Raw genomic sequence first — 71,037 nt, forward strand, 5'->3', positions numbered from 1 at the left:
CCTAACTTTCTTTCTAAGTCCCTGAATTTTCTATGATTTCAAAGCCTTTTACTATCATTCCCCCCTTTGAAAGCATTTTCACTTCACTATAAGTGCAAATGTTTTCACTTGATACAGTCCTTTGTTTCTGAGTTTATACTTGATGTTCTTCAAATCCTTTATTGATGTAAGCGTTGTCCTGGATGTTGTCATGAACTGGAGAACCAGAAGATGGTGGGTGAGGATCTCACATCAGTGCCTTTATTATTTTCTAGTTCCAGGACGTTTTCTTCTGTATTTCTGCCTTGAAGATGCTGTCAACTAACCAAATTGCTAAGAATACAGTTAGTAAGATGATCACACTCTCAATGACAGATTTACTCCATGAACTCACATTCCACCCTAACCCTTTGAAGATTTTGCCTAACCACCTTGGAGACAAATCCTTTTGCTCTTCCTGTGCTTTGTGCTCTATTTGTTGCAATTGATTGATGTCATATTCTACATCTGCAGTTACATTTGCGGTGTGGATGCAGCAATGATCAATCCGTCCCTTTAAAAAACTCACACACTCCATGCTCTTTCAGGAGTAGTAAATTGTAATTGTACGTTTAGTTCTTTAAATCTTTCTCAGGTCACTCTTGCTAATTTATCTGCCGGACCTGTAAGTTTGTACATTTCTCTCTTCTGATTGTTTGCTATAGGACCAATCAAAGACTCTAGGGTCCACCCAAATTTCACTCTACTAGAGGGTTTTTCCAAGTGTCATCCTGATTCTGTTCCTATTCTAATCTTCCCTAGCTATGCCTGTGTCTAGCCACTGAGTTGTTTTTTAAGCAGATTTCACATTTTGACATCACTGATTTTGCCATTGTTAGCATCCGTACCGAGATTAATTTTTGTTTCATCAGTTTCACCAATGCCTCTGCACCCCAATGACATTTGTTATGTTTCATTTTTAGAACTTTATTGGAGGACCGCCAGCAACTCACCGCTCTTCACAGAAGTAAACGTGAATGCCGTTTATTTCTATCTTTAGCACACCTTTTATAGGGTTCTACAGGGCCTGCGGGCAGAGCAAGTTACTATTGGCTAACACACACAGGTTTACATTTTTTCTCCTGGACACAAGGATTTTGTTTTGCTTTACTCTCTCTTCTGCAGGAGGGTTTCAAGGACTTTAGCCTTTAATATCACGACTTATTTCAAAGACTGGTTTGTGCAGACAGGCCTTTACTAATATATAAAATATAGCAACAATTCCCCCTTTCTCTTTTTGCACAAACCAGGCTTTGGATGTGACTCATTCTATACTCTTATGAAGACAAGATAACACACAACTTAGACTTTCATCCCCATTAACATTATAAGTAAAGTCCATCCCCCCTCCAGCACAAGAGACCTCAACCATCCAGTGATGCCCCAGCTGGAGAACCAACCTCCAATGGGGTCACTATCTTCTTTCAGGGCATGTAACCCATCCTGTAGCTGTTGCAGTTGCCCATGGATGGAAACTGAATGATCAGTAAGATTCAAGCAGCACATGCCTTCAAACTCCCCACAACCATGTCCTTCTGCTAAGAGCAAAAAGTCAATTGTGGCTCGATTTTATAATACTGCATGACGTACACTACTCACATCAGCTGAAAGTTCACTTAACATTGTGGATATTAAATTCAATTTTTTATTAGTCTAACAAGCGAGCCTTTTTAGAGTTGCTAAGCTTTAATTCATTCAGGCTTCACTTTGACTGATGTTTTTTATTTTATCAGCTACATTCTACAATTGATGTAAGCTTGGATGGAAACAAAGTAAGTTTCCCAAAATAACAGGGTTTTCTATGTGGATTAGCAGGAATCTAATTCCATGCTCTAACTCCACAGATTAGGAATATGGAACTAGGTAATCACTTTGGTATTTGTTCTGTGAGATTGCACCACTAATAAAGGCTTTACTCTCAGTGTGAGTAACGAGATCAGCTATAGGGTTGTCTGCAGCCCAGTGCTGCATTACTTTGTTAGAATGACTTTTTGTTGGGGGTTCAAACATTATCCATCCACCTGAGGTATTGGTGGAACCTAACAAATCTAATTCTTCTGAGGGCTGCATAGTAATATTGAGAACTTTGGTAATTTTTGCTTGCCAGCAGGCTTCAAGTTGTCTTAATGTGAAGCCAACAGTGCAATTGCACTCTTGCAACATTGCCAATCCATTCAGTCGAGTCTCATTACTAACTAAACCTTTAAATGCTGGAGGATCCCATTCAGGGACTCCTATGAGACAGGTGTGAAAAGGATCTCCAGGTGTGGCTAGGCTCAAACACATTGACCTTTGGCGAGTTCAGTGTGCCAGGGTGACCCATATGTTCTGTCACTTTTGAATGTTAGTTAGCAGACAGTTGGTCAGGACTATACACAACACAATTACCATAAGCAGTTTGTTCCATGTAAATGACACCATACTTGCAAACTCACAGCTAAACTTGAACGTTAAATGGACTTTCAAAGATGCTTACACTAGCTCTTGAAGGGGGAAATGCTTATACTTTATACTAACATAACAATTACTACACAGGCTAAACTCTTAAACTATTATCTAACTACTTTTAACACACATGCTCTGGTATATATGTAGTCTAAGTGTGGAAGCAATTTGCTGAAAGGGTAAACACACAACTACAATTTGCTTTATATACAGTTAGATGGAGTCTCTACACTTTTCTTAGATCTTCTACAGAATTTCCTTCACAAACAGACTATGATTTAACACAATTCAGTCTTGGAACGTTCACTGCTCCCATGATGTCAGATGGCAGCTGATCAGTGACTGAGGGCTTTGATGTTCAGGTTGTTCTTCCCATCCTTCTAAACCTTAAAACAAAAGAAAACTGAAAAATTGGTAAAGACACAACATCATAATAACAACATAAAATTTCTGTTGGCAACTGTCTGTGTAGTGCTCAGACACAACTGTGTCCTGACAGCTCCACTTCTGATCCGTGTCTGGAGTACCAAGGCTGTGTGATGACATCTCTGTTCACTGGATCTCGTGTGTTCAGAGGCAGACAGTCTGGTCAGATGGAGAGGTGACCTTTTTGAACCTGCCAACAAAACACAGACACTTCTCCCCTTGAAGTTAATGAATTACACTAATCAAAATGCTTTTAGGATATCAATTTTCCCCATTTTCTTAAAAAAAAATAAAAATGAGATGTACTTCTGTTATAAACATCAACATCAACACAAACCCATATATACAAGGATTAAGAACCTATAGCAGTTAAAAAATCAATTAAATCATAAACATTATTAATAAGATATGTAATATAAAACTACTATTAATTACTAAAACACTGCACCAGCATCCCATAGTTAGCAAACAAACAGAAACAAAAAATCATCAGTGAAGGATTGGATAACCACCTCCGGAAATGATTCTCCAAGCCCACTTCAAAATTGATCCAGCTGTCATATTAATAGGGTCAAATTGCTGAGTCAAAAAGTGACTCAAATACTGATTTGGTACAGAAAACATCTGGATCTGCTGGCAAACATTCTGTCCAGGTAAAGTTAAGGCTTGGCCAGGGCCTGGCTTTAAACTGGAAAGATGCCTCTTAACTCATTTCTAAAACAAGGTTCTCAATAGTAGCAGCTAGGAGATGCTCACAGCACAGCAAACTGTTAAAATGCATTTGTACAAAGCAAATGATCAGAAGCCTCAGGTACCAGACCAATTAAACCATTCAGCAGTTGGTTTAATCTGAAGCCTCTCCCATGGCAGCTGATCCTCAGCAATGGTACATCTTCTTAAAATTCTGGAAACACTGAAAAATAAGAAAGCTATAACAAACAAAACTGCAGAGATTGTAACAACCAATAGAACTCCTGATGAAGTCAAGGGTGTCACAGACTGCATTCCCTTCTATCCACAAGCAGGTGTTCATCAGCGTTTTGTCACAGCTGTTTCAGATGTGGCTATCTTCATCTCTCTAGGAAAATAACTATACTTTGCAGTTTAGACAAGTGTCTCCAATAAAACATAAACAATTTAAATTAAACAGTATTTAAAATTAATAAAATTAATTATAACAAAAGGAAATAACAAAACTTAACCTTAAAAGAATATCTAAGTTATAAAACTTAACTTAAAAACATTCAAGCCTAAACATAATAAAACTTGACTTTTCTTAATTCTATTAACACTTAATCTATATTAAATAAAAACATAACTTAATCTTATTCTGTTACTACAAAGAGGCAACTAAAAGTTTGATATATACCTTTTAAACACAATATAATAGTAACATGGATTCACTATGAAGATTATAAAAATGTAACAAGTATATCACAATTCTATGTCATCTAGCTTTGAGAATAACCCACAATAACTGCAAATGGTACTAAAAATACTCATTCAAAACAGGAATTTGCCTAGTATTTGTTCAAATTGGTTAGGATTTTAAAGTGCAGTTTTTCTAGAGAAAAACCACAACAACACAGGATTTGGCAAGTTGCCATTCAGCTTTTGTAGCACTTTTCAGAAACATTAAGTCTAATTCTTAAACTAAAATCCAAAATCCAAATTGGTATATATGCAGTTATATGTGTTTTATATAACAAAAGGACTCACATTGAAATTACCTTATTAGAATTGTGGAAAAAACAAGCAAATGGGTAATATATACTTTAACTTAACTTTGTCTTGTACAGTAAAGTTCTCTTAACTAATTAATTTTTTCAAACCATAAATATCTTTTGTAGATAACATCAATTGGAAGGTTTTCTTAGTAGCTGTAAATTATACCATATTTTAACCTTAGGTTTTAAGGCTAATTATTGCAAGGTAACTTCTGTTAATATTCACCTTAAACACCTTTTTTCTTGAAAAGGGGCCTTTTTAAACTTTCAAAGAATCACAATAATTTCTCCAGGAAAACTCTAAAAAACTGCAACTGCATAAACTCATAATTACCTAAAACACAAAATTAACTCTAACAGGGTATATAAAAACATTTTTAAAAACCCATGAATCATGACTTTTTAACAAACTGGGTACTATCCCGGTGCTTTTTCTTAGGGAGGGAGGGGGGGGGGTGGACTGCCCGCCCTGCTGCTGCTCTCTGCTGCTGTTATCTTTCTTCACATTCTCCACATGCTCTTGCAGAAAAAAACCAACAAAAAAACACCTCATAAAGGTAACTTTAACACATACAGTTGTTTCTCTCAATCTCTCTTGTTCACTGATAGAGGAAAAAAGGGGCACAATTTTTACAAAAGCAAGCGATGTTACATGAAAAGTCTCTCACGGTCAGGTGCTAACAATGGTGACCATTGCAGCTTATCAACTTCTAATTACAGTGATGAATTTCGAACTAGGTACCATATAATTTGTGAATTTTGGCTATTTTGTCACTTTTTGAAGCTGTCTGAGCCACCTGTTCCTGCTCAGCTGTTTCTGTAATTGTTCAGTGTGGCCTTGGAACTTTTTCTGCACTGCTTCTGCCCCGGGGGTGCCCCTGCTCTCTGCGCACACCTCAGTGCTCCCCATGTCCCCCTGGTTTGGGTGGAAACCAATCTAAATTTGGATTCTTTTCCTCCAGGGTAGCAAAGTTGGAACTTAAATAAGATTGTAGTGTTAAGAGTGACTCCAAAAGTGAAGCAAATAGTTCAGGATATATCACATCCTGCCGTAACTGAACAGATTCTGTTCGTTGTTTCAGTGTTTGCTCTGGAATTTCTTTCTTATTATTTCCTTCTCTCTGACTCTCCCTCCCTCTTTCCATGGGCAGCATAGATAGGAGTGTTTGCCCAGCAGTGGGAGGCAAAGGAATGAGCATACCCACAAGCAAGAAGTCCAGGAAGCTCCTTGCGCAAATCAAAACCCTTAAGCTGTGGCTTTTCTAAAAAGCAGGTAAATAAATCATGTGCTGCTTGCCTTTCCATCTTACCGTCAGCGCTGTTGCAGCCCTACAAGGTTTGGCAGCACGTTACGGCCAGGACTCTCCTCTGAGGTCACCTGGGGCGCGGCACCGTTGCTTTTCGCCGTCCTTGCTGCGGAGGACCCGTCCCCTGTTGCTGACTCCCGTGGCCTTCGCTTTTTAATGTCCCAAAGGTCCCAAAGGTCCCAAGGGTCCCATTTGTTCGGGCGCCATTTGATGAGTTCGGCGGGAGACAAGCAGCACTCAATATGAATGATCAGCAAGTCTCATTTATTGGCAACTCCAAACTCCCTATATAACATCAATAATTAGGCCCACACATAGTGCAAAAGCAAGCTCATTATTGGGTATTTCGTTTAAGGACAACTCCACCTAGTTCCACCTTCTTGTGGTCGTTCATCTGTGCTGAATTCACATTCTTCTGATCACAGTGTCCTGTTCTCAGTTCACAGTTATCACTAAGGTCTTTCTGACTTTGCAACATCTCATACCAACTACACTCTACTGTTGTTTAATTCTTTCTCAGCTAATTGCTGTATGGGAACACGACCTTTGTTAGCTAGCCACTCTTTCACACTGTTGAGCTTCGGGAGCCTCCCGGGAAGCACCAGCCCTCCCCAGACCACCCTTGGTAGCACTTTTTCTTTTCTCTCTCCTGACAATTTTATCCCCAAAACTGCCGTGGGAACGTTGTATCCAAGCTCATCCTCCAGCGCTGCACTTCCCTCCTGTGAATTCCCTGTGCAGGGAATGTGTCTGTGCTTTTCCCTGCTCTGTTCACTGACAAACAAACCTGAGCCCGTGGGACTGTCAGAGCTCCTCCATGCCATGAAATCAGGTTGTGTTTCTCATGGCATGTTCTGGAGGAGCTTTTCTTGGTGTGTCTTGTGCTGCTGGAAATGACACAAGAGCCAGGAGGGAACAGAAGCTGCTGCTGCCCGTTGGCTCAGGGCCAGGGAACCAAGTTGTGCTCCCGGGCAGTTGGGCCCTGCTGGAAGCAGAGTCGCGTTTCCCTTGAGCAGCTCAAGCTTGTGACAGCTCCAAACAGGAAACCTCAGCAGAAAACTCTTCCTCCAAACTCAGCTGCTTTCCCTCCTGCAGCTGTTTGGGAAAGAGCCTCAAAGCACAGACTCTGCTGGGAGCCATTGGTGCATTTCCTCCCTCCCGGCAGCAGCAGCTCCTGAGCCCTTCACGGGCTCCTGGCCCTTCCCAAACCCTTCAGCTCCCTTTCAACTCTCAGCAGTCACTAACACAGGTATTTCGTTAATATTTAAGCTGCATGTAAACTTGTCTTTTTCTCTCCTCTCTATCTTTTTAATCTCCTCTTTATCTCCTTTAATCCCGTCAGCACCAGTAGGATGGGGCTGGAGTCTTGGGGTGGATGTGGGATGAACTGAGGATCCAGCAGAGAAGGGCAAGGCAGAGGGGAGAGGACTCAGCCAACCCTTCTCCTGCTCTCTCCTCCCCCAGGCTCCAGCTAAAGCAAGTCAGACTGGAAAGGATCCCACAAATGCTGTGTTCTCCTCCCTCTGAGCTTGGCTGGGGATCCTCAGCTTCAGCCTGGTGCAGTGGCTGAGATTCTCTAATTTGAGTTTTTTGGCTAATGCACTAAATAATGTGGTGGGTTTAGCGCTGGCTGAAATCTCCAGGGCACTTACTCATTTCTCACTGTGAGATATGGATTAGGAGAAGGGAAAACCAGGCTTAAAAGTTAGAAGGAATAAAGAAACTTTATTAACAGGACTACAAGAATGAGAAACCAGAATAAAACTTACAGAATGCCTTTCTTCTCCTGAATAACTTTTGTTGTTTTTTTTTTTTTTAACTGACAGCATAGAGATAGAACTTCGGATGTTAAAACAGAATTCATTACAGAAGAGTTTTTTATTAGTTTTTGTAGGGAGAGGAGTTTTTTCTTATTGTATCATGAAGACTTTTTTACAAGAAACAAGTTTTTTGTGGTTTTTTATTTTTACAAATAGCAGGCATCTGGGAAAAAAAATTTCTATTGTGACATTTTTCTCATTTTTACAGCCCTCCTAGAGGTGTGTCTATGGGTTATGAATTCATGGGGTGTTATTTTAAGGATGAGTTGTTTGAAGGCAAAAGTTTTCTTCATTTGTTTTTGCGATCATCTTTGGAAATGGAAGTTTTCTACTTCTCTCCATCAATGCAATGGGGATGTTACTGTTTTTATTTATTTTCTGTTCAAGCTTTTCATGGGATTACAGTTATTTTAACATTTGTTTCATTAATGGCTGCTTTTGTTTAGATTTACAATTTTAATACTTTATTTTATACTTTTTTTCATGAAGTAAATGAGATATTTTAGTATATCAATGATTATCTCTATAGTCTTACTAAATGATTATTTTAGTTTCAATTGCCATTTTTTCATTTATTTTCTATCTGAGGTTTGGCCCTTTTTTTTACTGACTTTGATGTTTTTATGTTGTTTTTTTGTGTGTTATTACTCTGTCCTTTTCTGTCCCTGGAGAGATGAACAAGGTTTGTAGGTCTCATGTCTGTATTGAAAGGGTTAATATCTTGCCAAGGCTCATAATCTTCCTAGTGTTCCAAATAAATAGGTACTGTGAGGGATACATATCACAGGTGAGCACCCACTGCACAATCTGCTTTGGATTAAATCCCATCTCCGTCTTCATCAGCTCACAGTCACTGTGACACTATTCCTGCATGGAAGAAACAGGCTGGGATGGCCCTTTCTGCTTTTGGTCCTTTTATTGGCAAATGAAATATTCTATTTGAAAACCTTCAAACCCTGGAGTTTCTTTGTATTTCCACCTGAAAATGCTGCCAGTTGAGGTTCCCAAGTGTGTGGTACGTGTTTGTGTGCACAGAGCAAAGGTGTCAGCCTGTGTGCGTGGCCCGGGTGTCTGTCAATGTCCATTGAAGCAGACGGCTGGAAGGGGGCTCTGCCCGCCCTGCGCTGCTCCGGGGCTGGGGCTGGGCTGGCAGAGGCTGCAGAGCGCTCTGAGAGGCACAGCCTCAGCCCCGGCCGGCATCTTGTGCACGGTGGCACAGCCTCAGCCCCGGCCGGCATCTTGTGCATTGTAATAAAGAATTGAGTAAATAAAAATTCGGAATAAGAAGTTTAAATAAAGTATGTATAATTATAACTAAATGTAAGTATGGAATAAGGAATTCTCCTCCCGGTCGAGATAGAATTCCTTTTCCAAAAATCACGAATTGCAAAAAAACCCCCCCAGATAACAGGTTTCAGCAGACTCATCAACTCAGAGGAAAAGACAAGACACAGGCCATCATAGAAACAAAAGAACCAGCCTAAAAGTCTACCTCCAGAGAAAGGCAACGCCCGGCCGATTTCGGCCGGAGACCATCAAGCAAGACAAAAGGGACGAGCCCCAGGAAGATGGTCGTTGCCAGAATCGAACACCACACCCGCCAAACCCATACTACAGAAACTCAATCAAGAAAGACAAAGAAGAGACTACTCCTCTGAGATATCCATCGGCGCTAGCCCGGATCTCTCAATCCCGCTGTGATGAAATATGTTAAAATACATACAGACTCACTTTGCATTTGAGGAGACTCTGCCCGGATACTTACTGACTCAATGTTCTAGGCCAGGAAATCCATTCACCAGACAATCAGGGACATTTGGTGAATGGAAACTGGTTGGAATTCTAGCCTGGGGACATAAAATCCCTATAAAAACCCAGGCCAGAGAACCCTCAGACGTGGATTTGGGAACACCTATACCTTGCGTATAGACCCTGTCCACCCAGCGCTGCGCTGTCCATTTATTGTGGTTTTTTTCCTCACTGTTTGTTGCTTTATTAATTTATAATAAATTAATCTTTGTTAATCTTTAATTTGCCGTTGCATTTATAACAGATTGGTGCCGTGACTCGGATCGGAAGAAACTGTGGGAGAATCTCGCTGTCCAGGGGGGTACCCCCGCTGATTTCAGCGGCCTGGGGAACAGAGACCCTCCGCAGTTCGCTCCGATTGCCGAACCAAATTTAGGCTGAGGAAAAACCATAATAAAAAGGGGAACGGATCCAGAGAGCTCAGGAAGGCAGGAGCCTTCGGGAAAGCCGTGGCTTGATAGCTCATAAAAAGTCATACGTGCACGAAGACGCCCTCGCAGGAAAATTGCTGTAAGTACTGTGAGGTTGAGCGGGTGATCGGGCGAGTTTGTGAGAGACGTGACCTGGTCACGAAGCGAGTGTGGACTTCAAGGCCGCGTTTCCATCCTCCCGCGAGGGAATTGGCCGGCCGCGAAGGAAGCGATTCTGTGTGAAAGGGTCTCTCTTTCCTTACTCGTAAAGCCTGAGGCTAAAGGGAGTCTCAGGGGACCGATCAAAGGGGGCTGAGAGAGGAAGGGACGTCCAGTCGAGCTCTGGAACTGGTAAACTCTCTCAGCCAAAAGATTTAGAAAGTCGGAACATCGAGAAAACCCCGGTACAGCTAACCGAGAGGTAAGTATTGGTGCGATCTAAGACTTTCAGACGAAGAAAAAAAGACGAACACAACGCAGAGCAGGTAAGAATCGTAAGAAAATGGGACAGAGAAAAAGTAGAACGCAGAAACTAAATAACGAGAAAAGCCCATCAGAAGAATCAAAACAAATGCTAGACATCCCACCAGAGAGTCCTTTAGGGTGGATGTTGAGAAATTGAGAAATTTGTCCCGAGAGACGAGGAAAATCAAAGGCAAAAATGATTTATTACTGTGCCGAGATCTGGGGAGGACAGGAATTGAGAAACTGTCTCACTTGGCCAGTATTGGGAACATTTGATAAATGGACGTGCAGGGAATTACTCGCACACGTAGAGAAAAAGGTCTCGCCAGACGGCGAGGAGAAAGAGTATGCCAAACTCTGGTTAAATACCAGAGTGCGGCTGTTTCCAGTGAAACAGAAAAACAAACATAAGACAGAGACCTGGGAACCCCTGGATCACTTACCCCCTCCATACCGCAGGCCAGTAGAGCCTCCGATGATGGACCAAGTAGTACCATCAGCACCCGAGGGTTCCATGGGGCAACTAGCAGAAGCACGCTCCCCTCAACCACCGGGAGTAGTGCCAGAAACCCTCACTACCCCCCCACCTGCAGAAAACCCAGCCACCGCACCCTCTTTGGAGTCGGTGTTGGCGCAAGGATGGGGCTTACCCCCTCCACAAATCCCGGTCCGGCCACCACAGCTGGGACCACCGAAAGTATCAGAAGGGAACCCTCTGAGTCACTTAGCTGCGGCAGACATCCCGCCAGCAATGAGGGGAAACCCTCCCGCAAACTCCAGTTCCCCTCCTGCAAGCAGGACTCGGTGGAAATCAAAAATAGGGAATGGAGAATGGGGAGAGACAGAAAATGGGCACCGAATGTTCCCTCTCAGGGAAGTGCCAACCGCCCCCGGAGTAATTGGATTTGTAAACGTGCCCCTTAACTCAGGGGATGTACGAGCATTCAAAAAAGAAATGGGGCGACTGCTAGATGACCCATTTGGAGTGGCCGAAAGATTAGACGATTTTCTAGGAAGTAGTATTTACACCTACGAAGATCTCATGGCCATCCTGAGATCCCTGTTTAGCCAGGAGGAGAGAGAAATGATTAAACAGGCGGGCATCAGGGATTGGGAAAGGCAGCACCCGCAGGGAACACCCGGTGACCAAAAGTGGCCGAGCGTAAGCCCGAGTTGGAGCGCCCAGACTGAAGAAGGGAGAAGAAGCAGGATGAATTTGAGGAATATCATCGTGCAAAGAATAAGAGAGGCGGTCCCCAGAGGACAGAACATTAGCAAAGTATTTGGGGAATGTCAGGGAAAAGAGGAATCCCCTACCGAATGGGTAGAAAGGCTGCGGAGAAGTCTGCAGATTTACTCCGGGACTGATCCCAGTTCTCCGGTGGGGGAGGTCCTGCTGAAAACGCAGTTTGTGGCTAAATCATGGGAGGACATTAGGAAGAAACTTGAGAAAATTGATGGATGGCAGGAGAAGAGTCTCCAAGAGCTTCTAAGGGAAGCTCAGAAAGTTTATATGAGGAGAGAAGACGAAAAACAGAAACTTCAAGCCAAAATATTAGTGGCTGCAGTAAAAAAAGTTCAAAAACACGAACAGAAACAGGGTAAGCCGATACCTAAAAAACAAAAAGGATCCCAAAAGGAGGAAACTCCTCCTCGAAAAGATCTTCCTGAGTGCTTCTACTGTAAGAAAGTAGGACACATAAAAAAGGATTGCAGGAAACGAATAAAAGATGAACAAATATTTAAAGAAGATTAGGAAAGTCTTGGGCTCTTTCAAATGGGGACAGTAACAGCAAAGGAGCCCTTGATAAAATTGAAGGTAGGTCCCCACCGCCAGGAAATGAGTTTCCTGGTTGATACCGGGGCTGAGAGAAGCACCCTGCAGAAATTGCCTATAGGGTGTGAAACGAGTAAAGAAAAAGTAATTGTAATTGGCGCAAAAGGAGATCCATTTAAAGTCTCGGTAATCAAGGAGGTGGAAATCGAGTCAGAAAATAAGATATGTTTAGGAAATTTGTTGCTTGTAGAAGAAGCCGACTACAATCTATTGAGAAGAGATATGATCATAGCTTTAAGAATAAATATCATTGTGAAAAATTCAGAATTAGTAGTGAAGGTGTTGCATTTAACTTCAAAAGATGAAAAGGAAATTGACCCCCGAGTATGGCACTCAAAGGGGGAAGTGAGAAAATTAGATATTGCTCCCATCAAAATTGAAATTGAAAATCCAGAGAATCCGATAAGGATCCGACAATACCCCATCCCAGCCGAAGGGAGGAAGGGTTTGAAACTAATAATTGACGAGCTGCTTAAAGGAGGCACGCTCGAGCCCTGCATGTCCCCACATAACACCCCCATCCTGGCAGTAAAGAAAGCCGATGGGAACTTCCGATTGGTTCAGGACTTGAGAGCTGTAAATGCTAGAACCCGAACCAGGTTTCCGGTAGTAGCAAATCCTTACACTTTACTAAACAGACTCTCACCAGAGGATGTATGGTATAGTGTAATTGATTTAAAAGATGCTTTCTGGACATGTCCTCTAGATGAAGGGAGTAGGGATTTTTTCGCTTTCCAGTGGGAGGACCCAGATACCAATCGAAATCAGCAATTGCGGTGGACGGTCCTTCCACAAGGATTCGTTGAATCTCCGAACTTGTTCGGACAAGCCTTAGAGCAGCTACTCACTCAATTCACTCCAGAGGAAGGGACAAAACTATTACAATATGTAGACGATTTGCTAATCGCCGGGATCACGGAAGAGCAGGTGAAGAAATGTACCATTTCCCTGCTGAATTTTCTGAGACAAAAGGGGTTGAAAGTGTCTAAATCCAAGTTGCAATTCACCGAGCCCGAAGTAAAATATCTTGGACATTAGATATCACAAGAGAAAAAGAAATTAGATCCCGAGAGGGTGGTGGGAATCCTTGAACTTCCTGCCCCACAAACCAAGAGACAAATTAGGCAATTTTTAGAGCTCATGGGATATTGCAGACAGTGGATTGAGGGATACAGTGAAAAGGTGAAATTTCTGTATGAAAGGCTAAATACAGATCAATTAAAATAGACAGGGCAAGACGAAATTAAATTTCAAGAACTAAAGAATGCCCTTGTCACTGCTCCAGTTTTAACATTACCAGACATCAGAAAAGAGTTTCAACTGTTTGTCGACATAAGTAGACAAACAGCACAGGGAGTTTTGACCCAGGAATGGGCAGAAAAGAAGAAACCCATAGGGTTTTTGTCCAAAATCCTAGATCCAGTCAGTCGGGGCTGGCCTACGTGTCTGCAAGCAATTGTGGCAGTAGCACTGTTGGTTGGGGAAGCCAAAAAGGTAACGTTTGGAGCTCCCCTGATAATTTATACTCCACATGATGTAAGAAATATCTTACAACAAAAAGCGGAGAAATGGTTGACCGATTCAAGGCTTCTGAAATATGAAGCCATGTTAATCAGTTCACCAGGATTGGAATTAAGGACAACCTCTGCACAAAACCCTGCGCAATTTTTGTACGGAGAACCAACGGGAAAGCTACTACATAATTGTATTGAAACAGTGGAAAATTGTAACCCCTCCGGGAGAATTGAAAATCAGGCTTCAGCGGACACCGCGGTTCGTACGGCTGAAAAGGGCTGGACACACTCTTCCCGAGTGAAGAAAGTTTCGGTTCGCGACTCCCCCGAGTGGAAAATTGTAACCCCTCCGGGAGAATTGAAAATCAGGCTTCAGCGGAACAACAAATGAGCAACGAAGACAGGATAAGTTGCACCAATTTTGAATGTTATTGCTTTCCTTTTGTACATTTTAAGTGTGCATATTGTAAACAAACGTGGGTGACTCATTGTTTGGGAGGGCAAAAACCGAGAGGGTTGTGTGCCGCGTGTTACAAAGAGGAATTAGAACAGACCAACCTTTTTCTAGCACTTGCTACCCGGGTGGGTATCTTGGAACTCGACTCTCCTGAGTGGTTCCGATTTTTTCAAAAAGGGTTACGAGGCCATTTGGACTGTAAGGCGGAACCTCTAATAATAGAGTGCCGCCGAAACGTAAAGGTACCGTGCAGGAGCGGCACGATCAAGGCATCTCGGGGGGCAACCTTTAAAAGGAGGTTTGCCATCAGAACGTCAAGGGCCCCTGAAGACAGTCCTTGCTGCCGAGAAGATGGTTATCCCCGCCGTATGTTCTTGTACGGGCGGAGGGAATGGCAGAGGGATGCGATTGTGGGGAATCCTGACGATCCTGAACCTAGCCATGTGCTGGACCGAGAGAACGGGCCCCGAGGCGCCTCCGGGGACGACCTCCCTGGGGAAGTGTGAGCAGTGCCCAACTGCCTCGCGAACCGAGCCATGGATCGCCTGCCCTCCGGAATTGCACGCAGGAGAATGTTGGGCAAACGGTACCCAAATAGACCTGTGTAAGCTGGAAGGAAAAATTTGGTGCTCCACCCCGGGGATAGGTACTGGAAAAAGGCAACCCCATAACACAGAGGAAAAAGAGGTCCAAGCGACCCATCTACGAAATAAGAGAGATATAGGAGGGGTTTCCCCAATCTCGGTCTGCGGGCAGTGTAATAAAACTGTCTAGATTGGAGGAAAGAAACAGTCAACGTTCATTGCGTACCACAGAGTCAACCCCTTGTGTTACAATAAAGCAAACTTAAAATATTGTGCCATGGGGGGGAAATTGTACTGGGAAGGGAAGAACCTGAAACATGAAACGAAAGTGTCATTCAGTAATGAACCGATAGTTTTAGATTTATTGAAAAATGACGATGATAGAGTGTGTCTGCAGTTTGATCAGGTGATCTGTTTCGCAAAAGACGAGGATGGTTCAGACCCTGAAAATAAAATAAAACAATTAACTCTTGAACTAAAAAAGCAAGAAATGGAAAATAAGAAAAAAAGACTCGAACAAGAGAGGTTAAACTCTCTCAGTGAGCAATACGAACAACTAGAAAAACAATACGATAATTGGAAGCTACCTAGCCGTAATCAGAATCTATTCATAGATCTGATGCAGGAAATAGCTACCGAATTAGGATTGACTAATTGTTGGATATGTAGTGGCCTGAAATCAACCGAAAGATGGCCATGGAAGGGAGAAGGATTAACCCCAAAACAATTACTTAAGTGGACAGGATTAAAATTATCCAAAACAACCCGGCGACCAGAGGGGTGGGTGATTAACAAAAGAATCATTAGAACTTTTTGTGTCAGTCGGGAAGGAAGGGAATTCACCGAGCTAGTTGGTTACACCCCGTGTGTAAAAACTCTCTCGGTAAATTCAGATAAAAAGACAAAAATTTGGCAGCCGGAATCACCCGAGGGCTATTAGAGCCAATCTCGAGAAAATAATTGCGAATGGATAGATCTAATTGGTTTATGTTGGAACAAACAGGACGGGGCGAATCCCTTCCATGCCTTTCTCGGCCTGAGGGAATATTGGGAGGACCCGGCAAAACTTAACAGAGATTGGAAGGCACCGGATGAGATTTACTGGATATGCGGAAAGAAAGCATACAGTGAATTGCCCAGAAATTGGAAAGGGTCATGCACACTCGGAATAATTCGGCCTTTCTTCTTTACACTACCTAAAGATGAAAGCAGGTCTTTAGGTGCTCCCCTCTTTGAAACCCTAGCCCGACAAAAGAGGGAATTGAAACGGGAGCTACCAATAGCCGGAGGTAACCACCAGTGGAAGGGGGAAGAATGGCCCGCCGAAAGAATCATACAATATTATAGACCGGCAACATGGGCAAATGATGGCAGTTAAGGATACAGGACCCCAATCTACCTCCTCAATCGGCTCATTAGGTTACAGGCTGTGGTAGAAGTTGTTTCAAACCACACTTCAGAAGCCCTGGAACTCCTAGCAAAACAACATTCTCAAATGAGAGCCTTTGTCTACCAAAACAGACTCGCTCTCGACTATTTGCTAGCTGAGGAGGGAGGAGTGTGTGGCAGATATAACGAGTCAGAGTGTTGCATGGAGATAGATGACTTCAGAGAAACTATAAAGGGTCTAGCCGCTGAAATAAAGAAAGTAGCCCATGTACCCGTCCAGAAGTGGAATTCGATTCTCCAAGCCTCTTGGTGAGATCAAATTTTTGGACAAGGGGCATTGTGGAAAAAGCTAGTATTCTTTATAAGATGTTCTATTGCCAGAGTCATCTTCCTACCCTGCCTAATTCCTTGTCTAATCAGACTAATACATTCTGTCGTTCAAGGAATGCAAATTGCCTCTCTCCCAATAGACCCAGAAAAGGCACAAGGAAACACTACCCTTCTTTCAAAAATCATGAAGTTAGAAGAAGAAAAAGAGAATAGAAATGCGGTTAAGGCATTGAGGGAATTTGAAAATAAACATATGTTGTCCACAGAAAATATAGAAGAATTAGACCAAGAAGAAAACGACATTATTTAACCTGATATTCCTCTGAAAAAGTATGAAAACACGAATTTTTAATGTGTTCAAATTATTAGGTGGGGGACTGTAATAAAGAATTGAGTAAATAAAAATTCGGAATAAGAAGTTTAAATAAAGTATGTATAATTATAACTAAATGTAAGTATGGAATAAGGAATTCTCCTCCCAGTCGAGATAGAATTCCTTTTCCAAAAATCACGAATTGCAAAAGAACCCCCCCAGATAACAGGTTTCAGCAGACTCATCAACTCAGAGGAAAAGACAAGACACAGGCCATCATAGAAACAAAAGAACCAGCCTAAAAGTCTACCTCCAGAGAAAGGCAACGCCCGGCCGATTTCGGCCGGAGACCATCAAGCAAGACAAAAGGGACGAGCCCCAGGAAGATGGTCGTTGCCAGAATCGAACACCACACCCGCCAAACCCATACTACAGAAACTCAATCAAGAAAGACAAAGAAGAGACTACTCCTCTGAGATATCCATCGGCGCTAGCCCGGATCTCTCAATCCCGCTGTGATGAAATATGTTAAAATACATACAGACTCACTTTGCATTTGAGGAGACTCTGCCCGGATACTTACTGACTCAATGTTCTAGGCCAGGAAATCCATTCACCAGACAATCAGGGACATTTGGTGAATGGAAACTGGTTGGAATTCTAGCCTGGGGACATAAAATCCCTATAAAAACCCAGGCCAGAGAACCCTCAGACGTGGATTTGGGAACACCTATACCTTGCGTATAGACCCTGTCCACCCAGCGCTGCGCTGTCCATTTATTGTGGTTTTTTTCCTCACTGTTTGTTGCTTTATTAATTTATAATAAATTAATCTTTGTTAATCTTTAATTTGCCGTTGCATTTATAACATGCATGGTGGCACAGCCTCAGCCCCGGCTACCATCTTGTGCACGGTGGCACAGCCTCAGCCCCGGCCGCCATCTTGTGCACGGTGGCACAGCCTCAGCCCCGGCCGCCATCTTGTGCACGGTGGCACCGCCTCAGCCCCGGCCGCCATCTTGTGCATGGCGGCAGCTCTGAGGGCTGTGCGAGGGACGCTCTTCCCCTGCGCTGTTTCGCGTCCTTTCCTTTCCCGGGATGGCATTTGGAAATGTTTCTTCGGCCCTATCAATACACAACTCACTGTCTTACTCACTTTCTGCCTGGAAGGTTCTAAGAAGAAAATGAAAAGCATAGTGTGATTACGATGAGCAAAACATAATCAAGAAAACAGTACTCCATAGTGTAGGGCCTGTAGAGCAGGGATTTGTTATTCAATGCCTGGAGTGAGGGGGAAAGCTCCATCACAAACTCACTTGTCCATTCTTTGCACAGGACAAGCTTTTAAACTTTTTTAACTTGATGGGCACATTCTACTTTCCTAAGCTTCATATTTTCTAATTCTGTGATTATGGAAGCCCTTGTAGCAGGGCTCTGCATGAGGTGGTCATCAGCCTGCTGCTGGTCATTTTGGATGAAGGCTCAGTAGGTAACAGAATTCAAAAGCCCTATTTGTTACACTTCAACACTCCTTTTCTGGGAATTCAACACAAACTTATAGTCAATAAATTCTGCAAGTGCTCTTGCTGCGTGAGGCCACATTGTGTCTTTCATTCAGCAACTAATGAAGAAAACACCAATTGCCTACTGAGACCCTTCTGCTCCCTTCCAAATCACTACTCAAGAACAAGCCTCAGGCACATGCCCACAGTCCCTCTCTGCCAGCAGCTCCGAGCTGCATTGCACAGTGCTTGCTGTGCCCCAGAGAGCACCAAGCAGGCTGGCCTGGTGCCCCTGAATATTTCTGCAAAACCCTCTGCATTTCACACCTTTGCTGTGGCTCAGTGCAGAACTCCAGGATTGCAGGCGCTTGGTCCCAGAGCTGTGTGAGGCACTGGCTCGTGCAGATGTGCCCTGACTTGCTGTCAGTGCCTCACGCTGGCGTCGGTTCCCCTGGCAGAAATGCCGTGCCTGAAGGACACTGCCCTGTGCTGGAGCCTGCGGAGCAGCCCGGCTCCCTCCCCCTGTGCCCAGAGTGCTGCACACACTGCTGACCATTGCCAGGAGTTCCAGGGCAGGCGGCAGAAGAGCAGCAATGGTCAGGCAGGGCAGCAGCCCTGGGCTGCTCTTTGCCTTTCTCTCCTCCTGTGCAGACTCCAGACAGCCCATGGCACCAGTGTGTGCTGTGCCCAGCACGGTGCCGCTTCCCCTCAGGAGCAGCCAGCTGCCAGCTTGGCTCTGAGAGCGGAGGATTTGCCTGGGGCCAGCAAGAGGCAGCCAGGGCCAGGCTGCTGCCTCTTGCAGCTCCAAGGGCCTCCTTCCAGCCTGCCTGTGCCGAGGCTCAGGCTTCTCCGGGCTCTGCCAGGGCTCTGCTGGGGCTCCAGCCTGGCCAAGGCCAGGCCCGCTCTCACCTCACAGTCGCTGACAGCTCTGCACCACAGGAGACCTTGCACAGCACCCTCACTGCTCTTTCTGCTTTCTCTCTTCAGCCAGACTCTCCTCCAGCCAAAGAGATTTCTCTTAGAGATACAAATCCAAGTGGCAGGAACCCAAATACTCTCGAGTCACATCTGCACAACCTGCATCTCCACAGGATGTTTGCGTTGTACCGCTCCTCCTTTGGTTTTTCCTGCAAATGCCATTGCTGTTTCTGCCTCAAATAGAAATGCCAGAGCTGGGCAAAACTTGGCCAGTTGGCCATATTCCAAAGGCAGTGTGGTCTGGAGAGGATGAATGAAGAGGAGCCTTCCCCCCTTACAAACTGTACCAAAGAAGCCATCAATGTCACTTTCCACCTCTAAGAAAAAACTGACAATTCAGGAGGAAATGTTGAGCTTTCTCACAGGGTCAGAAGGAGAGAAATGTTCCAAAGGAGTTGAGATTTTAGAAATTTTATTTAAAATCCTACTCTACAATCCTACACTACAAACCCACACTACCATCCTGCACTACAATCCTACTCTATAATCCTATTCTACAATCCTACTCTGCAGTCCTACTCTATAATCCTACTCTAAGTTTTTCATGGAGAAGACAGTTTATAAATTGATTGTTGCATTCCTGCCTCCTCCTTCCACTTCTTCACAGCAACTATGAGAGGTGCCAAGCTGGACCCAGGCATGGCCGATGTTATAAATTGATGCTGCAGAAAGGAAAAGAAAACAACAAGAAAGCATGATTTTCCAAGCTAAGAGCTTCAAAGGCAGGGGAATACTTTTGAAATGGAAAGGGGATTGAGTCAGAGTAGATCAGGGGCATGGGGCAAGAGTGGCACAGGTTGCCCCAAGAGCTGGTAGGTGGCCCACCCCTGGAAATATCTGAGGTGTGAGTATCCTGATCTCTTGAAAGATGTCCCTGCTCATTGCAGGACACAGACTAGATGTCTCCCATGTCCCTTTGTGTTAGTTTGAGATGAATTGACATTTAGGGAAAGAAGTAAGAAACCCCGCACGGAAGTGATTTCTTTGAGAGAAGCTGCTGGGAGCTTCCTCTGTGCCTGAGACAGGCCAATGGCTGGCTAGTTCTGAGAACTGACAACATTTTGCACCACTTAGAAATGAGATGTGCCTCTGTGATGATGCACATTTTGAAAACCACCAGCCCGGGCACTGGCCCTCTTTGCTTCCGGAGCCCGAAGGTAACGGAGCTCTGGTGAGGCCAGCCCTGCTCGCCCACGGCCTGTGCTCCTGGGGGAGGCCGGGCCAGAGCCCAGCGGCTCCCGGGTGGGGGATGGAGGCTGCGGGACCCCGGCCCCAGGCTGGGCCAGGCCACGGCTGCTGACATCTTGCCCACACTAAACCCTCTCCCCGGCGTGCAGCGACGGCTCCAGGCCGAGCCTCCCCTCCCAGCGGCTCCCGGGCAGAGAGAGGGGCCCAGCACAGCCTGAAATCCAACACCGTGACTGCCATGACCTGGGTGAGATTGAACCCTTTCACTGCACAGATGAGACCTTTCTTATTCTTGTGGGCCTGATAATAAAATTTGTTATTCCTTTGAAGTTTGAAGCCTGTTTTGCCCTTCTCCTAATTCATAGCTCCCAGCAAGAAATGAGTAAGTGCCCTGGTGATTTTAGCCAGCGCTAAAACCCAGCACTCCCTGCCAGCCCAGCCCAGTCTAGGATTGCTCCCCACTGTCAGCTGAACAGCACCAGGGTTGGAAGTGAGGAGCATGGGGGCTCATCTGATGCCTTGGATTTCAGTGGAGGAGGAGCCCATCCCTGGGACACTGTTTCACCTGCAGCCCTTTTGGCATTTTACCTGCAGCAGCTCCTTGGCAGACCAGCGCTGCGCCTCGCCTTTCTGCAGGCAGCAGCTCAGGAAGTCACGCAGCAAAGGCGAGAATTGCTCGGGCTGCCGCAGCTGTGGGCTCCCTTCTGTGGCTATGTGGAATTTAGCCTGGAGAAAAAGGAAACACAAGGCTCCACCTGCTTCTTTCCCATCTGGAACTGCTCTCCCAGAGCCCATTGTTCCAGCTCCACTCTGCAGTGGCAGTTTTTGCCCTGGCAGAGAGGCAGAGATGACTTTCCTGTAGCATTTGGATGACGACTTTCCTGTATCATGAAAAAACCCAAGCCCCAAAGCCACAGCTTTGCCAACATCCAGCAGATCTTGCCTTGGCAGCTGATTTCATTGCCTGATCTAGTTAGTGGCAACTACATCAGCAAATACATGTTTCCTTCTCGGAGGATTCCCAGCAGCTTGGCAGCCTTTTTGGAAGAGGGATTTTGCTATTCTAACTAACTGTACTATTCCAAGGATTCTTACATGAAAAGAATCTCTGCAGTGCTTGTTGGTCCCTTAAGCACAGCTGCCATAAAACAAAAGTCGTCCAGCTTTTTGTCTTGTTCTTGAAAATGATGGTAATTGGAAGGAAAGAAAGGAAATGCAGCAGGTGTTCCTCAGGGAAGGAAACAAACCTTTGGAATCTCATTTTCAACACAGACACATTAAGATGCCTCCACAAATGTATGGGGTTGAAAATGCCTGTTTGGGCACACAGGAGCCACCTGCAGCTCTGTCTCTCAGCACTCTGAAAGTTTCAGGTTCCCTTATGTGGCAAAAGGAAAATATTCATGGTGAAATCAGAAGTGTCATCCCTGTGGTAACTCTGTGCTCGTTGGATTCTCAAGTCAATGCATTAACGCTGTGCCCATCCCAGAAAGTGCCAGGAAGCAAACAGGAGGTTTTGGCAGGCTCTCCCTGTCACCAGGCTCCAGCTTGGTGATGTGGAGAAAGTGGCTTGGGTTAGGAAAGAAGGTGGTCACTGAGTGTCTCAGCAGCACTGCACAAGAAGCAGAAGAGACTCTGGCTTTACAGCCTCATCTCCAGGTTTCAGGCAAGTTTCCCTGTGAGAAGAATGGGGCTGCACTTCTTCTCTCAAAAGCACTGTTTTAGAAACTTGGTTTGGTTTGAGTTTCTTTGCTTCATTTCTGGAAAGATAACAGCAGCTCTGAGATGCTTGTTTCCTATTCTTGGGGCCATCTACACAGCCAAAAGAGCTGGAACGACTTCTAAGGCAAAGCGAAATGCTGCCTGAGAATGGAGATGGTTTGGGCGAGGTAAGGCTTGAGTTCCCCCAGTGCTGCAACCAAAGCTCCAGCAGATGCTGATGTGCTGCAGGGCCATTTGTAGAAGGGGCCTTGGTGGAAGTACTTCCAGCAGATGGCCATGGGATTTTGTGCAGTGAGCAGAGAACACGGGACAGGTGAGAAAGACAGCGGGATCAGAGAGTATTTGCTCCTTACCGATTGAGCAGTGAAACTGTCATAAGGAGTTTTTTGTTCGGCCATTTCAATTGCCACAATTCCAAAAGACCACACGTCCACTTTGGGGCCATATGGTTGACGCTTCACCACTTCAGGTGCCATCCACCAAGGAGTCCCGGTCACCGAGCACCGCTGATTTTGCTCAGGGGTGAGCTGAGCAGAAAGGCCAAAATCAGCTGAGGAGAAAGCAAAATACTCTTTTAATTTTCATACTGTCAATTAGGAAACCAAGCCAGAGAATTCCCCAGTGGAAGTTTGAGAATGCGCAATTGAATTTCCTGGACAACACTCCCTGCTCTGTTTCCTTGGGGCTTTAGCCAAGGAAATATGAATTGGCTACTTCAAACATCCCCCCATTTCTTACACTTCCTCCAGCAGTGCCTTTTGTTCCCCTGAAGGTTTAGATTGCAGCTCCCTCCCTCTGGAAGGAACACACACAGACACACACAGAGCAATAGCACTCTGGGCTGCTTGTGGTTCCTTGTCATAGCTGTGTGCACCCTGCAACTGTGCCTTCAGCCCACAGCAGGGGGGACCCCTGCACTGCCAGCAGCAGCATTTTTGGGGAGCTGGCAGTCACTGAAAGCAGCCCCACACCCCCCATTCCTGGAAGGCTGAAGCTGAGCAAGAATACACTGACCCAGCTTGACAGAGCCGTCGGTTCTGAGAAGGATGTTGTTGCTCTTGACATCTCGATGGATCACGTGGTTGGAGTGAAGAAAATCCAGTCCTTGCAGGCACTGAGAGAGAAAAGAGAACCAGGGGGGCAAAAAGTAGTGCTGTGAGTTCATCGCACAAGCAAGGAAACAGCTGTGGAAGGTTCCCTTTGCAGGGGAATGGGGAGGAATGGCAGAACACAGCGCCATTGAGAGCAAGAGCCTGCTGCTCCCACAGTAGCAGAGCAGCACCTTTCTCAGGAAAGGCATGTCAGCTTTTGAAAGAGCACCAGCAACTGCTGTTGTGGACTGTCCCCTGCAAAGCAGCCAGGGTGACTGCAGCTGCAGTGCATGTGCTCAGAAGCAAACAGCATTTGGGCTGCACTACTATCCTTTTCGGCTGAGGACTAAAAGAAATTAGTCTCTCTTTTTTTCTTTCCTGTTTGTTTCAAATCCTGCCACCACACCTTTGCTTTAGAGACAAGGAATGTAGTGCAGACAGGCAAAAGTTTAGCTAGGCAAGGTGAAGAACTGCAAATGCCAATGCAAGAGACAGAGCTAGAATACAAGAGCAGGGGATAAGAGTACAGGAAGTGAGTCCAGTGAGTGTAGGGGCACTGGCAGACAGTTCACTTGAGATGCTCTTGCTTGCCCATAGCTGAGCAGCAGCACAGAAACCAAGCCTGGCCCATGAAATCCCTCCCGTTCTGAGCCCCTGTTTCCCAGCCAATGCAGCTCAAGGCCTTGGAAGCACAGATGGGATCCCTGACCTCCCGACTGACAGCTGCAATCTCTCCTTCAGACATTTGAATCTCGTCGATGAGATCTCTCAGAGTGCCTCCGTCCATGTACTCCATCACCAGCCAGAGTTCCTCATGCACAAGGTAGCTGAAAAAAGGAAACAAGGCCATGCAGGTGAACATGCACGCCTAGGTTGGTTTTTTGCTTGAGTCTTGTTTCTGGGTCCCTTGGAGACAAGGGCAGAAGTAAAGGCATAGACATTGCCTCTAGGCTGTGCAGTGTTTGCAGTCTGTGCTGTCTCAAGGAGAAAGGCAGTTTAGGAAGAGCCCAGATAAAAACCCTGATAAAAAACCTGTCACGCATGGCATTTCTGGAAATAAGCACCTAGTCTTCCTGACATGCACAGCATTGGAAAAGAGGGGCAACAATGCAAGGGCAATCCTCTCTTGGATGGTTCATCAGCATTTAAGAAACTTGAAAAACTCAAGCCCAAAGAACTGTGGAGGCAATGAACTTAGAAGGTATTGAATTCTTAAGATAGGGCTGATGCAGGTTTTTGAACAATTTTCAGTCTGCATTTGCCAGGGTGGATTCATGAAGACAAAATGCAGTCTCTTCCCATCCATTGGAGATAAGTAGAGAAATAATCATTAACAGCTCTATTTCCTGCCACTGACCAAAGTGGGTTTTTAAGCTCTCATGCTTGTAGTATGTAAACAAACATTCAAGGGATAGGACCGTGACCACTCACCTGGCTAAGTAATTCACGATCCTGGGACTCCTATTACTCTCCATGATCCTGATTTCATTCATGGTTAGTATCTTCCTACTCACTCCTTGCACATTTATTTTCTTTATGGCCACCTCAAATGACATTGAAAGGAGTAACTTGAGAAAATTGGTAGCATGAGACCACAACACACATGGAGCAAGTGATTTTGGAATGGCACAGCCAAGCTGTGCCAAAGTGCCTTGTGATTAGACCTCATCACTGGAGTAATTAGGGAGTGACATTCCAACAGCCCATTTCTCTGCTCCCTTGGGGGCCAGTTACAGGACATGTGGCCACTGGCGATTTGCCTTGTCCACAAAGCCTGTTCCAAGTGCAATTTGCAGGCTGGCTCCAGTCTGTGCTTCTTGTGCCTTTTCAGCACAGCTCTACTCAAAGCTCCAGCCACAGCTGTCAGCAGTGGGGAAAGGCCTGGAGAGCAGCAGAGGCTGCAGGGGCTGTTGACATTTACCTCTCCTCCTGTTGCAATGTCAAGTGCTCTGGAAACCTCTCCAAAACCCCTAGAAACAAAACAGCAGCAAAGAAAGGAGAAGCCATTTAGATCTTGCAGTGGAAGCCAGTCCAGACAGGAGAGCTCTGCTGTAAATGCCTAAAAGCTGCAGGTTGCAGGAGGGGTCTGCCAGAAGGCAGATGATGCATTTTCCCCTCAAGTGCCTGGGCACTGGGCCTGTTCCTGAAGCCTTGGGCTTTACTGCCTCAGCTCCAAAAGGCAGCTTATTCCTTCATCTCGGCTATCAGCTTCTAAACTGTGCAATTCTAATCCTGAGCACGGAGTATTTCCTTTAGCAAACTCTTGGAGAGAAATGTTCCTGAGAACTGTTATCTGACAGCTCTCATTGGGGGTAGGTTGTGCTTTCAGGCAAGCAAGATTCTTCTCCTTTCATTAGTGTGGCCAGATGATTTGGAAACATCCAAAAATGCGAAGGAAATGAATCCTGAGCTGTCCCACACTTGAGAAACAAGCAGATTTACCAGGTTCTGTTCCTTGCTGCAGGCAAGACCTTGGCAGCATGGAGATGTCTTTGACAATGCCTTCTGAGCACACTTGACAAATTCTGGCCAGTACTGAGAGATGGGGCAGACTAAGCCCGCTGTCTAAACATGTGGACAACTTGTCTGACTTCCCACTTGATGGATATTCCCCCAGGGAAACACCTGGCCCGTGGCTGTGTAGAAGTGACTGTGGTTGGACTCACCCGCTGCCAAGACTTTCCAGTTCGATGTATTTTGTGATGGGATTTTCCTTGTTCACCATTCTCCCTGAGGGAAACAAAATGCAAGATGCTGACTTTCAGGCAGAGATCCCAACTTGCAGGAGATGCCAAAGGCAGCCCCGCTGTCTGGGGCTCTGAACCCTCTGTGGTCAGCTGGGCAGCAAGCACAGCAGCAACAAGACAGGCAGTTGTGCAGCACAAATGGGCAGCAGAGAGACTGATTTTGTCCAGTCCTTGGAAGGAAATGAAGCGCAGAGAGCACAGCAGGGCACAGCACAAGGCTGGCAAAGGCCAAGCATGAGCACTGACAAGCAATGGCAAGAAGACACAGCCAGCCTGAGCCCCTGACAAGCTGTGGCCCCCGTTCAGGACACACCAGCATTGCCTTGGAGATCAGACACAGCCAGGTGCAGATCAAGGCCCTTTTGTGTCCCAGCAGGTGAAGGTAGACACCAAATCAGCTGGGATCTTTCCTCAGCCCCACCAGGTCTTTTCTGAGAGCACAGCACTGGCAGCTGTTATGGGCAAGAAGCAGATTAAATGGGTTGTGCTGCAGAATCACAGAGGGCTTGATGTGTTTTCCCAGAGACTGATCTGAGCAGGGCTTGGGCCAATAGGTAGGATTCTAAGAGTCATGGGAATGGCTGGGAATCAGGGATGAAAAAGTGCCATGGATCTGAGGAATACACAGCACAGGGGCTGCAGGCTCGCTCCTGAGAAATGCCTGCAGTGCTGTTTTATCTGATCACACCACGTGGATGTGTCTCTTGGACACATCTTTATAAAAATAAAACTAGGATATTAATTACAGATTGTTATACAAGTATCTGTTTCTTCAGTGTGGGCCCAATGAAAACATCTCTTGCTCTGTTTCTGCTGTCACCTGATGTTCTTTCAAAGGAGTCCTCACTGACAAAAATACAGCATTCTCATAAAAACCTTGTAGATGTAGTAGAGGCAATAAAAACAGTCCTAAAAATGACACCAGTAAGACACATGGGGCAGAACAGCTCTTTCAGGATGGAGAAAAAACAAACTCTTCCAAAAAACCCCAAACCCAAAACCAAAAAAGGATAAAAACTGAAAACTAAAAACGGAACCACAACAAAAAGACAAAACCCCAAAACCAGTCAATATCTCTGAAGTCTTTTGGTTCTGACAAGCGGTGGGAAGTCTGGAGTCTAAGGAGAATTTAGGAATCAAATATTCTGTTCAGTTTGGCCACTAGCACACAGGACTTGCATAGATCATTTGCTAGGCCACAGCCTTCTCCTGATCCAAGAACAATTCCTGCTTCTGCCTTTAGTGGCAAGGGAATGCCAGGCAAAGCCGAGCCAGTCCAAGCTGCCCTCAGAGGCAGCAGGAACAGCCAGAGCGCTCTCTCGCTGCCTCAGAGCACAGCAGTTCCTGTGGGGAGTCCTAAATGTCTCTGGGACACCAAAGTGAGTAGGATCATTTGCTACAGCTCTGCTGGCACGTGCACACAATACACTGTCCCTCAGACAAGAAATACACCAGACGTACTCAGTTGCTCCACGAAGTCTCCCTGGCTCTCCTGGAGCTGAGCAGCAGATGTGTCACTGCTGGACATGGACAAACTGCACCGGATCCACTGCTCAGCTTGGGCAACAAAGGCTCCTTTAGATGCTGCTGCTGCTGCTGCTGCAGCAGATTGAATGGAAGAGCCTGTGTAGATCTGCGAGAAGAAAGGAGTTTGTGTCAGGAAGCTGGCTGGCAGAGATTACCCCGAGTTCCCTTTTCAAATGCAAGCCCTTAGGAAGTTGCTGTTAGCCACATGCAAAGCTCATCAACTGGATTTTATTGGATGCCCACTTCTGGAACCAAATGGTCAAAACCCAAGGTTGGTTTTAATCAAGTTGATGGCCAGTTTCATATTCCATTTTCCTGGATTTTCTCAAGGATGACTGCAACAACGACCATTGCACTTCCTCCCAAGGATCCCTTTCCCCCTCCAAGGGCTGCAGACACATTTGCAGCTCCTTGTTCTAATGTTGGAGCTCCTCCCCCTCAGTCCTCTTTTCCTGCACCATCTTCAGAAGGTGCTCAGCCTGCAGCACTTGTGCTTGGGACAGTACCTGTGCCTGCCGCCGACCTTGGGGCTCTTCATCAGCCGGCATTTGCTGGAAGCCTTCACAGGCTGCCAGGTGAGATATCAACACGTCCACCTCAAGTCAAAGAGAACAAAGCAGTCAGAGACCACAGCTTGTCCCTGTGTGCCAAGGCTCATTGACTGTGAGCAAAGGGAAGGAGCAGGACAGCAGCAGATTCACCAAGGGATACAGACAGCTTGCAGCTTGTATTCCAAATCTGTCTGGGGGACTGTGTTCACTTGCAAAAAGCCCTGAAGAAACAAGGAGAGCAGGAGCAGGCCAGCAGGAATCCCTTGAGATGAGTGCTGGCAAAAGGGGCAAATGACTGGTGCCACTGTCCAGGGCAGCAGCTGAGATTGAGCACAGCAGGAAATGTCCTTCCAAGCAGCTGGGATAGACACTACAGCAGGATGGCACTGAGAGGCATCAGCCCAGCCCCCTGCTGCTCTGCAGAGGAAAGGCAAGAAGGGCAGAAAGCACCAGACTGCAGTGACTGCTGTGCCTATCGCTCTTTCACTCACTCGATTTTCTAGAGCCTCTTGCTGCTGAGCGAGGAGATGAAATTTCTCTTCCATGATTCTCCTTTCTTCCTCCAGCCTGTTCTCCCTTGCCCTGATCCTAGCCTCAGCTTCCTGCAGCTCTGCCAGAAGCTCCTCATCAGAGGCCTGTGAGGAACCAGAGAGAGGAATGTCCATGAGTGGAGTGTCTGCCACACTTTCACTCACCTGGTTTTCTTGATTTCCTCTCTGCCAGGGGAGATTCATCTCCTCTTGGATGCTTCTGTCTTCCTCAGGCCTCCTCTTCACTGCCATGATGGCCCTCGGAGCTTCGGGCAGCTCTGCTTGGGGCTCTGCCTCGATGTTCTGTACACACAAATGGAGAGCAAGTGCCTGGGAGCTGCCATCAGGCTCAGCTTCTTCCTCAGTTTCAGCCTCAAAATCACACTCATTCAGTCACTTCTTTCTGCTTCCCTACCCACCTCTGCTTCCACTGTAACCTCCTGTCCCGCTGCTGATCTCTGCAGAGGCTCTTTGCTTTCAGGGCCTCTGGCACTCGTGGCCTGCTCAGTCCCAAGAGCTGCGTTTTATGCCCCTCTTCCTGCCCTTCACTCTGTCCCCTGCTGAGTCAGCCTTACCTGGCCATTCTCCAGTGGCTCTTCCACCTGCTGCCCCAGCTGCTCTTCCTGCTCTTGGGCTGGGAACAGCTCTCCCTCAGGCTGGCACGGCCGTCCTGATAAAACAATCTGCTCCTGCTCTTTCTCTGGATGGACCTGCAGAGAAAGCAAGAGAAGATGGGCTTCAACTTCTCATCCAACATTTGTGGGCCAAGACTCAAAGGCTGATGGGCTCCCACGTTCCCAAAGCTCTGTGCTGCTGCTCTCCTGCCTTGTTCTCTGCCCGTGGGGAAGCACAGATTCCAAAGTGACCCTGGCAGTGCAATCAGGGCCCATCTGGCACTGAATCTCCAACAGACTCTTGGGCAGCTGACAGGAAATGTGGGGCATTTCTCAAGGGCCTCCCTCCCCTTCTGCTGTGTCCTGCTTGTCTCTCCCTAGTGACTGACAGTCAGCCCTGTCCCACAGCTCCATCCTGGCTCTGCAGGGGCTTCCTGGGTGAGCTCAGCCCTTGGGAGAGACACTGCTGGAGTTCATGTTCTTTTCAGGCCTGCACTGCCACTCCTGCCCCTCTGACATCCACACTCTTGTTAGAAATCCTGCTCAGTCAGGAGACAAGGATGTGTGCAATTGGATCCTCTGCTGCAGGTCAGAGAGCCTCTATGGCCACCTCAGGATATGGAAGAGGACCAAGGTGTTTCTCCTCCCTCTTTTGTCAGCTGAGAATTCTGAGTGGCACTGACAGAGATCCTCAAAAGGCCCCACCAACAAATTAATTGACACACCCCTAGGGATGCCAATGAAGGAAGCCATGGGTCATGTAATACATGTATGACCAAAGTCACCAAAAACCACCTAAAACATGGAACTGTCCCACCTCACTAGGACAGGCAGAAATTTATAGGTTAAACAGGGAGTGTCAGGACAGAAGAGGCAGGAGGAGGAAAACAGCTCTGAGGAGAAAAAACAACCATCTCTAAAGGGGTTCTTAGCAACACAAAACAGCACTCAAGGGCTTGCAGCTTTGCCCCCACACTAGGCTCCAATGCAGTTTCCAAAGCTGCAGACTTCACCACAAAACGTATCAAGAGAAACTGGCCACTTGTGGATTTTGCCTCAGAAGAAGGGTTCAGAACTACACAGTTTGTTTCTTTGGCCACACAGGACAAGAATGGCCGGTCACAGCTTCATGGACAACACAATCATCTCCTTGCAGCTTATCAAAAGCCAAAAGACAGGTGGCCTAAAAGACTCTGCAGAAGTGAAGAATTACTCCAGAAAACTGCAGAACACTTCTCCAGGTCATCCTGAGGTTTCCAAAAAGGGAAAGCAAACAAACCAAGCCCTGTGAGCCCCAGCAATGCCGTGTGAGCCCTTGGCCATGGCTTGGCAGAAGCCAAGAGACAGAGCTTCCCTGAGCCAAGCAGCCAGCTGCTCACCCGCAGGCAGCAGCGCTTTGGGGCCTCAGCACGACGGCTCAAAGCCCAATTTCCAGCTGCCACGGGATGGGGGAATGGCTGGGTGCTGGCAGGACTCCAGCACTCAGCATCCTCAGCCAGCAACAGCAAGTGCTGGCTGCTCAGAAACTTGCAGCTCTGCCTTGCACTAAAGACAGCAGCACCCAGCACTGGCACTTACTGTCTGGGCATGGTCAGGCTGGGCTGTGACCACAGCTGGAGGCTCGTGCTCCTTTTGCTCATTTTGCTCCTCTTTGGCCTCTTCTCCAGGAGCAGAGGGAGCCACAGCAGAGTCTGCTCTTGCTTCTGGGCTCTGTGGACAGATGGTGGAGTTAGGGACAGGCAGCTCCCTATCATTTAGAACCTTATTTCTCTTCAGCTCTATTTCTACAACCAGCTCTACCAAGCACAAATCATCAGCTTTGACAGCAATGGGATTCTAAGTCACTCCAACTAAATTAAAATGGGTTAATTCAGCCAGGCAGAAAATAGTTCTGAATTAGAGAGTTCACCCTGGCTACTATCAGCAAGCAACGTTCTCTCTGCAAATCTGAGCTTTGAGTTCTTTTAAAGCTCTGCAATGGAAAATTAGGAAATAGCCAACAATGCCTTTGCTATTGCTGTTGTAAACATGGAAATGGATCTTCTTTCAGCCCACCCAGCTGGCCCTCTGCACTCTACTGCCACAGGCCAAGCTCACAGTTCCCTGCACAATTCTGAAACACCAGGAGCATCAAATGTTCCTTTCTGACTCACCTCAGGATCGGCACCTCTGAACACACGGGTCAGATGACCTGCAGTGGGCAAGGAAAATAAACCAAATTCTTTGAGAAAAGTGGAGAGAACCGTGGCCTATTTAGAGCAGCATCTGAGAAGATCTCCCAGGCTACATTTTCAAAGGTGTCCTGCTTGACTGGTGTGGTTTAAAGCAGCAACTAAAAAATCACTAGAAAACTTACTTATTTCTTGCAGTGAGATATGGATTAGAACAAGAGCAAAACAAGCTTAAAACTTAAATGGAATAAAAAAAGTTTATTTACAAAAACTACAAGAATAAGAAACCAGAATAAAACTTCCAGAACAACCCTTTTCTCCCCCACTACCCAACCATTCCCTTGTTTACATGACAACATGGAGACAAAAAACTTTGGAACTTTGGTGTTTACAACAGTCCCAATTCCTGCTAGAGTCTTTTCATCAGTCTTTGTAGAGAAACAAAAGTCTTCTTCTGCTATCTATGGAGTTTTTCACAAGAAAACAATTTTTCTTCATAGCTTTCTATTTCTCTGATGCCAGCTGCCCGGAAATCTGCCATCAGTTGTCTCCTCCCATTTCCCATCACTCTGAGGTGTGTTATGGGTCATGAGTCTAGGGATGTCATTTTTATGAATGAGTTATTCAAAGGCAAAAGTTCTCTTCATCTGTCTCTGTGAGCTTCTCTGGAAACAGAAGTTTTCTCTTTTTGCTTCTTAAAAGCCACAAATCTTCAACTCTTACTTCTCCCCCTCTGTTCCAGCATCTCACAGTGTCACAACTACTTCATCATTTGCTCAAAATCCACACTTGGAAACACTCCATTCCTCCCAATATACTCTGTCATGAATTAAAGGAGGTTTTTTCAGAACACTACTGTCCATCTCCATAGCTTTAACAGAAAAATATTTCAGCTTATTAAAGCATCTCCTTCTTTCTCTTCCCCCTCTCAATTTAATTTGTTTCTTCACTCTCTTTGATGGGTTGATGGTTGATCACTCCCTCTCTCTCTCTCTCTGGGACAAAAGGATTAATCTGAAAGTCTCATGCAGGTAGTAAAAGAGTTAAAATCTTGCTAAAGCTGCAGATGTTGATGGTGTGAGGTTTCAGTTCAGTGGCAGAAACTGCAAACCAAGTCAGGCCGGCCGGCTCCGTTTCTCCCCCCACCCCGCCCTCTGCAGCCTTGTCCGGCCTGGAGTGGGGGAGGAGGCCGAGACAGAGCCCTGTGACCTCGTCAGAAGCCAGAAACCAAAAAGAGCAAGAAATTCCCAGCCTCACATCTTCAGGTGCTGTTCACAGGTTGATCTCACTTCTCAATAGTTAAAACCGCTGCCAATTCTCACCCATGGCCAGGAATTAGTCAGGAGAAAAAACTCCCATCAGCCTCCAGCAGTTTCAACTTCCCGAGCTCTCAGAGCTATCTTAAAAGTAAAGTCCCCCCAAGAGATTGAGCCAGCAAAGTGAGGAAATGACAGACTCTGCTGCCACAGGCTCTCCCGTGGAGGGAACAGAAGCCCTGCAAATGCTGCCCGCAGCCCCCTGGCTACAGACACCCCGTGTTTTGCTGAAGGTGTTGACAGGAGCTTTACCAAACCAGGGGCATCCTCATGGTCTTTGTGTTTCAATAGCAACCCGGTCACTAAGAAAGAGCAGGGAGACCTACAAAAGCCAGCTCAGGTTCCAGCCAGGGAAAACCTCTACTTACGTGCCAGGTTGGTGAGGTAATAGCCGGAGTATCCGATGACATAAATGGTGCAAACTGCAACAGCGAGCTGCTCCATCATTGTAGCACTGCTGTGCCAGTTTGCACACTCTGCTCCACCACAAGAACAAACACGGCTCCTGTCAGTGTGCAGCTGCCCACTGACAAACGCCTCAAGCAGGAGGATGCTCCTGCACTGAGCAAGCCCAAGAGCTGCTCTGACCCTGAGGCCTTCCGTGCACCAAGGCAACCTTGGGATGTCACCACGACAAGGTGGCATCCATGCCCTGACATCACAAAGCCAATGCTCTGCGCTGCTCTGGGAATTGATGCAGAGCAACCCAACCTTCCCTACAGCAAACACAAAATTGTCTGGCAGGTTCTCCTCTGTCACAAAGTGTCACAAATCCTTTGGTGGGCTGTGGGAAATGGAAAGACAGAAACTTCCACAGATACTGAAGGGTTTGATTTACAGCCTTGGAAGGAGCTTGGGTTCATGCAATGCTAAAGGTTCACAGACGCTGAGTCGAGAAATCATAAGCTTATGTTCCTATAGCTGTAAGTAAGAATATGTCATAAGTAAATAAAAAACTGCATTGAGTGAGATGGTGGAGAGTTTTCAACTGTAATTGTGTGATTTTATAGAGTAAGCTATGAATCTAAATATTATCCTAAGAAGCACATGTGTGTAGGTGAGCTAGCAGTGTATTGGGTGAAAAGCAGACAGAGTGCTGCAGAACTTGGCAAAGGTGAAAGGTGATTAAGTAATAGTAAATTCCATGTCATCTGTCCATTGGGCCAAAATGTGATATATTGCTGTGTAACAAAGAAACTCGTGACTACCTTTGAGCTATGGCCCACTTGTTACCCCTCCAAAATCTCATGCCTTCAGTCTGAGACCTTTTCTGATATATTTCAGCAATAAATCGACTTCACAGCACCAGTGGTCCCACCGCTCATTATTTACAGCCTGACAATGGGCCAAACTCTGTTGTTGAAGAGATCCAAGAGTAACTCCAAGACTGCCCTGTGGATAGAGAAAACAAAGAGAACTAGTCCTAAGAGAACAAAGATTGCTCCTCAGTCAAGGCAGGATGGATGGAACAGAGTTTCTAAAATGAAACAAGTAGCAGAAGCAGAGTAGTTTGCAGAAGAAATTGTTATACAAGCGCTTGTCCTAGGGAAATAAAACTGATGTTACCAATAGGGAATTGATCATGGCTGTTATTCGTTAGCAGCCATCTGAACATTTATACTATTGGCTACCCAGGCTCACACTATTCTAACCCAATAGGAAAAACAGCACAAAAGTGATGTACACTTGTAATAAATGTTTCCAGATATACCACCCCTGGGGACCGTGCATCGTTCATGCACTGCAGTGCCCCAAGCACCCACATCCTGCACCTCAACTGAGCTCTGAGGTGGGACTAAACCAAAGGAAATTGGGATTTTGGCCACTGATGCTTCTGACTAAACCCAGGAATGCCTGTTCCTGTACCAAAGGAACTGCACAGCCATCAGCCTGCTGCAGCACTGCTGGGGCATCTCAAAGAAGCATGTGGGCCTGTGCCTCACCCCTGGAGCCCCCTGGGCACATTTGTGAGCCACAGAGATGAGGCTGCAATGGTCATAAGGAAAGAGAAGAAGAAAGTCACAGAAGAATGGGGGAAGATGTAGGAGATGGTGGGAGGAGGAAGCCAGAGGGATCAAATGGGTAACTTTCATCCAAATTGGGAGCTACAAGGCAGGGACCCAAGAGATGTGGAATAGAGACCCCATCACCTGTGACTTCCTTTCTCAGCTGAAAAGAAAAAGAATAGAGAAATAGCTGGGTTTTAGCTGTGTGTCTAGATATGAAGCCACGTTACATTTTTGAATGGCTCCACACAAGTTCTTCCAGTTTTCTCCAAGCCTGCAGGTTCCCCTGCCCCAGGACCACCAGTGGCCAGTTTTGTTGGTTTTGCATGGGTTAAATTTTGGTGAGGAGGGAAGAAGCCAGCCATGGGAATGCTATTTCTGCCAAAAGGAGCTGCTAAAAGCTTTCTCCATGCCTGGCAAAACCAATCACTGTCTGGCTCTGAGAACAGGCCCATTGCTAAGCCAATTAGAAAAGCTGGAAACACTTTGATGACAACAGATTTAAGAGAGGAAAGAAACGTGGGAAGCTCTCTTTCTTTCTGCCCTCCGAGGGGTGGGGAGGGGGCACCGAACCCCTTCCCAGCAGGCCATCTGTGGTGGTTTGGCATTTTAGAGATAAAAGCAGAAAACACCCACAGAAGTGATTTCTCTGAGAGCAGCTGCTGGGAGTTTCTCTCTGCTTGAGATCAGGCCAATGGCCGGCCAGTTCTGAGAACTGACAGCATTTTGCAGCACTGAAAAGTGAGATCACCTTTGTGAATAGCACATTTTAAAAGCTCCAGCTGGGGAAGTTGTCTCTTTTTGTTTGCAGCCTGGAAAGGTATTGGAGCTGTGGTGTGGCTGGCCCCGCTCCCCGCGGCCTGTGTGGCCTGGGAGGGCTGGGCTGGAGCCCAGTGGCTCTGGGCTGGGGGGATGGAGACTGCGGGACTTCCCCCGGCCCCAGGCCAGGCCGGGCTCTGCTGTGGCCCCTCCCGGGAAGCCCTCCCAGTCCCATTCCAGTGGGGTGGCTGAAGCCCTCCCCAGGGGGACCCCGGCCCTAAGCTGGGCCGGGCCACAGCTGCTGACATCTCGCCCATCCCCGCCATGGCCTGCACAGACGGCTCCAAGCTGGAAACCGTCCCCTGCCTTCCAGGGGCTGCTGAGCTGAAATCCCACACCATGAATGCCTGCCACACCTTGGGCCACATTTAACCCTTCCACTACACAGATGAGACCTGCAGCCTTCATCCCCTCTCCAGAGAGCGCAAAGTGGGAGCGATCGACACGTAAAATACAACATCAAACATCAGGGTCAGTACGAGGAAGAGTCAAGCCTCAGGTGGAAGGAGAATGAGGAGATGCTTTAATGAGCTGAAATAGTCTTTTGCTAGGGCCATGGAGATGGACAATAACGTTCTGAAAAATAACTCCTTTCATTAATGAAAGAGTATTGGGGGGAATGAAGGATTCAAAGTGTAAATCTGAGCAAAGGTATCCATTGATGAAGCCAAGCAGGTGGTGGAGTATCTGTGATCCCATGAGATGCGTGAACAGAGAGAGAGAGATGAGAGCTGATGAAGACCCTTTGTCCCCAGGGAGAGAAGAAGAAAACTTCTGTTCCCAGAGATGATCACCAAGACAGATGAAGAAAATAACTTTTGAATCCTTAAAATAATACCCCTTGAGTTCATGGCCCGTGAACACACCTCAGAGTGGTGTGGAAATGGGAGGAAGGCATGGAGGCAGAGTTTTGCCCTGGGTGGCAGATATTCATAGAAAGGAAAAAGCACAAGAAAAGTCTTTTCTTGTGGACAACTCTCCATGGAATAACAAGAGAAAACTCCTCTCCCTACAGATACTGATGAAAAGGCTATCGTATAGTTGGTACTGCATTAACATCCCAAGTTTTGTCCCTACACTGTCAGTTGAGAAAGGAAAAAGTTGGTTGGGGAGAGAAAAGGTTTCTGGAGGTTTTATTCAGGTTTCTTATTTCTTGTAGTCCTGTTAATAAAGTTTCTTTATTCCTTCTAACTTTTAAGCCTGGTTTTCCCTTCTCCTAATCCATATCTCACAGTGAGAAATGAGTAAGTGCCCTGGAGATTTCAGCCAGCGCTAAACCCACCACATTATTTAGTGCTTTAGCCAAAAAACTCAAATTAGCGAATCTCAGCCACTGCACCAGGCTGAAACTGAGGATCCCCAGCCAAGCTCAGAGGGAGGAGAACACAGCATTTGTGGGATCCTTTCCAGTCTGACTTGCTTTAGCTGGAGCCTGGGGGAGGAGAGAGCAGGAGAAGGGTTGGCTGAGTCCTCTCCCCTCTGCCTTGCCCTTCTCTGCTGGATCCTCAGTTCATCCCACACCCACCCCAAGACTCCAGCCCCGTCCTACTGGTGCTGACAGGATTAAAGGAGATAAAGAGGAGATTAAAAAGATAAAAAGGAGAGAAAAAGAGAAGTTTAAATGCAATTTAAATATGAAAGAAATGCATATGTTAGTGAGTGCTGAGAGTTGAAAGGGAGCTGAAGGGTTTGGGAAGGGCCAGGAGCCCGTGAAGGGCTCAGGAGCTGCTGCTGCCGGGAGGGAGGAAATGCACCAATGGCTCCCAGCAGAGTCTGTGCTTTGAGGCTCTTTCCCAAACAGCTGCAGGAGGGAAAGCAGCTGAGTTTGGAGGAAGAGTTTTCTGCTGAGGTTTCCTGTTTGGAGCTGTCACAAGCTTGAGCTGCTCAAGGGAAACGCGGCTCTGCTTCCAGCAGGGCCCAACTGCCCGGGAGCACAACTTGGTTCCCTGGCCCTGAGCCAACGGGCAGCAGCAGCTTCTGTTCCCTCCTGGCTCTTGTGTCATTTCCAGCAGCACAGGACACACCAAGAAAAGCTCCTCCAGAACATGCCATGAGAAACACAACCTGATTTCATTGCATGGAGGAGCTCTGACAGTCCCACGGGCTCAGGTTTGTTTGTCAGTGAACAGAGCAGGGAAAAGCACACACATTCCCTGCGCAGGGAATTCACAGGAGGAAAGTGCAGCGCTGGAGGATGTGCTTGGATACAACGTTCCCACGGCAGTTTTGGGGATAAAATCGTCAGGAGAGAGAAAAGAAAAAGTGCTACCAAGGGTGGGCTGGGGAGGGCTGGTGCTTCCCGGGAGGCTCCCGAAGCTCAAGAGGACAAAGCCCAGACCTTGTCCAAGCTGCGAGCTGGGTCTGAGCCAGAAACCAGGGGGTGGCAGAGACATTGCTGCTGAAGGGCTTCAGATTGCCAAAGCTAAAGTGTCCAGGATTAAGGAACAACTTGAGGTTACGGAAGTCCCAGTGCCCACGTTCCATCCCCTCATTTCAAGCTGAAAGCACAGCTCCATCTGTGACTGCTTTTTTAATAAAGAATGTCAAACTTCAACAAAATTCCCTTAAAGACCCCATGAAGGTTCACACTGTGAGAGCTCACTCGAGGCAGCCCCAACTCCTGCCCTGGTTCAGTCCCTGTCAAGCCCACTGTGCTTTCCAGCTGCTTTGCTCCAGCTCCCCCCAAATCACTATGAATTTCACTGAACTGAAACAAATCCAAGTCCTCGTGGGTCGGGACAAGGGCAGGGAGAGGTCACTCAGGGATCACCATCAGGGGCACAACAGCCCGACCTGGGTGTAATAAAGAATTGGGTGAATAAAAATTCGGAATAAGAGGTTTAAATAAAGTATGTGTAAGTATAACTAATGAAAATATGGAATAAGGAATTCTCCTCCAGGTCGAGGCAGAATTCCTTTTCTAAAGTCACGGATTGCAAAAGAACCCCCCCAGATAACAAGCTTCAGCAGGCTCATCAACTCGGAGGAAAAGACAGGACACAGGCCATCATAGAAACAAAAGAACTAGCCTGAAAGTCTACCTCCAGATAAAGGCAACGCCTGGCCGATTTCGGCCGGAGACCATCAAGCAAGACAAAAGGGACGAGCCCCAGGAAAATGGTCGTTGCCAGAATCGAACACCACACCCGCCAAACCCATACTACAGAAACTCAATCAAGAGAAGACAAAGAAGAGACTACTCCTCCGAGATATCCATCGGCGCTAGCCCGGATCCCTCGATTCTGCTGTGATGAAATATGTTAAAATACATACAGACTCACTTTGCATTTGAGGAGACTCTGCCCGGACACTTACTGATTCAATGTTCTAGGCCAGGAAATCTATTCACCCGACAATCAGGGACACTTGGTGAATGGAAACTGGTTGGAATTCTAGCCTGGGGACATAAAATCCCTATAAAAACCCAGGCCAGAGAACCCTCAGACGTGGATTTGGGAACACCTATACCTTGCGTATAGACCCTGTCCACCCAGCGCTGCGCTGTCCATTTATTATGGTTTTTCCTCGCTGTTCGTTGCTTTATTAATTTATAATAAATTAATCTTTGTTAATCTTTAATCTGCCGTTGCATTTATAACAGATTGGTGCCGTGACTCGGATCGGAAGAAACTGTGGGAGAATCTCGCTGTCCAGGGGGGTACCCCCGCTGATTTCAGCGGCCTGGGGAACAGAGACCCTCCGCAGTTCGCTCCGATTGCCGAACCAAATTTAGGCTGAGGAAAAAACCATAATAAAGAGGAAACGGATCCAGAGAGCTCGGGAAGGCGGGGAGCCTTCGGGAAACCCGCGGCTTGGTAGCTCATAAAAAGTCATACGTGCACGAAGACGCCCTCGCAGGAAATTGCTGTAAGTACTGTGAGGTTGAGCGGGTGATCGGGCGAGTTTGTGAGAGACGTGACCTGGTCACGAAGCGAGTGTGGACTTCAAGGCCGCGTTTCCATCCTCCCGCGAGGGAATTGGCCGGCCGCGAAGGAAGCGATTCTGTGTGAAAGGGTCTCTCTTTCCTTACTCGTAAAGCCTGAGGCTAAAGGGAGTCTCAGGGGACCGATCAAAAAGGGGCTGAGAGAGGAAGGGACGTCCAGTCGAGCTCTGGAACTGGTAAACTCTCTCAGCCAAAAGATTTAGAAAGTCGAAAACACCAAGAAAACCCCGATACAGCTAACCGAGAGATAAGTATTGGCGCGATCTAGGACTTTCGGAAGCGAAAAAAAGAAAAGACGAACACAACGCAGAGCAGGTAAGAATCGTAAGAAAATGGGACAGAGAAAAAGTAGAGTGCAAAAACTAGATAACGAGAAAAGCCCATCAGAGGAATCAAAACAAATGCTAGACATCCCACCGGAGAGTCCTTTAGGGTGGATGTTGAGAAATTGGGAAAGTTGTCCCGAAAAACGAGGGAAATCCAAGGCAAAAATGATTTATTACTGTGCCGAGATTTGGGGAGGACAGGAATTAAGAAACTGCCTCACTTGGCCAGTATTGGGGACATTTGATAAATGGACGTGCAGAGAATTACTCGCACACGTAGAGAAAAAGGTCTCGTCAGACGCTGAGGAGAAAGAATATGCCAAACTCTGGTTAAATACCAAAGTACGGCTGTTTCCAGTGAAACAGAAAAACGAACATAAGACAGAGACCTGGGAACCCCTGGATCACTTACCCCCTCCATACCGCGGGCCAGTAGAGCCTCCGGTGATGGACCAAGTAGTACCATCAGCACCCGAGGGTTCCATGGGGCAACTGGCAGAAGCACGCTCCCCTCAACCACCGGGAGTAGTGCCAGAAACCCTCACTACACCCCCACCTGCAGAAAACCCAGCCACCACACCCTCTTTGGAGTCGGTGTTGGCGCAAGGATGGGGCTTACTCCCTCCACAAATCCCGGTCCGGCCACCACAGCTGGGACCACCGAAAGTATCAGAAGGGAACCCTCTGAGTCACTTAGCTGCGGCAGACATCCCGCCAGCAATGAGGGGAAAACCTCCCGCAAACTCCAGTTCCCCTCCTGCAAGCAGGACTCGGTGGAAATCAAAAATAGGGAATGGAGAATGGGGAGAGACAGAAAATGGGCATCGAATGTTCCCTCTCAGGGAAGTGCCAACCGCCCCCGGAGTAATTGGATTTGTAAACGTGCCCCTCAACTCAGGGGATGTACGAGCATTCAAAAAAGAAATGGGGCGACTGCTAGATGACCCATTTGGAGTGGCCGAAAAATTAGACGATTTTCTAGGGAGTAGTATCTACACCTATGAAGATCTCATGGCCATCCTGAGATCCCTGTTTAGCCAGGAGGAGAGAGAAATGATTAAGCAGGCGGGCATCAGGGATTGGGAAAGGCGGCACCCGCAGGGAACACCCTGTGACCAAAAGTGGCCGAGTGTGAGCCCGAGTTGGAGCGCCCAGACCGAGGAAGGAAGGAGAAGCATGATGGATTTAAGGAATATCATCGTGCAAGGAATAAGAGAGGCGGTCCCCAGAGGACAGAACATTAGCAAAGTATTTGGGGAATGTCAGGGAAAGGAGGAATCCCCTACCGAATGGTTAGAAAGGTTGCGGAGAAGTCTGCAGATTTACTCCGGGACTGATCCCAGTTCCCTGGTGGGGGAGGTCCTGCTTAAAACGCAGTTTGTGGCTAAATCATGGGAGGACATTAGGAAGAAACTTGAGAAAATTGATGGATGGCAGGAGAAGAGTCTCCAAGAGCTTCTAAGGGAAGCTCAGAAGGTTTATATGAGGAGAGAAGACGAAAAACAGAAACTTCAAGCCAAAATATTAGTGGCTGCAGTAAAAGAAGTTCAAAAACACGAACAGAAACAGGGTAAACAGATACCTAAAAAACAAAAAGGATCTCAAAAGGAGGAAACTCCTCCTCGAAAGGATCCTCCAGAGTGTTTCTACTGTAAGAAAGTAGGACACATGAAAAGGGATTGCAGGAAACGAATAAAAGATGAACAAATATTTAAAGAAGATTAGGGAAGTCTTGGGCTCTTTCAAATGGGGACAGTAACAGCAAAAGAGCCCTTGATAAAATTGAAGGTAGGTCCCCACCGCCAGGAAATGAGTTTCCTGGTTGATACCGGGGCTGAGAGAAGCACCCTGCAGAAGTTACCTATAGGGTGTGAAACGAGTAAAGAAAAAGTAATTGTAATTGGCGCAAAAGGAGATCCATTTAAAGTCTCGGTAATCAAGGAGGTGGAAATCGAGTCAGAAAATAAGATATGTTTAGGAAATTTGTTGCTTGTGGAAGAAGCAGACTACAATCTATTGGGAAGAGATATGATCATAGCTTTAGGAATAAATATCATTGTGAAAAATTCGGAGTTAGTAGTAAAGGTGTTGCATTTGACTTCAAAAGATGAAAAAGAAATTGACCCCCGAGTATGGCACTCAAAAGGGGAAGTGGGAAAATTAGATATTGCTCCCATCAAAATTGAAATTGAAAATCCAGAGAATCCGATAAGGATCCGACAATACCCCATCCCAGCCGAAGGGAGGAAGGGTTTGAAATTAATAATTGATGAGCTGCTTAAAGGAGGCACGCTCGAGCCCTGCATGTCCCCACATAACACCCCCATCCTGGCAGTAAAGAAAGCCGATGGGAATTTCCGATTGGTTCAGGACTTGAGAGCTGTAAATGCTAGAACCCGAACCAGGTTTCCGGTGGTAGCAAATCCTTACACTCTACTAAACAGACTCTCACCAGAGGATGTATGGTATAGTGTAATTGATTTAAAAGATGCATTCTGGACATGTCCTTTGGATGAAGGGAGTAGGAATTTTTTCGCTTTTCAGTGGGAGGACCCAGATACCAATCGAAATCAGCAATTGCGGTGGACGGTCCTTCCACAAGGATTCGTCGAATCTCCGAACTTGTTCGGACAAGCCTTAGAGCAACTACTCACTCAATTCACTCCAGAGGAGGGGACAAAACTATTACAATATGTAGACGATTTGCTAATCGCAGGAATCACGGAGGAGCAGGTGAAGAAATGCACCATTTCCCTGCTGAATTTTCTGGGACAAAAAGGGTTGAAAGTATCTAAATCCAAGCTGCAATTCACCGAGCCCGAAGTAAAATATCTTGGACATTGGATATCACAAGGGAAAAAGAAATTAGATCCCGAGAGGGTGGTGGGAATTCTTGAACTTCCTGCCCCACAAACCAAGAGACAAATTAGGCAATTTTTAGGGCTCATGGGATATTGCAGACAGTGGATTGAGGGATACAGTGAAAAGGTGAAATTTCTGTATGAAAGGCGAAATACAGATCGATTAAAATGGACAGGGAAAGACAAAATTAAGTTTCAGGAACTAAAGAATGCCCTCGTCACTGTTCCAGTTCTAACATTACCAGACATCAGTAAAGAATTTCAACTGTTTGTCGATATAAGTGGACAAGCAGCACAGGGAGTTTTGACCCAGGAATGGGCAGAAAAGAAGAAACCCATAGGGTTTTTGTCCAAAATCCTAGATCCAGTCAGTCGGGGCTGGCCTACGTGTCTGCAAGCAATTGTGGCAGTAGCACTGTTGGCTGGGGAAGCCAAAAAAGTAACGTTTGGAGCTCCCCTGATAGTTTATACTCCACATGATGTAAGAAATATCTTACAACAAAAAGCGGAGAAATGGTTGACCGATTCAAGGCTTCTGAAATATGAAGCCATGTTAATCAGCTCACCAGGACTGGAATTAAGGACGACCTCTGCACAAAACCCTGCGCAATTTTTGTACGGGGAACCAACGGGAAAGCTACTACACAATTGTATTGAGACGGTAGAATTACAGACTAAAGTAAGACCCGATCTGGAGGATCAGGAATTGGAAGGAGGAGAGAAATGGTTTATCGATGGTTCCTTGAGAATGATAGAGGGAAAACGTAAATCAGGATATGCCATCGTAAACGGTATAACAGGACAGACTGTAGAATCGGGTCCCCTAAAAGCAAATTGGTCAGCACAGGCATGTGAACTCTTTGCTCTCCTAAAAGCCCTCAAAGGCTTGAAGGGAAAAAGGGGGACCATCTATACCGATTCAAGGTATGCATTTGGGATAGTGCATACCTTCGGGAAAATTTGGGAAGAAAGGGGTCTGATCAACACTAAAGGAAAAGGATTGGTACATGAGGAAATAATTAGACAAATTTTAGAAGCGGTCAGAGAGCCACTGGAGGTATCTGTGGTTCATGTAAAAGGACACCAGACCGGACGACAATTCCATACAAGGGGAAACAATTTAGCGGATAAAGAGGCGAAAAAAGCGGCATTGTTGACCGTAAGTATTTCTGAGCTAGTCCCAAGGGAACCTCCAGAGATTTCAGTGCTTCCTTCGGAAAAGGAGCAGGAAGACTTCAAAAAGGTAGGGGGACATTTCAAAGAGGGTAAATGGTGGTTACCTGACGGGAGGGAGTTGGTCCCGAAGGGGATAGCAAAAGGAATACTCAAAAGACTACATGCACAAACCCATTGGGGAACCAGGGCATTGGCTGAACAATTTTTAAAATTCTTCGGGTGTAAAGGAATCTTCGAGCTCGCAAAACAAGAGGTACAGGGATGTGTGATATGCCAAAAGGTAAACAGAGCGAATTTTCGGCAAACCAATTGGGGAGGTCGGCCAATCTCATATCGACCATTTGAAAGAATCCAAGTGGATTTCACAGAATTACCGAAAATTGGCAGAAATAAATATTTGTTAGTTATAGTAGATAAATTAACACATTGGGTAGAGGCCTTTCCCAGAGCTAAGGCTACGGCCCAAACAGTGTCTAAAATTCTACTGGAAGAAATAATTCCTAGATATGGTATTGTAGACCATATTGATTCGGACCAGGGCACACATTTCACCTCAAAAATTATCAAACAGTTGTCCGATGCATTAGGGATCAGATGGCAATATCATACTCCTTGGCACCCTCAGAGCTCGGGACAAGTGGAAAGGATGAATCAGACATTAAAATCACAAATATCCAAATTGACAATTGAAACAAAAATGTCCTGGGTCAAATGTCTCCCCTTGGCATTGCTGAATATAAGAACCATGCCGAACTCAGAAACAGGGCTGTCCCCCTTTGAAATGTTGTATGGAATGCCGTACAAGCATGGTATGCCGGTTGAACATCCTCAAACAGAGGATGTGCAACTCCAACCTTATCTCATTTCTATAAATAAAAACTTACAGGAGTTAAGGAGAAGAGGATTGATTCCTCAGAGCAGCACGTTGGGATTTCCGATCCACCAAATTCAACCAGGGGACAAAGTACTGATCAAAGTGTGGAAAGAGCAACCCCTCAGTCCTCACTGGGAAGGACCATTCCTCGTCCTCCTGACTACAGACACCGCGGTTCGTACGGCTGAAAAGGGCTGGACACACTCTTCCCGAGTGAAGAAAGTTTCGGTTCACGATTCCCCCGAGTGGAAAATTGTAACCCCTCCGGGAGAATTGAAAATCAGGCTTCAGCGGAACAACAAATGAGCAGCGAAGACAGGATAAGTTGCACCAATTTTGAATGTTATTGTTTTCCTTTTGTACATTTTAAGTGTGCATATTGTAAACAAACGTGGGTGACTCATTGTTTGGGAGGGCAAAAACCAAGAGGGTTGTGTGCCGCGTGTTACAAAGAGGAATTAGAACAGACCAACCTTTTTCTAGCACTTGCTACCCGGGTGGGTATCTTGGAACTCGACTCTCCTGAGTGGTTCCGATTTTTTCAAAAGGGATTACGAGGCCATTTGGACTGTAAAGCGGAACCTCTAATAATCGAGTGCCGCCGAAACGTAAAAGTACCGTGCAGGAGCGGCACGATCAAGGTATCTCGGTGGGCAACCTTCAAAAGGAGGTTTGCCATCAGGACGTCAAGGGCCCCTGAAGACAGTCCTTGCTGCCGAGAAGATGGTTATCCCCGCCGTATGTTCTTGTACGGGCGGAGGGAATGGCAGAGGGATGCGATTGTGGGGAATCCTGACGATCCTGAACCTAGCCATGTGCTGGACCGAGAGAATGGGCCCCGAGGCGCCTCCAGGGACGACCTCCCTGGGGAAGTGTGAGCAGTGCCAAACTGCCACGCGAACCGAGCCATTGATCACTTGCCCTCCGGAATTGCACGCAGGAGAATGTTGGGCAAATGGTACCCAAATGGACCTGTGTAAGCTGGAAGGAAAAATTTGGTGCTCCATCCCGGGGATAGGTACTAGAAAAAGGCAACCCCATATCACAGGGGAAAAAGAGGTCCAAGCGACCCATCTATGAAGTAAGAGAGACATAGGAGGGGTTTCCCCAATCTCGGTCTGCGGGCAGTGTAATAAAACTGTCTGGATTGGAGGAAAGAAACAGTCGACGTTCATTGCGTATCACAGAGTCAACCCCTTGTGTTACAATAAAGCAAACTTAAAATATTGTGCCATGGGGGGGAAATTGTACTGGGAAGGGAAGAACCTGAAACACGAAACGAAAGTGTCATTCAGTAATGAACCGATAGTTTTGGATTTACTGAGAAATGACGATGACAGAGTGTGTCTACAGTTTGATCAGGTGATCTGTTTTGCAAAAGACGAGGATGGTTCAGACCCTGAAAATAAAATAAAACAATTGACTCTTGAACTAAAGAGGCAGGAAATGGAAAATAAGAGAAAAAGACTCGAACAAGAGAGGTTAAACTCTCTCAGTGAGCAATACGAACAATTAGAAAAACAATACGATAATTGGAAGCTACCTAGCCCTAATCAGAATCTATTTATAGATCTGATGCAGGAAATAGCTACCGAATTAGGATTGACTAATTGTTGGATATGTGGCGGCCTGAAATCAGCCGAAAGATGGCCATGGAAGGGAGAAGGATTAACCCCAGAACAATTACTTAAGTGGACAGGATTGAAATTATCCAAAACAACCCGGCGACCAGAGGGGTGGGTGATTGACAAAAGAATCATTGGAACTTTTTGTGTCAGTCGGGAAGGAAGGGAATTCACCGAGCTAGTTGGTTACACCCCGTGTGTAAAAACTCTCTCGGTAAATTCAGATAAAAAGACAAAAATTTGGCAGCCGGAATCACCCGAGGGCTATTGGAGCCAATCTCGGGAAAATAATTGCGAATGGATAGATCTAATTGGTTTATGTTGGAACAAACAGGACGGGGCGAATCCCTTCCATGCATTTCTCGGACTGAGGGAATATTGGGAGGACCCGGCAAAACTTAACAGAGATTGGAAGGCACCGGATGGGATTTACTGGATATGCGGAAAGAAAGCATACAGTGAATTGCCCAGAAATTGGAAGGGGTCATGCACACTCGGAATAATTCGGCCTTTCTTCTTTACATTACCTAAAGATGAAAGCAGGTCTTTAGGTGCTCCCCTCTTTGAAACTCTAACCCGACAAAAGAGGGAATTGAAACGGGAGCTACCAATAGCCGGAGGTAACCACAAATGGAAGGGGGAGGAATGGCCCGCCGAAAGAATCATACAATATTATGGACCGGCAACATGGGCAAATGATGGCAGTTGGGGATACAGGACCCCAATCTACCTCCTCAATCGGCTCATTAGGTTACAGGCTGTGGTAGAAGTAGTTTCAAACCACACTTCAGAAGCCCTGGAACTCCTAGCAAAACAACATTCCCAGATGAGAGCCTTTGTCTACCAAAACAGACTCGCTCTCGACTATTTGCTAGCTGAGGAGGGAGGAGTGTGTGGCAGATATAACGAGTCAGAGTGTTGCATGGAGATAGATGACTTCGGAGAAACTATAAAGGGTCTAGCTGCTGAAATAAAGAAAGTAGCCCATGTACCCGTCCAGAAGTGGAATTCGATTTTACAAGCCTCTTGGTGTGTTATAAATGCAACGGCAGATTAAAGATTAACAAAGATTAATTTATTATAAATTAATAAAGCAACAAACAGCGAGGAAAAAACCACAATAAATGGACAGCGCAGCGCTGGGTGGACAGGGTCTATACGCAAGGTATAGGTGTTCCCAAATCCACGTCTGAGGGTTCTCTGGCCTGGGTTTTTATAGGGATTTTATGTCCCCAGGCTAGAATTCCAACCAGTTTCCATTCACCAAATGTCCCTGATTGTCTGGTGAATGGATTTCCTGGCCTAGAACATTGAGTCAGTAAGTATCCGGGCAGAGTCTCCTCAAATGCAAAGTGAGTCTGTATGTATTTTAACATATTTCATCACAGCAGGATCGAGAGATCCGGGCTAGCGCCGATGGATATCTCGGAGGAGTAGTCTCTTCTTTGTCTTTCTTGATTGAGTTTCTGTAGTATGGGTTTGGCGGGTGTGGTGTTCGATTCTGGCAACGACCATTTTCCTGAGGCTCGTCCCTTTTGTCTTGCTTGATGGTCTCCGGCCGAAATCGGCCGGGCGTTGCCTTTCTCTGGAGGTAGACTTTTAGGCTGGTTCTTTTGTTTCTATGATGGCCTGTGTCCTGTCCTTTCCTCCGAGTTGATGAGTCTGCTGAAACCTGTTATCTGGGGGGGTTCTTTTGCAATTCGTGATTTTTGGAAAAGGAATTCTACCTCGACCTGGAGGAGAATTCCTTATTCCATACTTTCATTTAGTTATAATTATACATACTTTATTTAAACTTCTTATTCCGAATTTTTATTTACCCAATTCTTTATTACAGTCCCCCACCTAATAATTTGAACACATTAAAAATTCGTGTTTTCATACTTTTTCAGAGGAATATCAGGTTAAATAATGTCGTTTTCCTCTTGGTCTAACTCTTCTATATTTTCTGTGGACAACATATGTTTATTTTCAAATTCCCTCAATGCCTTAACCGCATTTCTATTCTCTTTTTCTTCTTCTAACTTCATGATTTTTGAAAGAAGGGTAGTGTTTCCTTGTGCCTTTTCTGGGTCTATTGGGAGAGAGGCAATCTGCATTCCTTGAACGACAGAATGTATCAGTCTGATCAGACAAGGAATTAGGCAGGGTAGGAAGATGACTCCGGCAATAGAACATCCTATAAAGAATACTAGCTTTTTCCACCATGCCCCTTGCCCAAAAATTTGATCCCACCAAGAGGCTTGTAAAATCGAATTCCACTTCTGGACGGGTACATGGGCTACTTTCTTTATTTCAGCAGCTAGACCCTTTATAGTTTCTCCGAAGTCATCTATCTCCATGCAACACTCTGACTCGTTATATCTGCCACACACTCCTCCCTCCTCAGCTAGCAAATAGTCGAGAGCGAGTCTGTTTTGGTAGACAAAGGCTCTCATCTGGGAATGTTGTTTTGCTAGGAGTTCCAGGGCTTCTGAAGTGTGGTTTGAAACAACTTCTACCACAGCCTGTAACCTAATGAGCCGATTGAGGAGGTAGATTGGGGTCCTGTATCCCCAACAGCCATCTTTTGCCCATGTTGCCGGTCCATAATATTGTATGATTCTTTCGGCGGGCCATTCCTCCCCCTTCCATTTGTGGTTACCTCCGGCTATTGGTAGCTCCCGTTTCAATTCCCTCTTTTGTCGGGTTAGAGTTTCAAAGAGGGGAGCACCTAAAGACCTGCTTTCATCTTTAGGTAATGTAAAGAAGAAAGGCCGAATTATTCCGAGTGTGCATGACCCTTTCCAATTTCTGGGCAATTCACTGTATGCTTTCTTTCCGCATATCCAGTAAATCCCATCTGGTGCCTTCCAATCTCTGTTAAGTTTTGCCGGGTCCTCCCAATATTCCCTCAGTCCGAGAAATGCATGGAAGGGATTCGCCCCGTCCTGTTTGTTCCAACATAAACCAATTAGATCTATCCATTCGCAATTATTTTCCCGAGATTGGCTCCAATAGCCCTCGGGTGATTCCGGCTGCCAAATTTTTGTCTTTTTATCTGAATTTACCGAGAGAGTTTTTACACACGGGGTGTAACCAACTAGCTCGGTGAATTCCCTTCCTTCCCGACTGACACAAAAAGTTCCAATGATTCTTTTATCAATCACCCACCCCTCTGGTCGCCGGGTTGTTTTGGATAATTTTAATCCTGTCCACTTAAGTAATTGTTCTGGGGTTAATCCTTCTCCCTTCCATGGCCATCTTTCGGCTGATTTCAGGCCACCACATATCCAACAATTAGTCAATCCCAATTCGGTAGCTATTTCCCGCATCAGATCTATAAATAGATTCTGATTAGGGCTAGGTAGCTTCCAATTATCGTATTGTTTTTCTAATTGTTCGTATTGCTCACTGAGAGAGTTTAACCTCTCTTGTTCGAGTCTTTTTTTCTTATTTTCCATTTCCTGCCTTTTTAGTTCAAGAGTTAATTGTTTTATTTTATTTTCAGGGTCTGAACCATCCTCGTCTTTTGCAAAACAGATCACCTGATCAAACTGCAGACACACTCTATCATCGTCATTTTTCAGTAAATCCAAAACTATCGGTTCATTACTGAATGACACTTTTGTTTCATGTTTCAGGTTCTTCCCTTCCCAGTACAATTTCCCCCCCATGGCACAATATTTTAAGTTTGCTTTATTGTAACACAAGGGGTTGACTCTGTGATACGCAATGAACGTCGACTGTTTCTTTCCTCCAATCCAGACAGTTTTATTACACTGCCCGCAGACCGAGATTGGGGAAACCCCTCCTATATCTCTCTTATTTCGTAGATGGGTCGCTTGGACCTCTTTTTCCCCTGTGTTATGGGGTTGCCTTTTTCTAGTACCTATCCCCGGGATGGAGCACCAAATTTTTCCTTCCAGCCTACACAGGTCCATTTGGGTACCGTTTGCCCAACATTCTCCTGCGTGCAATTCCGGAGGGCAGGCGATCCATGGCTCGGTTCGCGTGGTAGTTTGGCACTGCTCACACTTCCCCAGGGAGGTCGTCCCTGGAGGCGCCTCGGGGCCCATTCTCTCGGTCCAGCACATGGCTAGGTTCAGGATCGTCAGGATTCCCCACAATCGCATCCCTCTGCCATTCCCTCCGCCCGTACAAGAACATACGGCGGGGATAACCATCTTCTTGGCAGCAAGGACTGTCTTCAGGGGCCCTTGACGTTCTGATGGCAAACCTCCTTTTAAAGGTTGCCCACCGAGATGCCTTGATCGTGCCGCTCCTGCACGGTACTTTTACGTTTCGGCGGCACTCGATTATTAGAGGTTCCGCTTTACAGTCCAAATGGCCTCGTAATCCCTTTTGAAAAAATCGGAACCACTCCGGAGAGTCGAGTTCCAAGATGCCCACCCGGGTAGCAAGTGCTAGAAAAAGGTTGGTCTGTTCTAATTCCTCTTTGTAACACGCGGCACACAACCCTCTTGGTTTTTGCCCTCCCAAACAATGAGTCACCCACGTTTGTTTACAATATGCACACTTAAAATGTACAAAAGGAAAACAATAACATTCAAAATTGGTGCAACTTATCCTGTCTTCGCTGCTCATTTGTTGTTCCGCTGAAGCCTGATTTTCAATTCTCCCGGAGGGGTTACAATTTTCCACTCGGGGGAATCGTGAACCGAAACTTTCTTCACTCGGGAAGAGTGTGTCCAGCCCTTTTCAGCCGTACGAACCGCGGTGTCTGTAGTCAGGAGGACGAGGAATGGTCCTTCCCAGTGAGGACTATGGGGTTGCTCTTTCCACACTTTGATCAGTACTTTGTCCCCTGGTTGAATTTGGTGGATCGGAAATCCCAACGTGCTGCTCTGAGGAATCAATCCTCTTCTCCTTAACTCCTGTAAGTTTTTATTTATAGAAATGAGATAAGGTTGGAGTTGCACATCCTCTGTTTGAGGATGTTCAACCGGCATACCATGCTTGTACGGCATTCCATACAACATTTCAAAGGGGGACAGCCCTGTTTCTGAGTTCGGCATGGTTCTTATATTCAGCAATGCCAAGGGGAGACATTTGACCCAGGACATTTTTGTTTCAATTGTCAATTTGGATATTTGTGATTTTAATGTCTGATTCATCCTTTCCACTTGTCCCGAGCTCTGAGGGTGCCAAGGAGTATGATATTGCCATCTGATCCCTAATGCATCGGACAACTGTTTGATAATTTTTGAGGTGAAATGTGTGCCCTGGTCCGAATCAATATGGTCTACAATACCATATCTAGGAATTATTTCTTCCAGTAGAATTTTAGACACTGTTTGGGCCGTAGCCTTAGCTCTGGGAAAGGCCTCTACCCAATGTGTTAATTTATCTACTATAACTAACAAATATTTATTTCTGCCAATTTTCGGTAATTCTGTGAAATCCACTTGGATTCTTTCAAATGGTCGATATGAGATTGGCCGACCTCCCCAATTGGTTTGCCGAAAATTCGCTCTGTTTACCTTTTGGCATATCACACATCCCTGTACCTCTTGTTTTGCGAGCTCGAAGATTCCTTTACACCCGAAGAATTTTAAAAATTGTTCAGCCAATGCCCTGGTTCCCCAATGGGTTTGTGCATGTAGTCTTTTGAGTATTCCTTTTGCTATCCCCTTCGGGACCAACTCCCTCCCGTCAGGTAACCACCATTTACCCTCTTTGAAATGTCCCCCTACCTTTTTGAAGTCTTCCTGCTCCTTTTCCGAAGGAAGCACTGAAATCTCTGGAGGTTCCCTTGGGACTAGCTCAGAAATACTTACGGTCAACAATGCCGCTTTTTTCGCCTCTTTATCCGCTAAATTGTTTCCCCTTGTATGGAATTGTCGTCCGGTCTGGTGTCCTTTTACATGAACCACAGATACCTCCAGTGGCTCTCTGACCGCTTCTAAAATTTGTCTAATTATTTCCTCATGTACCAATCCTTTTCCTTTAGTGTTGATCAGACCCCTTTCTTCCCAAATTTTCCCGAAGGTATGCACTATCCCAAATGCATACCTTGAATCGGTATAGATGGTCCCCCTTTTTCCCTTCAAGCCTTTGAGGGCTTTTAGGAGAGCAAAGAGTTCACATGCCTGTGCTGACCAATTTGCTTTTAGGGGACCCGATTCTACAGTCTGTCCTGTTATACCGTTTACGATGGCATATCCTGATTTACGTTTTCCCTCTATCATTCTCGAGGAACCATCGATAAACCATTTCTCTCCTCCTTCCAATTCCTGATCCTCCAGATCGGGTCTTACTTTAGTCTGTAATTCTACCGTCTCAATACAATTGTGTAGTAGCTTTCCCGTTGGTTCCCCGTACAAAAATTGCGCAGGGTTTTGTGCAGAGGTCGTCCTTAATTCCAGTCCTGGTGAGCTGATTAACATGGCTTCATATTTCAGAAGCCTTGAATCGGTCAACCATTTCTCCGCTTTTTGTTGTAAGATGTTTCTTACATCATGTGGAGTATAAACTATCAGGGGAGCTCCAAACGTAACTTTTTTGGCTTCCCCAACCAACAGTGCTACTGTCACAATTGCTTGCAGACATGTAGGCCAGCCCCAACTGACTGGATCTAGGATTTTGGACAAAAACCCTATGGGTTTCTTCTTTTCTGCCCATTCCTGGGTCAAAACTCCCTGTGCTGTTTGTCCACTTATATCGACAAACAGTTGAAATTCTTTACTGATGTCTGGTAATGTTAGAACTGGAGCAGTGACGAGGGCATTCTTTAGTTCCTGAAACTTAATTTCGTCTTTCCCTGTCCATTTTAATCGATCTGTATTTCGCCTTTCATACAGAAATTTCACCTTTTCACTGTATCCTTCAATCCACTGTCTGCAATATCCCATGAGCCCTAAAAATTGCCTAATTTGTCTCTTGGTTTGTGGGGCAGGAAGTTCAAGAATTCCCACCACCCTCTCGGGATCTAATTTCTTTTTCCCTTGTGATATCCAATGTCCAAGATATTTTACTTCGGGCTCTGTGAATTGCAGCTTGGATTTAGATACTTTCAACCCTTTTTGTCCCAGAAAATTCAGCAGGGAAATGGTGCATTTCTTCACCTGCTCCTCCGTGATTCCGGCGATTAGCAAATCGTCTACATATTGTAATAGTTTTGTCCCCTCCTCTGGAGTGAATTGAGTGAGTAGTTGCTCTAAGGCTTGTCCGAACAAGTTCGGAGATTCGACGAATCCTTGTGGAAGGACCGTCCACCGCAATTGCTGATTTCGATTGGTATCTGGGTCCTCCCACTGAAAAGCGAAAAAATTCCTACTCCCTTCATCCAAAGGACATGTCCAGAATGCATCTTTTAAATCAATTACACTATACCATACATCCTCTGGTGAGAGTCTGTTTAGTAGAGTGTAAGGATTTGCTACCACCGGAAACCTGGTTCGGGTTCTAGCATTTACAGCTCTCAAGTCCTGAACCAATCGGAAATTCCCATCGGCTTTCTTTACTGCCAGGATGGGGGTGTTATGTGGGGACATGCAGGGCTCGAGCGTGCCTCTTTTAAGCAGCTCGTCAATTATTAATTTCAAACCCTTCCTCCCTTCGGCTGGGATGGGGTATTGTCGGATCCTTATCGGATTCTCTGGATTTTCAATTTCAATTTTGATGGGAGCAATATCTAATTTTCCCACTTCCCCTTTTGAGTGCCATACTCGGGGGTCAATTTCTTTTTCATCTTTTGAAGTCAAATGCAACACCTTTACTACTAACTCCGAATTTTTCACAATGATATTTATTCCTAAAGCTATAATCATATCTCTTCCCAATAGATTGTAGTCTGCTTCTTCCACAAGCAACAAATTTCCTAAACATATCTTATTTTCTGACTCGATTTCCACCTCCTTGATTACCGAGACTTTAAATGGATCTCCTTTTGCGCCAATTACAATTACTTTTTCTTTACTCATTTCACACCCTATAGGCAACTTCTGCAGGGTGCTTCTCTCAGCCCCGGTATCAACCAAGAAACTCATTTCCTGGCGGTGAGGACCTACCTTCAATTTTATCAAGGGCTCTTTTGCTGTTACTGTCCCCATTTGAAAGAGCCCAAGACTTCCCTAATCTTCTTTAAATATTTGTTCATCTTTTATTCGTTTCCTGCAATCCCTTTTCATGTGTCCTACTTTCTTACAGTAGAAACACTCTGGAGGATCCTTTCGAGGAGGAGTTTCCTCCTTCTGAGATCCTTTTTGTTTTTTAGGTATCTGTTTACCCTGTTTCTGTTCGTGTTTTTGAACTTTTTTTACTGCAGCCACTAATATTTTGGCTTGAAGTTTCTGTTTTTCGTCTTCTCTCCTCATATAAACCTTCTGAGCTTCCCTTAGAAGCTCTTGGAGACTCTTCTCCTGCCATCCATCAATTTTCTCAAGTTTCTTCCTAATGTCCTCCCATGATTTAGCCACAAACTGCGTTTTCAGCAGGACCTCCCCCACCGGAGAACTGGGATCAGTCCCGGAGTAAATCTGCAGACTTCTCCGCAACCTTTCTAACCATTTGGTAGGGGATTCCTCTTTTCCCTGACATTCCCCAAATACTTTGCTAATGTTCTGTCCTCTGGGGACCGCCTCTCTTATTCCCTGCACGATGATATTCCTCAAATCCATCATGCTTCTTCTCCCTTCTTCGGTCTGGGCGCTCCAACTCGGGCTCACGCTCGGCCACTTTTGGTCACTGGGTGTTCCCTGCGGGTGCCGCCTTTCCCAATCCCTGATGCCCGCCTGCTTAATCATTTCTCTCTCCTGGCTAAACAGGGATCTCAGGATGGCCATGAGATCTTCGTAGGTGTAAATACTACTTCCTAGAAAATCGTCTAATCTTTCGGCCACTCCAAATGGGTCATCTAGCAGTCGCCCCATTTCTTTTTTGAATGCTCGTACATCCCCTGAGTTAAGGGGCACGTTTACAAATCCAATTACTCCGGGGGCGGTTGGCACTTCCCTGAGAGGGAACATTCGATGCCCATTTTCTGTCTCTCCCCATTCTCCATTCCCTATTTTTGATTTCCACCGAGTCCTGCTTGCAGGAGGGGAAATGGAGTTTGCGGGAGGGTTTCCCCTCATTGCTGGCGGGATGTCTGCCGCAGCTACGTGACTCAGAGGGTTCCCTTCTGATACTTTCGGTGGTCCCAGCTGTGGTGGCCGGACCGGGATTTGTGGAGGGGGTAAGCCCCATCCTTGCGCCAACACCGACTCCAAAGAGGGTGTGGTGGCTGGGTTTTCTGCAGGTGGGGGGGTAGTGAGGGTTTCTGGCACTACTCCCGGTGGTTGAGGGGAGCGTGCTTCTGCTAGTTGCCCCATGGAACCCTCGGGTGCTGATGGTACTACTTGGTCCATCACCGGAGGCTCTACTGGCCCGCGGTATGGAGGGGGTAAGTGATCCAGGGGTTCCCAGGTCTCTGTCTTATGTTCGTTTTTCTGTTTCACTGGAAACAGCCGCACTCTGGTATTTAACCAGAGTTTGGCATATTCTTTCTCCTCGGCGTCTGACGAGACCTTTTTCTCTATGTGTGCGAGTAATTCCCTGCACGTCCATTTATCAAATGTTCCCAATACTGGCCAAGTGAGACAGTTTCTCAATTCCTGTCCTCCCCAGATCTCGGCACAGTAATAAATCATTTTTGCCATAGATTTTCCTCGTTTCTCGGGACAAATTTCCCAATTTCTCAACATCCACCCTAAAGGACTCTCTGGTGGGATGTCTAGCATTTGTTTTGATTCCTCTGATGGGCTTTTCTCGTTATCTAGTTTCTGCGTTCTACTTTTTATCTGTCCCATTTTCTTACGATTCTTACCTGCTCTGCGTTGTGTTCGTCTTTGTTTTTTTCTTCGTCTGAAAGTCCTAGATCGCACCAATACTTACCTCTCGGTTAGCTGTACCGGGGTTTTCTCGATGTTCCGACTTTCTAAATCTTTTGGCTGAGAGAGTTTACCAGTTCCAGAGCTCGACTGGACGTCCCTTCCTCTCTCAGCCCCCTTTGATCGGTCCCCTGAGACTCCCTTTAGCCTCAGGCTTTACGAGTAAGGAAAGAGAGACCCTTTCACACAGAATCGCTTCCTTCGCGGCCGGCCAATTCCCTCGCGGGAGGATGGAAACGCGGCCTTGAAGTCCACACTCGCTTCGTGACCAGGTCACGTCTCTCACAAACTCGCCCGATCACCCGCTCAACCTCACAGTACTTACAGCAATTTCCTGCGAGGGCGTCTTCGTGCACGTATGACTTTTTATGAGCTACCAAGCTGCGGCTTTCCCGAAGGCTCCTGCCTTCCCGAGCTCTCTGGATCCGTTCCCCTTTTTATTATGGTTTTTCCTCAGCCTAAATTTGGTTCGGCAATCGGAGCGAACTGCGGAGGGTCTCTGCTCCCCAGGCCGCTGAAATCAGCGGGGGTACCCCCCTGGACAGCGAGATTCTCCCACAGTTTCTTCCGATCCGAGTCACGGCACCAATCTGTTATAAATGCAACGGCAGATTAAAGATTAACAAAGATTAATTTATTATAAATTAATAAAGCAACAAATAGCGAGGAAAAACCACAATAAATGGACAGCGCAGCGCTGGGTGGACAGGGTCTATACGCAAGGTATAGGTGTTCCCAAATCCACGTCTGAGGGTTCTCTGGCCTGGGTTTTTATAAGGATTTTATGTCCCCAGGCTAGAATTCCAACCAGTTTCCATTCACCAAATGTCCCTGATTATCTGGTGAATGGATTTCCTGGCCTAGAACATTGAGTCAGTAAGTATCCGGGCAGAGTCTCCTCAAATGCAAAGTGAGTCTGTATGTATTTTAACATATTTCATCACAGCAGGATTGAGAGATCCGGGCTAGCGCCGATGGATATCTCGGAGGAGTAGTCTCTTCTTTGTCTTTCTTGATTGAGTTTCTGTAGTATGGGTTTGGCGGGTGTGGTGTTCGATTCTGGCAACGACCATTTTCCTGGGGCTCGTCCCTTTTGTCTTGCTTGATGGTCTCCGGCCGAAATCGGCCGGGCGTTGCCTTTATCTGGAGGTAGACTTTTAGGCTGGTTCTTTTGTTTCTATGATGGCCTGTGTCCTGTCCTTTCCTCCGAGTTGATGAGTCTGCTGAAACCTGTTATCTGGGGGGGTTCTTTTGCAATTCGTGATTTTTGGAAAAGGAATTCTACCTCGACCTGGAGGAGAATTCCTTATTCCATACTTTCATTTAGTTATAATTATACATACTTTATTTAAACTTCTTATTCCGAATTTTAATTTACCCAATTCTTTATTACACTACGAAAAATTATTCTAACAGTGTAATCTTTTCACTGAAACTGTGAAAACCAAAACCACTTCAACAGTGTCTTTAGAGAAATAAGGCGTTACTTGATTCTGTCCAGAATGTGCAACAGGAATAATTTCATGCACGCTTAGGCTGGGTGTGCAGAGAAAATCTTTCCATGACACATGAGTTTGACTAGATTTTTCCTAAATTTATACATTCTGACCCCATAGAAATCCATTGGTTTAATGTTCATTGGTTTCAAGGTGTGGAGTTGTTAGGATTTGGTTTCCTGTTGCACTGGGATTTCTGTGCCTGTGATGGGAATTAGGTGGGCACTCCTGGATTTCCTGCTCAGCCTTTTCCAGACCAGGTGTCTCCAGCTGTGCCTGGGGAAGTGTCTGGGGCAGGTGTTGGTTGATGTTTGCTGCTGGCTGTTGATGTTTTGTTGATGGTCGTTATCTTGGGGGGAATCTTTTGGGCTATTCCCAGTCTGTTGAGATGTTAATTTCATCTCTGCTGAGTGCTGGAAAAGAAACATTAAAATTCCTTTCCCCAAGGCAAAGGCAAACCTAGTGTGAGCAGAGAAATAAGATTTGAAGCCATTTTCAAGTTGGTCTATTTTCCCATATTCTAATCCCAGGCAGGGCAGAGTGTGAGTGGAATTGAGAGGCAGAGTGGAATTGTCCCGGTGCCTTCCCCAGCAGCTGTGGCGAGGGCAGGCACAGAAAGGCCTGAAGCTGCAAGAGTGAGAGCAAGGATTGTCCCGCAGTGGCTGGAGATGGCAAAGGAGGGTGGCCAGGCCGAGGATTTGAGCAGAGGATCTGTGGGCAGGCCCAGGGGCTTCCCCCGCTGGGGAGCCCTGGCTGCTGCTGCGTTGCCTTCAGTGCAGGCTCAGGGGTGGCCTGTTTAATATTCCCTTGCAATTCAGATTTCTGAGTCTGGAAAAGCCATGGCTGGGGCATCAATCATTTTATTTTTTTCATTTTGTTAAGTTCTGTTCTCTTCTTTATGTCCACTCAGTAAAATTGAGGCTATCTGGGGCTAAAGAAGTCGTACAATGCTCAGGCCAGAACAAAGAATCCTCAGTCCAGCTCCTGCAGTTCCCTAATTATCCTAAGAATTGTTCCAGCTCCATTTTTGTCCTGGGAAACATTATTTCTCAGATTCCCTGAACTCTCTCTGAATCAATACACCACAAACCCTCAGTCAAAAATTGTTTCCAATATTTAACCATTTTCTCTGTCATTTGCCGTTTCTTTTTTTTCAGCTACTCAAAGCTGCTTTTTTGCCTGAAAATGAAGCCATTTCACAGAGGCTTCCTCTACCTCTTCTCCTTGTTTTTCTGACTGGATCAAGTCATCCACATCCTGCATGAAGCCAGTCCCTGGGAGTGAGGTCAATTCCTTTGATATTTCCTGCAAGGCTTGCCCCAATCAGGCCGGTGCTTCCGTGCATCCCTGCAGAAGGACCGTCCATGTCTTGAGCATTTTCCCTTCTACCTCTTGTTGCCAGCCCAAGGCAGAATTGTGTTTGCATCCTCTGTGAGTGGGCAGATCCCCAGAAAGCATCTTTTGCATCAAGTTGTGAATGGCAGCAGTGTGAGGAGGGCACCTGGTTGAGGCTGGTGTAAGGATCTGAGAGTGTGGGGTGCCTCGGTTTCATCATCTCATTTCTTCTTCTTGGGTCCTGCAGCATTCTGTGGATTCCATTGGATTTCTTGTTTGGCAGGATAGGAGCATTCTAGGGAGCCATCCCTGGCTCCCCAAGCCGTGCCTTGAGCAGGACTCCCAGACAGGCTGTGAGCCCTTCCTTCCCTCCCTTGGAACAGGGGATTGCTTTTCGACACCTCTTGTCCTGGTTGCTTCAGGGAAATTTGGAGAGGCTCCATATCTAATTTTGCCAATTTCCCTGGGGCTGCCCACACTTGTGGGTTCACTTCAGCCTAGGCTCTGCCAGACATTTGACACAGAGGTACAACAGAACCAGCCTCTGTATCACCTTTTGCAACATTAATTTGCATTCCCTGCTTTGCCATCAAATCCCTTCCCAATAAATTACAATCACAATTGTGAGCAAATAAAAGTTCCTGCATTTTAAACCCATCCCCCACTTCTGCTAATAGTGGCTGAATAAAACACACCCACTCATCTTTCCCACTTAGTGTCTAAATAATTAAAATATTCCCTAACACCTTTAGGTGTAAGATTCCGAGTGGATGGAGAGGCCCCTGTGTCCATTAGGAAAGGTCTCCTCTGGATCCAGCCCCACCCTGGATGTTCCCAAGGGCTGCAGTGTGGTGGGTCCCTGGTGGAATGGGAGCTGTGCCACCGCTAAGAATGTGTGTCCATCAAGGGCTGGACTTGCTGGTGCTGAGGGTGCTGCTGTCTGTGCTTGCAGTGTCCTTGTGCCCTGCAGCTGGAAGGCTGATTCCTTGCCAGGGGCTGTTTGGGTGGGCTGTGCCCTGGCCAGGAGGGCAATGCCTGTGCCAGGTGCTTGTGGCCGAGGGTGTCCCCTGGGTGCTGGGGCCCCCTTGGGCGCTGGGCTTGATCCCTCAGGGGCTGTAGGAGCTGTGCCATGGCCTTTGCCTTCAGCTTGGCCTTTTGCTCATCCCTTGCTGCATTCAGCTGCTGAGCCTCTGTGAGCAAGTGCTGCAGGGGCTTCTTCTGTCGCTGCTGCAGCCCCCTCAGTGCCTGTGGGTGCTCATCGTGTGGCAGCTGCTGAGCTTTCTGCAAAATCCTTCCTTTCTCCAGGGACCCAGCAGGAAATGCTTAAAAGATCATGTGGATCCTTGCAGGTCTAATCGCCATTTGTGAGCTGTTCTTTCCTCGTGCTGGCTGTGCTGAGGCTCCCCTCCCCAGCCCGTATCCCAGAGCCGGTCCCTGTCCTGCCGCAGTGTCCAAAGGCGGCCCCCCCGGCGGGCAGGGCCGGCAGCTCCACGGGGCCGGGCAGCGGCCGGGGCGTCCCGCAGCCTCCTGGGGGCCGGGGGCCACTGCCGGCCCTGCCCGGGGGGTGCTGGGCTCAGGCAGCGCCCGGCGCTGAGCCCCGGCTGCCCCACAGCCCCGGCCCGGCCCCACAGCTCCCCACAGGCCCCCAGCCCGTGCTCCCGGTGCCGCAGCTCTGCACCCGCTCCTGCCGCTCCCAGCTCAGAGAAACCCCCTGAAATCCTCACCTCCTTGTTTTCCTCTCCTGGAAAACTGGGATACAAAGGATCTGAGTCAGCTGGCAAATTCTGAGGATAAGAGCCTTCTGGAAAACATCCCAGTACTCAGTATTTCTTTCTTCCTCTTCCATCATCATTTTTCTTACCCCATAGATTGCTCTTGTTGCTTCTTGCCTTAAGCACATTCCTGCACACTCCCCTTCAGCCAATCCCTTCCCAGCACACCAACACCATCCATCCCCTGTTGTCTAAATCCCTTCTGGACTTCCCTTCTTGCCCCCCCGGGGTGTCCATGTCCTTAATTCCCTCTGGGAGAATGTGCAAACGACCTCACCATGCTCCCATGGGACCCTTGAGAGATATTTTGGGGTCCTCATCCCTTTTGCTTTGACCCCATTGTGGCTTTCCCTTTTGTCCCCTCCCTGGGTGCCCTGCCATGTTCACTCCCCGAAGATGCCACTGTAGTCACTGCTGAGATTTTCAGTGCTCTCTCCCTGCCGACTCTTGAGAGCCGCCCTGATCCGTCACTCGTCTGTCTCCTGCTCACTCTCGGGTACCCAATCAATGCCCGGTGCCACCGCCAGCCGAGGGAGCCGATCCCCCAAACTGGGTGAGGCCCCTTCAGCTGCACTCACTGCCCGCCGGCCCGGACGGTGGAAGGAATTGCGGAGGAGCCCCAAGGTGTGTGGAAAAATTGACATCCCCACAGGTTTCTGTCCAAAAGGAAGGCAGAGGAGTCCTGTAACAGTAATTTCACTCAGAAAAAAAGGGTGTGCCCATGGGACATTTCCCATGGGGTCTCCCCAGTTGTTTTCTCTTTTTCATCCTAATTTTCTTGGCCACATCTCCCTCTCCCTTTCCCCATTGGCTGAAGTCCTGGACAGGTACAGACTTCCCAATGCACCTCCTACATACCCCCTTAATATGCACCCCACTTTTGTATAGCTAACGATATTGATGGCTGTGTTAAGTCTTTGTTGTTCTTCTGGAAGTTGATGAATTTAGCAGGACCTTGGCTGAGCAGCAGTCTGTGTCATCAATTAATAACATTTTGTGCAGCTGCTGGCTCCTCCTGTCACTTCCTTATGTCCACGTCCCTGGCCCTATGTGCAATGAGGTTGAGGGGATCAGGTTGTAAAGAGGCTTTGTTGTTGTTCCTTTGCTGGGGTTCCCCCGTTTTGGGGCCATCCCCCCTGGAGCAGGGTGTCCCCCCTTGGTGCAGGCGCAGGGCTCAGGCAGGGCTGAGCCAATCAGAGCGCGCGGCGCTGATGACTCATCAGTGTCCAGGCAGAGCCGCAGCTGCCAGCGTTCCCCAGCTGGAGCCCAGCTGCGCCCCTCCCCCCCGGGCCTTGGCGCCCCCCTGGAGGGGAATTTGGGGAGGTGGGAGGGGGGAGCGCCAAGGCCGGGCCCCCCCGCGCTGTGGTGGCGGGAGCGGCTGCAGTGGGGAGCGAGTGCGGGCGGAAGCGGCCGAGAGCCCAGCGCTGCCCCAGGCCGAGCTGGCCCAGCTGCATCCGTGCCCCTGCGGTGGGATGCTGTGGGACTGGGGGGGAAGAGGGAGGCGGCAGTGGGTGCTGGGCCTGGGGGCAGGAGGAGAAGGGAAGGAGAAGCAGGGTTGAGGAAAAAAACGGTCAAAATATATGTACCTGAGGAGTGTGAGGTCGAGTAGGGCCACAGGAGGAGGAGGAGGAGCAGGGAGAGGAAGCAGCACGAAGTTCATCCCTGTATCTGCAGCTCCCCCAGCCCCAGGTGCGTTGCCTCCCCACATGCAGCGGGCGACCACAGTGGGCAATCCACGATTTTTATGGGGCTGAATCTCGATGTTTCTGAGCCTTACTGTGGTAAACGTTGGTGCTTTAGTTTCTTGCAGGAGCTGAACCTTTCTATTGTGCAGGGGGTTTTGGCTGAATCTTGTTGTTTGGTTAGTTTTTGATCTGTGTTTTGTTGTTTGGGCTGAATCTTGTTGTTTTTGAGGTTCTTACAGACGCAAGATGCCCAATGTCTTTCTGAGACGAACCTGGGCAAGGAGGCATGTAGGAGACACATCGGGGGTGGACGGTCTGAGACTCGGCAGAGACCTCTATAGTCGAGTTAGATGTTAGTTGTTTATTTCAGGGCGTGGGAGGGAGAGAGAGAGAGGGAGAGCCTGCCATGAGCCGACAGATAGAGCGCAAAGCAGGCTCAGAGAGAACAATACAAAAGGGGGTAAAATACATGAGTTCAAGACTTTAAGATTGCTAAGAAAGAGAATAACAGAACAGAAGTGAGAGAGCCAGGAAAAAGAGGATAAAGAAGAGCAGGAAAGAGCAGGAAAAAGAGAGCAGCAAGAGTGTAGAAAGTATGAGGCAAGAAGGCTAAGAGAAACAAGAGAGCTAAGAGAGAGCCAAGAGAGAGTAGCAAGAGAGCCAAGAGTTAAGAGAGACTAAGAGAACCAAGAGAACTCTCTTTTACAATTACATATTTACATTACAATTACAATTACATATATACATATATAACCTATACATTGAATATTCTATTCCTTTACTAACCAATCTTTCTAAGTATCCTAATACAGTAACATTTGTGTTCGACCTATAGAAATCGCTGGTTTTGCATATTTTTAGTTATCTCGGGGTTCTTCAGACCTTTCCTTATAAGGCTGGGAAGAGGGGTCTCAGCTTAGTTTTCCTGGGGGAAAGAACGTGCTCTGGCATGTCAGCTTGGTTTCATTGAATTATTCAAACTGTGCTTTCATTTGTATTTCTTCCTTAGCCTTTCTGGCTAAAGAGACATATTTATAATTTCTTTCTAATTCTGCCTTCCCAACAGAGGCACCCCCAGCCCAAGGCACTCTCCTCTCTTTTTTTCCTCCTAACCAGGAATTTTCATTCCCAAATTTTTTCCAGATGGAAGAGGAGGAGGAAAAGCCCTGGAGATGCCGCACAAGGAGGGGCTGCAAACGCAGTCCAGGGAGCTGCGAGGAGGAAAGATCCCCCCAGTGCCAGGAACACGGCCAGAGATCCAGCCGGAGCTCAGAGCTGGGGGAGAAGCCCCACAAGTGCTTGGAATGTGGGAAGGGCTTCAGGTACAGCTCCCACCTCATCCAGCACCAGAGGATCCACACTGGGGAAAAGCCCTATGGGTGTGGGGAATGTGGGAAGAGCTTCAACCACGGCTCCAACCTGAGGAAACACCAGAGGATACACTCTGGGGAAAAGCCCTACGAGTGTGGGAAATGTGGGAAGAGCTTCAGAGATATTTCTAATTTGATGACACACCAGGTGATCCACACGGGGGAACGGCCCTACACCTGCTTGGAATGTGGGAAGAGCTTTGGGTGGAGCTCCACTCTGAGGGAACACCAGCTCATCCACACTGGGGAGAGGCCCTACGAGTATCTCCAGTGTGGGAAGAGGTTTCAGACCAGGTCCAGTGTCCTCCTACATGAGCGGATTCACACAGACGAGAGGCCCTTCCGCTGCCCCGACTGCGGGAAGGGCTTCAACCGCAACTCCAACCTCACCGTCCACCGGCGCATCCACACTGGGGAGAGGCCCTACGAGTGTCCCCAGTGTGGGAAGAGCTTCTCCAGGAGCTCTAACTTGACCCATTGTCATGGAGTTACTTTACCTTTAAGGGAGTTAGAGTTGCTGGGAAGTGCTTGGAGTCTTTTCTCCTGACCAATTATCGGTCATTGCTGGGAATTGACAGCAGTTTAAGCCATTGAAAAGTGGGATCAACTTGTGAACCCTACCTTAAAATGTAAAAGCAGAGCTCTCTAGGCTCTCTTTTTGTTTTCTGGCTGTGGAGGGTGGCAGAGCTCCAGGCCTCCCGTCCCTGCCCAGGCCATGCGGCCGGGCGGGGATGGGCCCGGGCCTGCCCCGTCTCCCGGCCGGGAGATGGGGGGGCCTGGGGAAGGTTTTCCTCGGGCCCGGGCCGGGCCGAGCCGATCTTTGGCTCGGCTGCAGGTTTTGCTGTAACTACATTCACTAGAAACTGCCCAGTGAAAGAAGAAGGAAGCCTTAGACTTGCAGCAGGTTGGAACAGTGATCACACGCTCCAGAGCAGCCATGAGGAACCTTCCATCGCAGACGGCTTCAGCTCCTGTTCGGCAGAGATCTCTAAACCATCTACAAAAGCCTGGGCAAGATTTTAACTCTTTCATTACCCAGATGAGACTTGCGGATTAATCTTTTTATCCAGAGAGAGAGAGAGATCAACATGAAAAGAGACTTTATAAACTACCAGTGACAAGAAAGAAAAGGAGCTTCAGGAAAGGTAGAGAATTAAGAAGATGCTTTAATTAAGCTGAAATATCTCCCTGTTAAAACTATGGAGATGAACAATGAAGTCCTGAAAAGAACTCTTTTAATTCATGATATAAGATCTAGAGAGGAATAGTGTTCAAAGTGTAAATTTGAGTAAAGAGTAATTATAGTATAGTGAAGTACTAAGAGATTAAAAGCCTTGAGAGGCCATGAGAAAACTGTTGAGAGATTTGAAGCCCTGAGAGGCCATGAGAAAACTGTTTTCTAGTGAAGCTCACAGAAACAGATAAAGAAGACTTTTTTTTTTGCCTTTGAATAACTTATCCTTAAAAATGTTATCTCTAGACACATGGCCCATACTTACTTCAGAGTGATGTGAAAATGGGAAGAGTGAACTCTAATAATAGCAGCTCTGAGCAGCTAACATTAGGGCAATAGAAAACTATAACAAAAATAGTTTTCTTGTGAGAAACTCCATAAATTAACAGGAAGAAACTTCTGTTTCTCTATAAAGACTGGTGAACATACTAGCAAGAATTGGGACTGTTTTAACCATCAGAGTTCCAGAGTTTTTGTCTCTGTTGTCATGTGAACAAGAGAATAGTGGGTGGATAGGAGATAGAAAGGTTTTTCTGAAAGTTTATTCTGGTGTTCTTATTATTGTGGTTTGTCAATAAACTTTCTTTTTTTTCCCTTTTAAGTTGTATGCCTGTTTTGCTCTTATTCTAATCCATATCTCACAGCAAGAAGTAAATAATTTTCTTAGTTAGTGGTTTAAAACCACGACATTTTTTGGTGGAGAATGCGGGCAAACAAAATTAGCAGATCTGGACCACTACATTAATAGTGTTTCTGTGAGATAAAAGATTAATTAAGAGCAAAGCATGATTGTCTTAAGTTTATATATAACAGTGATAATGAAAGTCTAGGGGTAGAAAGTAGTGAATGTTCTGTTTCTTCTTTTCTGTCAATTTATTGTGTTAAGTTGTATATTGAATATAATTGATAATTTTTTAGGTAAGGGTTCACAAGTTGAAGGGGTGGAATGTCATGGAGTTACTTTACCTTTAAGGGAGTTAGAGTTGCTGGGAAGTGCTTGGAGTCTTTTCTCCTGACCAATTATCGGTCATTGCTGGGAATTGACAGCAGTTTAAGCCATTGAAAAGTGGGATCAACTTGTGAACCCTACCTTAAAATGTAAAAGCAGAGCTCTCTAGGCTCTCTTTTTGTTTTCTGGCTGTGGAGGGTGGCAGAGCTCCAGGCCTCCCATCCCTGCCCAGGCCATGCGGCCGGGCGGGGATGGGCCCGGGCCTGCCCCGTCTCCCGGCCGGGAGATGGGGGGGCCTGGGGAAGGTTTTCCTCGGGCCCGGGCCGGGCCGAGCCGATCTTTGGCTCGGCTGCAGGTTTTGCTGTAACTACATTCACTAGAAACTGCCCAGTGAAAGAAGAAGGAAGCCTTAGACTTGCAGCAGGTTGGAACAGCGATCACACGCTCCAGAGCAGCCATGAGGAACCTTCCATCGCAGACGGCTTCAGCTCCTGTTCGGCAGAGATCTCTAAACCATCTACAAAAGCCTGGGCAAGATTTTAACTCTTTCATTACCCAGATGAGACTTGCGGATTAATCTTTTTATCCAGAGAGAGAGAGAGATCAACATGAAAAGAGACTTTATAAACTACCAGTGACAAGAAAGAAAAGGAGCTTCAGGAAAGGTAGAGAATTAAGAAGATGCTTTAATTAAGCTGAAATATCTCCCTGTTAAAACTATGGAGATGAACAATGAAGTCCTGAAAAGAACTCTTTTAATTCATGATATAAGATCTAGAGAGGAATAGTGTTCAAAGTGTAAATTTGAGTAAAGAGTAATTATAGTATAGTGAAGTACTAAGAGATTAAAAGCCTTGAGAGGCCATGAGAAAACTGTTGAGAGATTTGAAGCCCTGAGAGGCCATGAGAAAACTGTTTTCTAGTGAAGCTCACAGAAACAGATAAAGAAGACTTTTTTTTTTGCCTTTGAATAACTTATCCTTAAAAATGTTATCTCTAGACACATGGCCCATACTTACTTCAGAGTGATGTGAAAATGGGAAGAGTGAACTCTAATAATAGCAGCTCTGAGCAGCTAACATTAGGGCAATAGAAAACTATAACAAAAATAGTTTTCTTGTGAGAAACTCCATAAATTAACAGGAAGAAACTTCTGTTTCTCTATAAAGACTGGTGAACATACTAGCAAGAATTGGGACTGTTTTAACCATCAGAGTTCCAGAGTTTTTGTCTCTGTTGTCATGTGAACAAGAGAATAGTGGGTGGATAGGAGATAGAAAGGTTTTTCTGAAAGTTTATTCTGGTGTTCTTATTATTGTGGTTTGTCAATAAACTTTCTTTTTTTTCCCTTTTAAGTTGTATGCCTGTTTTGCTCTTATTCTAATCCATATCTCACAGCAAGAAGTAAATAATTTTCTTAGTTAGTGGTTTAAAACCACGACACCCATCACCAACGGAGGCACCAGTAAGGGAAGCCCTGCGAGTGCCCCGAGTGCGGGAAGAGCTTCGTGCGCTGCTCCAGCTCCATCCCCCATGGGAGGATGGGCGTTGGATGATCCCCAGTGACCCCCGTTGGGCAGAGCCCTGGTGATCCGTGGTCTGGTGATCCATGTTGGGAAGACACCTGGCTGGGAGGCTTCACATCTTCCTGGCTCCCTGTGGGCACCTGGATGAAAGCAGGGGAATGAAAATTCAACAGGACACAGAATGACAGTGGGAATTGTTGACTTTTAATCCTCGAGAACCTTTTGCCTCAGGAGCTGTGTGGGCAGAGAAAAGGGGGTGACACCGGGCTTGGGGGCCCAGAGGGGAGCACAAATGCTCTGGGTGAGGGAGACACGACCCCCAGAACCCTCCCTCACCTTCCTGCGCAGGCAGAAGCCGAGCCCCAGTGCCAGGAAGACGAAGCCCAACACTGAGACTCCAATCCCCATCAGCATCTTGCGTTGGGCAGCGTTTGATGGCATCCCTGGGGCATCTGCAGAGGTCAGGACCCCCAAAACCTCTCACAGACACCCCAAGCCCCTCCAAGGACCCTCCCAGTCTCCCCCAGCCCCCCCAAGACCCTCTGAAACCTCCTTTGGAGTCACTAATTTTAAACAATTAAGAATTTTAGAAAAAATAGGGGTCTTGGCTAGAGATAGGCCTTGCTGGAACTAGTTAGAGTTAATGATGAAGGGAAAAGCAGGATTTGAGATAATGAATCTCGGACTTAGGTAAAAAAATTACTTGTCATTGTATGTTTGTTTAGATGTGCTTATAATGAGAAAAGAGAAACTGATAAACGGGTTCAGGAAGATCAGAGACCTTACATCTGGAAACCCATTTCCAAGTCACAAGGGAGGAAACTGGAGTGTTGTACCAAATGTCATTTGTAATGTTAACCATTGTAAAGGCAGAAAGGTCAGAGTGAGGAAAAGCGGTTTTCCTTCATCTCCTGATGACCCCTCCTCACCAAAATGACCCCCTCCTCAAATTGGGGAGCCAACCATGCAGGTGTAATGACATTAAAATCATTACCATGAATTCTAATCCGAAGTGGCACATGGGACGTGATAGCATTATGCATATGCATTAGTATATGCATATATACATATATACATTCATATGTATTAGTATTTTGGATATTTAAGACTTTTGTAAATAAATAGACACTGGAATCTTTTGTCAACTTGCAGTGCATATTAAGGGGTGACTCCTGCACTCAGCCAGTGCTGTGATTAAACATCCACTTTGTAACTTTAAACTGTTGGAGAGGTTTTTTTGTCCATTAACAGATTGATGTTGATACTGGATCAATATTGCTATTTTGGTAAATCACTGCCAGTCTCTTCCCAGCCTCCCCAGGACCCACCAGAGCCCCTCCTGTTCCTCTCAGGATCCCACAGCCCCCTCCCAATTTCTCCCCACTGCCCCTGGACCCCCAAACCCTCTCCCAGTCCCTTCCTAGCACAACCAGGACTCATCAAGTCTCCTCCCAGTCTCTTCCCAGCACAACCAACCTCATCCCAATCCCTGCTTTCCAATCCCCAGTCTCCTTCCAGCTCCTCCAGGCTCACTCAAATCCCTCCCAGTGACACCCAGCACCCCCAAACTCCCTCCCAGTGTCCACCAGGACCCCCAGAACCCCATCCCACCCTCCCCAACACTCTTCAAACCCCTTCCCAGGCATTCTAAGCACCTCAATCCCTTCCCCAGTTTAAACCAGTCTATCTCAAACTCCCTCCCAGTTCCTCCCAGCACACCCCAATCCCCCTCTGGGCCCCCCCAGTGCCTCCCCCGCTGCCCCCGGCGCTGTGGGGGCCGTGCCGTGCCCCAGTGCCGGCTCAGGGGGTGCTCCAGGCTGCCGTGCTCCACCTGGCAGCTGGAGCTGAGCCCGCATTGCCGGGGGCGGTTTCCAGCAGCACCAGGAGCTGCTGGCTCCAGTCCCCGCTGGGGAGCACGGCAGTGGCCAGCACGTGGCCCGAGAGCTGCTGCTGGCCCTGGGAGCAGCTCAGCTGGATGTGGGCAGGGGAGAAATCCATCAGGGAGCAGAGCAGGCGGCCGGGGCCGGGCTGGGAGCTGGAGGGCACCAGCGAGATGGACACGCTGGGGACACTGGGAGAGAGTGGAGAGGAGTGGTGTGGCATTGGGAGGGACGGGGAATGGACTGGGAAGGACTGGGGTGGCACTGGAAGAGATGGGAGCAGGTACTGGAACACTGGAAGAGAGCGTGGAGGTCCTGGAGTGAAGTGGGAATGAACTCGGAAGAGACTGGGAATGGCTAAAAAGAAGTGGGAGGGAGTCTCGGGCCTCAGGGCGGGACTGGTGGCAATGGGCGGGACTGTGGTGGCACTGGGCGAGACTGTGGGGCCTCTGGGCGGGACTGTGGTGGCACTGGGCGGGACTGTGGTGGCACTGGGAGGGACTGTGGTGGCACTGGGAGGGACTGTGGTGGCACTGGGCGGGACTGGGAATGAAGCGCGCGGCACTGAGCGGCCGAGTCCAGCGCGGGGCTCTCGGCTCTGTGGATCTGCCCGGCAACTGATGAGTCATCAGAGAGACGCGCTCTGATTGGCTGAGGGGAGGTAGATCCACGGAGGAGTGAGAGGGACCGGGAGGGCATTTGGGGTGATTCCAATGGACTGGGAGAGGCTGGGATGAACAGGGAAAGCCACAGGGGCCACTGGGAGGCCCCGGGGATGGGCACACAGAAGGCTGAGGGCTCTGAGGTGATTCCCAGGGAGGTTTCGAGGAACACGGCCGGGCCCCTCTCTGTGCCCCGCGAGCAGCGGCCCGGACAGAAAAGTTCAGGAGCGGGAGGAGGTGTTTCTCAAGATTGATTTTAATCCTCATTCTCCTGGTCTGATTTGCTCAGTCCTACGTTCAGTTCATTTCCCCAGGTCGGGCTGTTGTGCCCCTGATGGTGATCCCTGAGTGACCTCTCCCTGCCCTTGTCCCGACCCACGAGGATTTGGATTTGTTTCAGTTCAGTGGAATTCATGGTGATTTGGGGGGAGCTGGAGCAAAGCAGCTGGAAAGCGCAGTGGGCATGAGAGGGACTGAACCAGGGCAGGAGTTGTGGCTGCCTCGAGTGAGCTCTCACATTGTGAACCTTCATGGGGTCTTTCTAAGGGAATTTTGTTGAAGTTTGACATTCTTTATTAAAAAGCAGAGTCACAAGTGGAGCTCTGCTTTCAGCTTGAAATGAGGGGATGGAACGTGGGCACTGGGACTTCCATAACCTCAAGTTGTTCCTTGATCCTGGACACTTTAGCTTTGGCAATCTGAAGCCCTTCAGCAGCAATGTTGCTGCCACCCCCTGGTTTCTGGCTCAAACCCAGCTCGCAGCTTGGACAAGGTCTGGGCTTTGTCCTCTTGAGCTTCGGGAGCCTCCCGGGAAGCACCAGCCCTCCCCAGCCCACCC

The 71,037-nt window shown here is 47.0% G+C and overlaps 2 protein-coding genes across 2 annotated transcripts in view; one reads left to right on the plus strand and one right to left on the minus strand.

Moving 5' to 3' along the window:
• Positions 1-19,726: 19,726 nt before the first annotated feature.
• On the minus strand, positions 19,727-34,704 carry LOC147648714 (uncharacterized). Its single transcript, XM_086866519.1, has 15 exons — positions 33,157-34,704; positions 31,455-31,492; positions 30,880-31,011; positions 29,263-29,397; positions 28,649-28,990; positions 28,113-28,202; positions 27,541-27,712; positions 25,999-26,062; positions 25,254-25,302; positions 24,764-24,876; positions 24,042-24,159; positions 23,256-23,355; positions 22,595-22,791; positions 21,108-21,245; positions 19,727-19,993 (listed from the first exon to the last, which is right to left on the minus strand). Exons 1-15 carry the CDS (start codon positions 33,431-33,433, stop codon positions 19,874-19,876), a joined length of 2,085 nt encoding a protein of 694 aa, XP_086722645.1. The 5' UTR covers positions 33,434-34,704; the 3' UTR covers positions 19,727-19,873.
• Positions 34,705-62,984: 28,280 nt separating this feature from the next.
• LOC147648715 (uncharacterized) overlaps positions 62,985-71,037 on the plus strand; it is a 96,620-nt gene continuing 88,567 nt past the window's right edge. Inside the window, 2 exon segments of the mRNA XM_086866488.1 lie at positions 62,985-63,038; positions 63,923-64,427. Coding sequence (XP_086722614.1) covers positions 62,985-63,038; positions 63,923-64,427 — 559 coding nt within the window.

Source organism: Cyanistes caeruleus, chromosome 31 (genome assembly GCF_971803275.1).
Source record: "Cyanistes caeruleus chromosome 31, bCyaCae1.hap1.1, whole genome shotgun sequence".
Taxonomy (NCBI): domain Eukaryota; kingdom Metazoa; phylum Chordata; class Aves; order Passeriformes; family Paridae; genus Cyanistes; species Cyanistes caeruleus.

Coding starts and splice junctions, on each gene's coding strand:
- LOC147648714 (XM_086866519.1), bottom strand. CDS start 33,433: ATGCCACCTTGTCGTGGTGACATCCCAAGGTTGCCTTGGTGCACGGAA. Junction 25,303..25,998: donor CTGGAAAGTCTTGGCAGCGG/GTGAGTCCAACC, acceptor TTTTGTTTCTAG/GGGTTTTGGAGAGGTTTCCA. Junction 24,877..25,253: donor ACATTGCAACAGGAGGAGAG/GTAAATGTCAAC, acceptor ATGTCATTTGAG/GTGGCCATAAAGAAAATAAA.